General features: G+C 36.7%; 1 protein-coding gene and 1 long non-coding RNA gene across 3 annotated transcripts; one reads left to right on the plus strand and one right to left on the minus strand.

The window, feature by feature from the left end:
• Positions 1–11,645: 11,645 nt before the first annotated feature.
• On the plus strand, positions 11,646–32,548 carry LOC18448160 (glucosamine inositolphosphorylceramide transferase 1). 2 transcript variants are annotated; one of them, XM_088867577.1, is made up of 5 exons: positions 11,646–11,926; positions 12,026–12,148; positions 28,929–29,096; positions 30,233–30,461; positions 30,573–32,548. In XM_088867577.1, exon 5 carries the CDS (start codon positions 30,579–30,581, stop codon positions 32,244–32,246), a length of 1,668 nt encoding a protein of 555 aa, XP_088723703.1. In that variant the 5' UTR covers positions 11,646–11,926; positions 12,026–12,148; positions 28,929–29,096; positions 30,233–30,461; positions 30,573–30,578; the 3' UTR covers positions 32,247–32,548. The 2 variants fall into 2 exon arrangements, with proteins under 2 accessions (XP_088723703.1, XP_020531678.2); XM_020676019.2 differs by lacking the exon at positions 30,233–30,461.
• On the minus strand, positions 25,735–28,784 carry LOC148781994 (uncharacterized). Its single transcript, XR_016056062.1, has 2 exons — positions 28,555–28,784; positions 25,735–28,014 (listed from the first exon to the last, which is right to left on the minus strand). It is a non-coding gene; the product is annotated as an uncharacterized LOC148781994 (long non-coding RNA).
• Positions 32,549–72,089: the final 39,541 nt, after the last annotated feature.

Consider the following 72,089-nt stretch of genomic DNA (forward strand, 5'->3'; position numbering starts at 1 on the left):
TGGGCTTACCATTGAAAGGTTTACTTGATTCAGTTTAAGGAATTGTAATGAGGAGGGATTAGCAAGCCATTCAAGGTTGTCCACTCTCAAATCTTCATAAGCATAAGAAAGATCCAGATGTTGGAGTTTGGTGAGATTCCCCTTGCCCACAAATGCCGCAAAAGATAGGTCTAGAGTTTTGAGTTCAGTCAAAGAACCCAAGAACTCTGGTATAGATTATAAGAAAAGTCATTATGGCTTAAGCTGAGGAAAGACGAACTTTTTAGCTCTACCAAGGATGGGTCTATATATGCCCACTCAATTGGTAATGAGCAGCATGGAGGTCGAGTTTGGTGACATGGGTATGGTTGCCACACTCAACTACTTCCCATTTGCAGCAGTCTCCACATTTCCGTGATGACTAGATATTCCATGGATCGTGAAAGTCATCTCTTAGCTTGAGAAGAGCTCACCGTTTAGATTCTAGGCAATACTCCCCGCTGCACCAGTGCATATGCATGAACAGAGATAGAAAAATAGCAATACCGAAACCATTTGTAGGTCTTTCCATCAGCGGTTGAGAGAATCAAAGGCAATGCTTAGAAAATTACATAGCTTAGATTGCATAAACAAAAAGTGTGAAACCATATCTTCCATCTATCTCACAAATTTTCCATCACATATATCTTGACCGCTATTCAATGACACAAACCCTTTCTCTCTTCCGCTTCTTTACTCTCCAACCAATGTGTCCATTAATTGCTTTTGCGGTGCCTCTCTATTTTATTTACAAAAAAGATTTTAAGTGATTGTGGGTGTGCAATGCATGGAAGCTAAAGGCCTATATAGCCTTTCATCAGACCCGTCCACTTAAGACTAAAATCCCCTCAAGTGGTTATATTAGTTTATTACTAAAAAACGGCTCAAGTGAATTTCGACAATTTTATTTTCAAACAATTGACCGATTCTGCCCAAACTGAAAGATGCAATAAGGATGGAAAAATTGCAAAATAGTGTAAATAAAATGAACACTATTTAAAATTTTGGCGGGCATTGTGTGCAGTTGCACAATCATATTATGCACATGCTCCATCAAGCATGAGGCATACTTGAAAAGGATTTTTTCATTTGAAACTCGGATACACGGGGTTTTCAAAAAAGATCTTGCTATTTTAAAAATAGGATGGTAGCAACTTGAACTTCATAATATTATTTTTTACAAGAAAATGAAAGTCATAAACATTACTACCATTTTATTTGTAATATCATAAAGCAAAACCTTATTAAAAAAGAATTAAAAAAAAAAAAAAACTTGAAAGGTCACTGACAATCATAGTTTTTTTTCTCTTATTAAATGAAAAGGTCCAAAACTAATGTACGCTTCTTGTTTTCTTCACTTTAAAAAATTGAGTTAGAAAGATCCGTCTTATTGCAATGAGTTACATTTTAAACTTTGTTTTGATTATAAAATGAATATAATGGATAATAAACAGTAAAAACATGAGACAAGCTCTCAGTATTTATGTACTTTTAAGTAAAATAATGAAAACTATAATGCAATACTGTTATTTTTTGGGAGCCTTCAAAACTATTTTTTAAAGAAATTTTAGAAATTCTTAGAAATTTTTTTAACTCAGTTCTTGCCGACCTGTCCAATTCTCCGATCTAGACCAGTTTTCTAGATGGGTGATCTAGGTAATCTATCCGTTTTTCCAGTTTTCTAGATGGGTGATCTAGGTAATCTATCCGTTTTTTTATCACTGCTCCTAACAGTATATAGCTAATCTAAATGCTATGATTTTTGTTAAATGTGGTTTTTTATGTTAATATTAAACAAACTATTTCGGAGGGCATTGCAATATCCAATGTTTGTCGTAGTATTATGTTGTGCAGCTCGCTCCACTTGTGTTACGAGTTTCGGTGTCAATTCCATGTGGCTCAAAACTAAAAGGGAAAAGTTTATATAAGGTTGCAACCTTAAAATGTAGAATCACATATGCACCTCAAAAATCTATCAGAAATGTTGTTTTAATGTTTAAAAAACCTTCTAATTGATCATCTCGACATCGAGATGCATGAATGTGAAAAAAAAAGTTTTTGAGTACCGAAAATAGTACATCTTGCAACACATTGTCTAGACCGTCTATTTTCAAGATTTTTATATATTTATAGATCTACTTGATTTTAACTATTTTTGGAATTTAAAATTTTCTAATTAGGTACGAAAATAGATTTTAAGATAATGCTAAGTATTTTTTACAACAAAATTACATGTTATAATAAAAGTTTAAGGTACGCCTGAATTGGATTGTTTAAGGTTGCAACCTTATAGAAACCGCACCCAAACTAAAATCTTATAATTCAATTGATAAGTCGATATTATACTTACAAAGTCATAAAAAGTTAATTAAGATTCAAAAACTTATCTATTAATTTGATTACCAAAGCGTCAAGTAAATAAATAACAACGTGAGCGATCTTAAATAGACCATTCATTAAAAAAGAATATTTTATTTATGATTTAAGTTGTATTTAAACTTATAGTTAAATTAGACTTGATAGTTATCCTTTTAAACTCATTTATGAATTAGTTTTTTAAATTAGATATTTATATATTATTCTGATAAAAAATTGAAACTGTTTTGCTCAAGGTGGCACACTATGGTCACGAAGGATTTTTTCTGATTTTTACTTCCAGGTCTCTCAGTTCAAGGCCCACATGAATTCATATATATACTTATTTTTACTTCCAAGTCTCTCGATTGAGGACCCACATAAATTAGTTCAAATACTGGTCTTTCTTTTTTCTTTCAAAGTCCCTTAATTGATGACCCACATAGTTTAATGTACATGCTTATTTCTCCTTGAGCCTAAGATATCCTCTGTCACCTTGCCAAGTCTTGGAGAAATAACTGTTTACCTCAGTGGGGTTACTACCATTAACAAAGAATGAGGTTCCAAGTTTGTAGTGAATTTTCAAGCGTCCTTTCTTACAAGTTTCTAAGATTCCTATGTAATTTGTTGTGTATTAAAAAGATCATTTGATTTGTCAAAAGAATAAATAAATAAGTTGTTGTAAATATTTAAAAATATTTAGTCAAGTTTCATTATTTACGTGTAATTTGGTCTAATGGGTTTGTAATTGGAAAGGCACAAATTAAGGTTAAGTTGAGAGAAAAAGCAGTGTGAATTTGAGAATGTTAAAAGAGTAATGAAAATGTAGAGAGTGAATGTTAGCAGACATGTTAGAGAGTTTAAAAATATATGTGCATTCCCATAATACTCTCTATCACGACATTATGGGAAATTGAGCACCTGTCACCTTTCTTGAGTTTGGCATTACAATATAAGTGGATTATAGAGTTGAAAAATTTTGTAGATACGATAATGAGTTTGAAAATTGAGCACCTGTCACCCTTCTTGAGTTTGACATTACAACACAAATGGATCAAAGAGATGGAAAATTAGTTGAAAAATTGAGCACGCGTCATCTTTCTTGAGTTTATCATTACAACACAAGTGGACCATAGAGTTGGAAAATTCAATGCATACGACCCTTTTCATACTTGACTTGGCTTGGAATTGTCTTTGGGAGTAAATAGGTCAAGTGAACATATTTCATATACATAAGAGAGAGAAAGACAGAGAGAGAAGGTCAAGTAAAACAGGCCATGGACCGGTTTTGCGTAACCCAGAAGTGGTCTGGGTAACTAGCTTGAATCGGACAAGTACGAACTAGGCAAAAAAATGTATTGAAATTTTTTTTAAAAATCTAAAAAACAGTAAATATATGTTTAAAGTTCGATTAAAAAAAACTGATCTAAATGAGGTCAAAAAATATTTTTTTAAAAAAAGAGATTTTGAAAATTTAAGTACAGGCACAATTTTCGAAAATGTGCATAACACCGAATATGTGCACTGGTGTCGAAAACATATTGGCAGGTTCATATTTCCAAAGTCTTTAAAAGCAAGCGCACTAAGAAACGGATGGACATTAATGGTGTTGTGGTCAAAAAACATGAAAGCCACAAAACGGTTTTCATCAAAAGTCAACCAAACAAGATAAAATTTGGCAATGAGAACAAGGGAAGCGAGAGATTCTATCCATCAAATGGACAAAGACGAGAGATGTTATAGAATCCATCAAATGGCAAAAAGACAAGAGAGATGTTATAGATTAGTGTAAATTGCACGCCAACATGGACCTCATGATGCATCAGTCAGGTATTCGGAATGGACCAGTGGGTCACTCCCCACGCAAGCCCCCAAAAGGTTTTTTTTTTTTTTTTGACTTGGAGTCTCCTGTATTTTTATAACCATCCGATTTTATATATATTAAATAAAATTGAATATGGTCTTCTTATATAAAAAATAAATGGTTTATATATATATATATATATATATATATATATATATATATATATATATAAAATGCTAGAATTTTATGCAATGGAGCACTTATATACTATAAGCCACCTCATATTTAGCAGCGAGTTGAGATGATATTTCGGTATTCTATTTTATACTTTTAATGTAAATTAGATGAAACGAAAATTTTGGACATTCACATTTAAAAGTAGGGCCCACTTTATAAAAATGTTAAAATTATATTTTTAATAATTTAAAATGATCAACATACCCATTAGAAGTATTTTGGTTATTTTAAATTATTGAAAAAGACCAACACACCCTCATCACCACGTTGTGGTTTTCAATCCCATTGACACCACCCCACTAACATCATTCAGAAAAACTAATTTCTAAATTATTAAAAAAAACAGCTAGGAGCTTGTCTTCCACACTAAATTACCCAAAAAAAAAAAAAAAATTCCGAACCCTACCACAAACCTGCCCATTTAGAAAAAGAGCTTGAGTTTAATTGGTTAGTGCTAAACATTACATCCTAGGCTCAATTCTTACAAAAGGTAGGGGACTTCTCTCCATTGACTCACCCAAAAAAAATAAAATCTCCATATCTTTTGTTTGCTACGAGATGCATCAAGATATCGATAAATGACTTTTTATGATTGGTACAAAAGATTTCGGGGAAAGAGCTCCGGTTGTGGTGGTACCATCCCCACACCCTAGTCACCACATGGTGGTTTCCATTCTTACGAACACTTTCCAAAGACTAACTCTTAAACTATTTGGAAAAATAGGTAGAAGACTGTCTTTCCCACTGAATTACTCCAAAAAAAAAAAAATCATCTAAGAGCCAAAAAATAATTATTTACCCAAAAATTATTGGAAAATCTTTTTTAGAGTTTCTATTAGATGCGCCATGTTTTTGAAGGATGGATGCCCAAACTTTCAGCTCTTTTATATTTGTGAAAAACAATTGAAATTCAAACAAAGGGTGCCCTCTTAACCATCTAACTAAAATCGGACGACTAAGACTAATAGTGGTTCACTGGAGGAAAAACGCTATAGTTTCTTTAGCGTGTGGAAAAAGTATAAATAAGGGGTTCATATTTACATTATGAAAGTAAGGAAAAAGTTTATATAAGGACGCTACTTTATAATGTAGAACTACAAATGCCCTTCAAAAATCCATCGGAAAAGGTTGTTTTAATGTTCAAAAACCCTTTGATTGATCATCTCGACATCGAGATGTATGACGATGAAAAATAAAAAGATTTTAAGTCTAAGAAATAGTGCATTTTACAACATATTAACTACACCGTCTATTTTTAAGATTTTCATATGTTTATAGATCTACTTGATTTTAACCATTTTTGAAATTTAAAATTTTATAATTAGATATAAAAATAGATTTTGAGAAAATCCAAATAATATTTTACATCGAAATTTTATACCATGATAAAATTTGAAGGGCACCGTACCTCTACTCCATCGGAGGCGTCCATATGCAAACTGCACTCTAAAAGTAATGTCACGAGAAAGGTTGTTCCAATGCTAGAAAACCTTCAAATTAATCATCTTGATCTCGATGTATATGGATAAAAAAAAAAAGGAGACCTCAAGTCCTAAAATAATGCATCTTGAAACACATTATCTCCCATCCATTTTCTAGTTTTTAAAGTGATTATAACATTGCAGGATTTGCACCATTTTTAGAACTCTAAATTTCATAATTAGGAGTAGAAATAGAGTTTCTAAAACAAAATTGCATATTTTGATAGGATTTGACGGTGTATCTTAATTTGATCATTTAAAGTTGATGCCTTATAGAAACCATACCCTATTTGTGTGCGTGTGTGTGACAAAGCATTTGGAAAATCACTAATTCCAAAACAATTCCCTGATCTGAACGATAACAATTGGGTGGTTGATTTAGATATGGACATGGTTTCCATACGGCCAGCCCGCATATTGTAAAAATGCAGGCTTGGCAATAAATATATTTTTAAATATAATTTGATCTTAATTTTTAGAGAATATATAGTCTTTAACATAGAGATCATGAATATGAAAAAAAAAAAAAAAAAATAGAAATAATAATTCTATTAAAAATAATTTGGACAGTCAGTTTTAATTGTTTTTAGATGGACCACCTATTTGCATTCATCTTTAAGATGGATGCTTTATACCTCTAGACCGCATATTGTAGAAATGCGGTCCAGCCCGTATGAAACAATTTTCCTCTAGATATAGGCAACTCTGAAATCACTTGTCTCCCTAGTTTTTGAGATAGTTTTTTTTATTTTTTATATCTGTCCACTGATCTGAATCGAGAATCGCATGCTTTGAACTTGGTGAACCTAAATAGGAGTTTTGTTTTATGAAACACTGAATGATGTTGTGCTCATGGTACCCAACAGCAACTACAACAGTCATTCCAACAGGTAATGAAAGATGAACATGTACTACAGTAACAATATATTGCCTCGGTGTTTTCAGGCAAAATGGCATTGTAAAACTAATAAAATCAAGGAAAAATCATGTATATTTTGGGCAATTTTACATGAAAGCCCATCTTTTTTGCAATTTTTTATTTCAATTTTACACCGGCTTAATATTGTTAACAACGGATGAATTTTTTTTATTTTAAAATTTTTTGGAGTTTTTAGCGTGAACAAGATATCAGATGGACCACTTTTCCAATATTAAAACATCTAACTGCGTCATGGTTGAAATTTTTAATGAATAAACCTATTGGATGTCTCTAACATTTGATCACATTAAAAATAAAGAAAAATTGAACAATCTGATATCTCTAACGTCAGACTGGCATGTATTTTATTTTTTCAGACATCGCAATGATGATATACGGGTTGTTATGGGTCATGTTGTTTGATGCCGGTTATGATGAGCATGTTATTGTGCGTCATGTTGCTGTTACATATTGGAAACACGCTCTTTATTTAGTTGATGCAGCCATTGGTTATTAGACGATGGTTATTAAGATCTGTCCAGTGTTTGAGATATTAGATTGATTTTTTATTTTTCATCCGATGTTGGAGAATGGAAATAGTCCATATGTAAAATAATTTTAAATATTGGTGCTTGATGTTTCTAATATCGGATCACCACTGAAATATGTCAATCCAAAATTTAGGGGATCAGACTATCAAGAAGCTATAAAAATAAAAATAATATTTGTAACATCATATATAAGCAATTGAAATATTAAAAAATAAGAACAAGGGGGACCTCCATGTAAAATTGTTCAAAATATAAAATCAAGCCATTGCAAATCAAATTCATGCAACTCTACCTATTCTTCCAATGCGAATCGGGAGCATCGAAATGTAAAGTCCCAAAGAACCCATAAAAGTACGCGCACAATCCTATGAATCTATGGAACCAATGCATTGATTTGGGAATGCAAAAACCAGAACTATCAAAATCAGTATTTGTGCTCCTACTCTTGAATGATGGAATAAAAAATATAAAAAAGAACGTATCTCCCCTATGTGTGGTTTTTGGAAATCACATTGTAGAATTAGGAACTTGAAAAGACTGCCCCCAACAAGGCGATGCTTCCTCTTAAGACTTATCTCCCTCTTTGATATCATTATGTTGACCCAATTCCTTTCTTGCTCATCAAGAAAGCTTCTTTTTTTTTTTTTTTCTTTTTACCTCATAAGAAAATACCTTTAATTCTTTGAAAGAGCATGGTTCTAGTGTTTAAAATTTCATCTATACAAATTGTTTAAAAAAAACAAAGAAGCACCCCTTTCTATATGAAACTAAATAGGAAATGAAATATTGTAACGGTCAAGATTTGAAAACCACTAGAGACGAATAACAGTTGATACCAAATTTCAGAAACCGAGAAATGGCAGACAACATAAAAAATGGACAAGGAGAAAGGTCAGAGAATAATAAAAAATCAATTCAGTTGTGAAATGTATTCTTATGGTGAAGGTAGTTTGCTATCTCGAGGAAAGTAAAATAATATTTCTTGATAAAATAGGAACCTAATATATCAACTTGTAAATAAAAATAAGATAAAAACAAATTGCAGTTGGTACATGTGAGAGTCAAAGTAAACCCAGAAGAAGACACCTCCCCTGGATTCCCCCCATAAAATTCTTATACTCGTACTTCATTATCTAATACAAAGTAGGATGCCTCTTCCACTAATATCTTACATGGAATCTTTACATCATTGAAGTTTGAAAGTATATTAATTGCCCGCTAGGAGAGAGAGAAATTTGTAAGGGGTGAGGTTTGTATAAAGTGCCCATTTTATGTTGTGCAAAATAAGATGCACCTCTAAATTTTGTCAAGACCCGGACCCAATAAGTTTAAATTGAACGTACCCATACCGGTACCCGACAGATAATTTTCGACCTGGGACCCATACCCGTACCAAGCCCCAAATCATCTCTCTCTCCCCCAATGCAGCCATTTTCCTCTCTCTCTCTTGTTCCAACTACTTCCTCTCTCTTTGTTCAGCCACTTTCATCTCTCTCTCTCATTTGTTCATTCTCTCTCTCTCTCCCCTCATCTCACTCTTCGAGGCATCTCATGCGACTAAACACCATGAAGGTTTTGCGATCGGGAACCATTACAGAAGCCGCTATAAAAGAACCTAAGAACCCTAAGATTGAACCAATGATGCCTGCCCAACCTGATGAGAAGCTCCGACCCCATGCCACATCCCCTTTTTCTATTTTTGAATCAGTGTTAAGGCTTGGTATTAGTCCTATCAAAAATTGTGCAATGAGTGGCCCTTTCTTGCAGAGTTCAAGGAGGAACTTAGGGTCAGGGTTTGGTTCAAATGTTGGCCCTGATGAAGAGAAAGGTGATACGAGCTTCAAATAGAGAGAGGGACTCTCATGTTGTGAAACCCCTTTTTGTTTTGAAACCTTAGGTCTTTTTCCTGGCTTTGAAACTATTGATATATCTCTCTCAGGACCCTCACGTCCTCTATCTCTCATCTTTTTTCTTAAAATGACAGGGAAAACTAATGGGTTTGGGTAAAATACAAATACTAAAACAAAATTTCGAACTCACAGGTCTCGGATTGGGTACGGGGCGGATCTATTAGTACCCAGACCCGTACCCGAAACCTAGACCCGACCAACAGGTCCAAATGTTGGACCCATACCCAGAACCATATTGGTTATACCCATTGGGTCCCAGGTTGGGTCCGGATTCATTGCCACCCTTAGCCCTAACTGTGCTAGGCCAAGGCTTGTTTAGGGCTAGGGCAGGCTAGGGCAGCCGCATGCTAGGGATGGGGTAAGGGTAAGGCTAGCTTGGGCGAGACCCGGTGCTAGCCTTAAATGAGACAGAGAGAGGGAATTTTGTGAAAATCTTGAGGGATGTGAAGTTAGCTAAGGGAAATGAGGAAATTTCCCAAAGTCCATGTGAAGGGAGGAAGAGGAGCACGTGTAATGTGCAGGCCCCCGGTACTCAAAAATATAATATGTCCCAATCTCGGTCCACCATCTCAATCTGTCCCTTTCCCCCCTGCACTCAATTTGTCCCAATCTCGGTCCCTTTCCACTTTGATTTTCTATGTTTGGGCTCTTATTTTTTCAATGCCTGTCCGGGTTTTGTCAATGACTCATTTAAATAACGTGTACTTCGTCCTCACCAACTTCCACGATTTTTTGTTCTCATCTCATATTTAATGCCCTTCCAAAGAAGGAGCGTTTGTAGAATAGTCCCAATGCACCATACTGTACAATAATCTCTTCGGTGAAAGAGCTACTCAATATATAAAATTTGGAGATAAACTTAAAATTCACTAGTTGATGTTTTCAAAGGAAAATTTTTGTTATCTATTAGTTGAATCTAGAGCCAGAATCTTTAATACAAGGAGATCAAAATCAATCCTCATCACATGTGAAATTTGACAACTTAAGGATATGTGATGGGCCTCTAAAAATTTTCTTTTGATCATTGAGCTTAGTCAATGACACACTCTTAGACATCCCAATTGACATCCAATGACCGGTAGTTACTAGGACCTCTTTATACCAAAAATAAATAGTAGTATTCTAAACTTTTCAATTTAAATATTGACGCCATTCCTTGAGAAGAAAAAAAAGTGAATATATACCCTTTCCACCAAAACATAAAATGGTACTATCTCTAAAGGACATAGTTCCTATAAGGCTTAGGTTTGATGAAAATAAAGTAAAGCCTCACCTCGAGTCCTGTTAAGAAAGTATTTTGGGGATCACAAATCTCTATTGATGGATTTAAAATCAAATTTGAATGTCGATTATGAGATTTGAAGGTCAAAAAATGATGCCGATCTTGTTGATCCATGAATAACTATTTTAGGATTAGGTTTTGAAATCCCAATTTATTTTCACAACCAGCCAAGGCCATTTTGAAGTGGGACTTTACTTATTTTAAAAGGGCTGCAGCCCTATAAAAAAGATCTTTCCCTCTCTAAAAGTGGGTCATCAATTTTAATTTAAAAAGTGCTTCTCTCTTGCTTGTACTTTTCTACAATGAATGAAAAGAGGGCTACCAAGGCTCACGTTTTGTGATTGCATTCCAGATAAATATTACCCGTCTATGACGACTTGGAGCGTACGAAAGATAATTTTTTGTGTTAAATAGGAAAATATAGAAATAGAATATTTTTTTTAGTATAAGGCGGTCACAATTTATTTTGGTCGTTGAATGTGAAATTGGGTGGTTACATTCATTCCATTAATCAAGCTCTACCTACAAAAAGAAATTTTTTCTAATATCAAGGATATGCTGAAGTTATCAAATGTAGATGATTGTAAATAATTGTGACCTTTTTGTATTAATGATAAATAGTATCAAGGCCGTTAGAAATCTAATAGCTCTAATGTATCATAACATCCAAAAACTTTTTGCTTTTTGTAGTTTGAGCTTGAGTAATAGAGTAAATGCATCTATTTTTAGCTGCTTCACATCCAACAGTGCATATTATTTAGGACCACTTTATGCAAAAAATTCTTAAATTTAATTGATTATTTCACAAGGCACGAACGATCTTACTCGGCTGGCTTTTGAATGCCATTGCCGCGGGTCCGTCAACCTCTACTTTTTTTTTTTTTGTTCAGTGCTACATTTTATTTCTCCTTTTTTTTCCTAGTCTCTCTGCCATAGCCAGGACTTCTATGGATTTGAGTCAGCAGAAAGTGGGGTGCATCTTTCCCTCTCTAAGCTTCAAGGTTTTTTCATTGAATTCAGGTATTTGGGTTCTCTGATGTAGTGAGAGAAACAAACCTCTTATTAGTTGCAGGCGAGTTGAGGCATGAGATCTTCGAACTTGGGTTTTGTTGGGTGCTTCAAAATGGGATTCAAATGCTGGTGCAGATGGAGAGGGGATCGCCCTTTCTTTGTTTCCTTTGCGTTTTTGTTTTTTCTTTCATCTTTATTTGTCTGTGTAGCACTGGGGTCTCTGTTTGCCTGGTTAACCCTGCCTCCCTTTGAGAGGCTTTCTTCGAGTTCCTCGGGTTGTCGCATGGACGACGAAGGCTTGTGGTCGATTGGTATTTTTTATGGAAAGACTCCTTTCTCTCTCCAACCAATTGAATTGGTATTAACACTAATCCATTTCTCCATTTGATTGTGTTTGTCTCCCCCACTTGTGAATTTTCTTGGTTTCTTAGCATGTTTCTGTTCGAAACTTGAGCAGAGTAATGTTCAGAAGGATGGAAGCTCGGCATGGCCTGTTGCGAACCCTGTTGTTACCTGTGCCTTGCCCTCTGATGCTGGCTTTCCTGTCAACTTTGTTGCGGATCCTTTTCTTTTTATTCAGGTTTCTTTCTCAGTTATTCGTTTTCTTTCCCTGGGTTGCTTTGTACGTATATGCGATTTTTTTTGCACTTTGTATATTTTGAATCTTGTCTCTTTTTCTTCATCCTCTTTTTGTTTTTTCATTCTTGCATGTTTGGTTCTCCTTAGATGCTGTCAACGGCTTCTTCACACTTTGCATTATCAGTTTTGATTAGGATTGGTTTAACGCATTTTATTTACTGCATGAGAGATTCTGAATCTATCGCAGTTCTTAGCTTGGCTTTTCTGGGATCTGTTCTGTATGGCCTTTTGGTCTTTCGTTCCCGATTATGGCTCGCTCTGTGCTTATGTACTCCTCTCGTTGGGTGTTAGTTTGGCTTCCCCTTCGTTGCATCTCAACTAGTTTGAATCTGTTGTATCCGACACCTCTGTCCTGTACTCTGAAATATGGTCCTATTACACACACTAGTGATTTTGTTTGCTCATTGCTCTTTATTTGACATGCAGTCCTCAAATTGCCAATATGATGACATGATGGTAAATAAAAATTAAATGTGAAACAGATAGGTATAATTTATTTTCACCTTGTATATGGGTGCGGTTTGTGTAAGGTTGCAACTGTTTCCTTAATATATACAACAGAGATGTATTATGATTAGTAAAAATGTATTACTACTAAAATTGTTTGTTGTTATAAATAATTAGTTTTAAGAAAATTGTATATATTATGTAGTGTGATTTATCTTTTAAGTTTTGAAATGATGCCATCTTTTGGATTTTAGTCTGTCCTCTTCAATAGAGTGAGGGTTGTGCAGAAATTAGTGAGGGTTACACATATTTCATCTGGAAGTGCTCATAACTTTAAGATATCCTGCAGTTGCATCATTGAACCCCTATATCCTAGTCATTTATGAAGAGTCCAGCAAATGTGCATAAACATGGTAATTAAATCCAAATCCAAAAATGAGAACTAAATATCTAGCCAGATTAAGACCATGAACATCACTTGATATACCTTTTTGAAACTTGATTTATGGAGATTCATGATTCTAGGACTGAAGAAGGCTTTTGGGAACTAAGGACAGGAATTACAAGATTTAAGTTCCACTGGAAAATGCATGGGTGAAAAGCTGAAGGATGCGGGCTAATTTTTAAATTAATAATTGGTAAATGTAGGGATCAGTTGGATGGTCTTGTGTTTCTAAAGCCATGGGGTGCATCTGGGGGTCATGGGCCTAAACGTTGGGTTGTTAGAAGTGGCGCTTTAGCCTCTGGATTGGGAGAATTCTACTTTGGACTGCAGGGTTCCTCTTGTATTGATTATTTATCTTGGTGTCTTGCATATCTTGCAAAAAAGCATCGGAGAATAAGAGACTAGGATCAAGGAGAAATGGGCCTTTCTTGACATTTCTAATCCTTTGGGGGTAATCTTATTTTGTGCCCTAAGTTGTGAATAAACAAGTGGGAATGCAAATTGCAAAAACAGGTCCGGAATGAAACTTGGGATGACTTTGGTATGCTGGATGCAATGGTGAAGAAGAAAGGGCTGTCATGAGATCTCTATGGGCTAGAGTTTCAGGATGCAATTGTGAGGAAGAAAGGGCTGTCATGAGATCTCTATTGGATAGAGCTTCAAGAGGATGGTCGACTGTGACAGAGGGAACAGCGGAGGTGGTGTGGGTGAAGCATCACTATCAGGAAGTGGTGACTGGACTTTGGTTTCCATTCCTTCCCATAAATAGGATCTTCCTATCTGGAAAAACAATGTGGGATAGTTTTTTGATTGTTAAATATTGTGGGATATTTCTGTCAGCATGGGGATGTTGTTATCAATGCCAATTCTCTGAATGCAAAGCATGCTTGTGTTTTGTCAAGGGAAACACATTAGGGTGTATATTGTTTGAATAATGGGGTTGTTTAGTATGGGATTAGATATGTTCAATCATAAGGGTATGGCAGGTTGACTTGCTCTTGCTAGACGGGATGTATTGGGTTTATAGAGGGGTTTTTTGAGAAAGCTTTTATATGGAACACAATCGTGTAATTCCTGTCTATGTCCTTGGGAGGATGTGAAATTAAGGACTATCATGGGACAGGGTATAATGGGGGTTCTCAAGGAAGCTTTTTTTGGGGAGCATACCCTGTTCACACATTATGGGATGGGTACAATGGCTTCGACAATTTCTTATTTTACATGCATTAGAGAGGTGTGTGGGTGATAAATTAAATTGCACCTCCTAATGGTCTCCATTGGAGTTACCCAAAACAAATGGTCTCCATTGCCAATGAAGGAAAGAAAAAAAAGTTAAAGAACACAAGTAGAAGTATCAAAGATAACTTTATTTCATTGTAGAATCCTCTTTGTGGAACGAGCATTGATGATTTTATTTGGGTCCTCAGTGCATTCTGTTCTAGTAATCTGTTTGGGAGACCCAATTCAGGGTGTTTATTTCGTCCAAAAGAAAGTGGAAACCTCTTGATTCAGTCCTAATAATTCCTTACATGGTAGCATCAGAAGTTGGGAGAGTCTGCAGTCTAGTAGATAGCTGATAACCTATAAAAATAAGAGCTGCTTATTATTTCTGTGGGTTCCATGGGCTAGAATCTTTGAACTTGAGAGATTCCATTTGCTTGAACTAGTTGAAGAAACTTAGCCTTTGAAGCTAGAAGCATTCTTTGTGTTGAACATGTGATTCCACTATAATATTCACATCTTTATACAAGTGGATAAATGTGATCTGTTTTGTTTTTTTGGTCGCCAAGTGGTAAATTTGATATCCTATTCATGGTATTTTCTCTTAACCATTGACACACAAGTAGAGGATTGTTGTTATACCAGGCGATCTCCCTTGCATATCGGGTGCTATGGGTGCTGGTCTTGTGACTTGTGTTGAAAGGTTCTGTAATGATGCAAGCATTCATGGAAGTGGTGTAATGTTGCCTCCATTAGAAATCCACATGGAGAGTTAGCTACATCGGAGGAATGTTAGTTCTGTCATTATTCTTATGTTTGTTAAGAAAGACTAGTTCCATTGAAGCATCTCTTCTCACTTAAAAAGAATTCTTTGTTTCGTGTTGGGACGCTTCATAGGAGACACTTTTATGTTCTTTAGTGTTAGTGTTGTGGAAGAGGTTCTGCATGGCTTGATAGGTGATGTCGTGGTACTTTGATATTTGTGATATAGAAGTACTAGAGTGTCAACTGGGCATGTTTGCAATGTTGCCTTCAATGATATTGCTGTTCTTGTGTGCAGTGGCACCCCACTTAGAAGGCTATTCTTATTGCGATTGGTATGGGTCCTTTGAAGTGACCGAATTGTGCCATTGTATTAAGGATACTTTTGTAAGGTAGTTAAAACATACAACAACAACATATGGGAGAGAGGAGAGAGAATGACGGCAAAAAAATCTAAGTAGAAAAAGTAGGAGGTTTAGAAGGAGAGGGAGAGTCACATTGAGAGAAGGACGGGAGAGAGGTTGTCACGTTGGGTTCATCTGATCCACATGCCCCTCTCTTCGATAATATCATCATCATTTTAGCCTTTTCCCATTTAATTGGGTTCTGCTACATTAATCCTGGTTTTCCATTTTTCTTTATTAAAGGGCATGTCCTTAGTGAGGCCATAAATCCCTATATCTTTTTAGACTATTTCAAACCACGTTCTTTTTGGCCTACCCCTTGCCCTTTTCAGTTCTTCCACTTGAACTAACTCGCACCTCCTAACAGGTGCTGTACTTAGCCAACGCCACATATGGCCACCCCACCTAAGTTTACTGTCTCTCATTATCTTGCCTATTGGTGCCATGCCTAAATTCTCTCGAATAGATTCATTTCAAATTCTATCCCTTCTTGTCTTGCTACTCATTCATCTCAACATCCTCATCTCCGCTACATTCATTCTGTGGGTATATTGTTTTTTGTTCGCCTGACATTCCGCCCTATAAGCAAAGCTGGTCTTACCGCTGTCTTATAGAATTTTCCCTTCAGCCTCTTTGGTATGTGGCGATCACATAAAATTCCAGTTGCACATCTCCACTTCGCGCACCTAGCTCATTTTGTGTGTGACATCTTTGATCTCTCTATTTTCCTGAATTATCGACTCAAGATTTCGAAAATGCGGTCTTTTTTGTACTTCCTGGCCTTCAATCTTTACTACTTCCATATCTCTACTCCTATTATTATTAAATTTGCACTCCATAAAACCTTTGAATTCTAGAGCATCCCTCCAAAGTTCTAACTTTGTGCTGACGCCGTTTCGGGTTTCATTAATCAAAACTGTCATCTGCGAACAACATGCACCACGGTACCTCATCTTGTAGATGCTTAGTTAAGTTGTCCATAACTAAGACAAAGAGGTACAGGCTCAATGCTGACCCTTGATGTAGACCTATTGTCACTGAAAACTCACTCGTCTCTCCACAAGTTGTTCGTACACTAGTTACTGCTCTATTGTACATATCTCTCACCAACTCGATGTAGTGCCTAGAGACGCTTTTTTTTTCCAACACCCGCCAAATCAAATCTCGAGGTACTCTATCATAAGCTTTCTCTAGTGTGGAGGTCTTTTCCCTTCGCCCTAAACTTCTCAATCAGTTGCCTAAGTAGGAAAATCGCCTCAGTTGTTGACCTTCCTGGCATAAATCCAAATTGGTTTTCATAGACACTTGTTTCATGCCTTAGTCGTTGCTCAATGATTCTCTCCCAGAGCGTCATAGTATGGCTCATAAGCTTGATCCCTCGATAGTTTGCACAATTCTGTATGTCTCCGTTGTTCTTGTAAATATGTACCACAATACTTTCCTCTCTTCCATAATATATATTACTAAATTCTATTATTGTACAATAATGCCTTTAAGTAAGGAAAAAACAAATAAATCCTCTAGGATTTGAATACAGTAGAATAAAGGGCATAGATATCAATCATTCCCAGCTTGCTTAAGATCTTTTGAAGTCGAGGTTTTCTAATGACCTTGGTAAGAATGTCTGCTAGTTGGTCCACTGTTTTGACATATGGAAGGTAAAAATTTCTCTGTCAGCAACTCTTTCTCGAATGAAATGGGCCCCATTCAAAGGAAAACCAAGCTTTCCTAATAGGTTTTTTAGCCAAAGAAATTCACATGCAACCTGGGGGATGGATCAGTATGCTGGTTTTACACTTGAATACAACTGACTTTTTTTTTACTACTCCAACTCATAAGGTTGAGTAGAGTAGAGTAGCCGGATGTAGCTCTTCGGTCCATGATAAAACCAGCCAACTCTGCATCTTATAAGCTTTAACTAGCAAGTGCCATGATTATCAAACAACAGTCCTCTATCATATCTAAGAACTCTATAAGCTGCTTCAAGATGAGTGGTTCGTGGAGCATGCATGAGCAGATTAACCATGTTCACAGCATATCCAACTTCTAGACATGTAGATGAAAATATGTCAATCTACCTCCACATCATTGAGAGCTTCACCCCTTTGGTTTATGGTTTTGTTGCTTTGGAGTGTCAGCTAGTTTGGACCCAATCTTTCTTGTTTCCTTAAGGATGTCCAGTACATACTTCCTTTGGGAGACAAAGATTCCCCTCTTAGATCTGACTCTCCTATTTCAAGAAAATATTCCAATGGACCTAGTTCTTTAATGTCAAATTCCAGAAAGCTCTTGAGTTGTGGAATTCCCCTAGGGCAATTACTTTTTGCAACAATATCATCCACATACAGTCATAAAAAATGCTGCTTCCTGGCTGCCTAGGCAGCGAAGGAGCCCTAGGTGGGGCCTTAGGCAGGCATGTAGCTAGATGTGACTTAAAAAGCAAGGAAAAAGAAAAAAAAAGAAGAAAGAAAAACAATGACAAAGAGAAAGCCATGGCTTTTATTGCACTGTCTCTCCATTGCATTTAATGCACTCTTCATTGCACTCTCTTGTGGCACTCTCTCTCTTTCCACATTTATGGTACTCTCTCTATCCCTCTCTTTGTCACTCTCTCCCACACACACATGCTTCTCTCTTTCCACATTTGTTTTAATTGCATCTCCCTCTAGCTCCCCCACATCGCATCTATGACACTTTCTTTCTCCATCACACTTATGAGACTCTCTCTAATATGTGTCCTCTTTGCCCCCACATACTTCTCTGCCCTCTCCCCTATACACACTTCTCTTTATTGCATTTATTGTGTTCCCTCTCTTCACAATTGTTGCACACTCTCTGTCCCTCCATTGCATTTTATGATTCTCTCTTTTCTTTTATATATGGCTTCTTTCTCTCTCTTTGTGTTCCCTCCCCCCCTGGCCAAAAATAGGGAATAAAAAAGAAACCACTATAGGGTCACCTAGGTATCTGTATGCCAGCCTAGGCGGCTAATTCTGCTTTTTTTACCCTTGTCCACATATACAATTAGAACAGTGGTAGTGACCTTGGTATGTTTAACTGACAAACAAGGTATGGTCTGCATCAAGTATACCCAATTTTTTGAATAACACCACCAAACCTCTCAAACTAAGCTTGGGGAGATTGCTTTAGTCTATGGATGGCCTCCTTAACTTTCTAACTTTTCCCTTATATTTGGGAGCCATAAATCCAAGTGGAGGTAACCATGTACCCTTCTTAATGTAGTTCCCCATGAAGGAATCATTGTTGATATCCAGTTGGCGAAAACGACCACTCCAAGTTAGTTGCTAGAGACTAAAGGGCATGAATAGAGTTCATCTTAGGCACATGATTTCGTTAATAGGCATAGTTTCAAAAAGTGGTTCGCCTAGTGCCTAGGTAGGCCTGGGCGCATTGCCTAGACCTAGGTAGTAGCCCTTTTGGACGTTGGGTCCTTGGGCGGGTCGCCTTGGCCTAGGTGATGCTCCCACGCTCCCTAGCTCACCTAGGTTCTAGGTGGGTTTCTAACACTAGCCCTAGGTAGGCACCCAGCACCTTGCCTTGGGCAGGTGCTTAGGGATTGTGCTACCCTGGGGAAAAAATGCTCCTGGTGGAGCAACATTTTAGTCCTTTTTCCTATTAATGGAAGAGCCCTTATGGAAGATCCCTTATTAGGTGGGCGAAGTAGAGATGTACAAACGGAATTTTATGTGATCACTATATATCAATGAAGCTGAAGGGCAAGTTTTATAGGACAACTATGAGACCAGCTTTGCTCTATGGGGTGGAAAGTTGGGTGGTCAAGAAACAATATTCCCTTATAATGAGTGTAGCGGAGATGAGGATGCTGAGATGGATGAGTGGCAAGACAAGAAGGGATGAAATGAATACATTTGAGAAATTTAAGTGTTACACCAATAGGTGATAAGATGAGAGAGAGTAGACTTAGGTGGCTTGACCATAGGTGGTGCAAACCCAATACAACACCTGTTAGGAGGTGCGAGTCAGTTCAAGTGAAAGGCTCAAAAAAGAAAAGGAATAGGCCCAAAAGGACATGGTTGGAAGAGTGAGAAAAGATATGGGGACTTATGCCTCACTGAGGGTATGACCCTTAAAAGTGCAGAATGGCGGACCAGAATTCATGTAGCCGACCGCAATTAGTTGGGAAAAGGCTTTGACAATGATGATGATGATGATGGGGACAAGAGCTTGGAGGGGGGGGGGTTAAGTTTTAGTATTACCTAAACCCCTTTTTTACCTGGTTTTTACCTTTTTGAGTCCTCAAGTCTATTTTTCTTTTCTTTTTATTTTCCGGCTCTTTTGTATGTACCATGGAGTACAGAGTGTGTAAATTATGGACTGTGTTATGTTTAGTATGAAATTTGAATGTTGGATTATATTTTCCTATTTTTCTTAATGTGTTATGAACTAGTTGTCCAAATCTTAAATATATGGACCATTGTCCGTCTAGGCGGCTTTGCCAAAGCTGCCTAGACGGGGCATAAGAGGCCTCCCTTGGTGTGTTGCTCCTAGGTGCCTACCTATGCGGTCGCTCCAAGCGGGCGCTTAGCCTGCGCCTTGGAAGAAGTGACCAAGGTTACGTTCAAACATGTATATCTATTTCTCTCTAACTTTTGAGAGAAGACGTGTAACCATCTCATGAGTGACCCAAAGCCACATGTACAATCACATCTCTCTCTCTCAATCTCTCTAACTTTTGAGTGAAAGACATATGTCCATCTCATGTGCCTGCGGCCCCCTTTAAAAAGACAAAAACTGTTGACATGATACAAACCCGCAATGACATGTCTCTCTCTCATGCTGTCCAAAAAAATGAGTCACTTAAAGTTGGTTTTTCTCTCTCGTTGTCCTTACAAAAGAATAAGTTAAGTTGTTCTCTCTTTCTCTCTCTTACTTTTGGGGTGTCCTTAATTATTTTGTGGAAAAGTCAAGAGCATGAGGGTATTCAATATAGAAATGACAGATAAACTCATCACGTTCGCAGAAATGACATTGAAAAAGAAAACGAGACTGATCAAAATGAACTAACACCCATATCAAATCTACCTCTCAAATATTTAAAGGACAATAATAAAAGTGATGGGCATAATCGTTATGGTCATTTCAGTTGAATATGATTATGAAGAATCATTACAGAGAGAGAAAGAGGTGACCAAAGGGAGGGCAAGTTGCGCCTCGCCACCTAGGCGGCCAGGCCCCCAAAACGCTTAGGCGCCTACGCCTTTTTGAACATTGCTTGGACCTCAATATGAATTTTTTGTTGTGTATGGCGTATGGACTGATGGTATGGAGTGTATGGACTATGGATGGACTGTGTTATGCGTCACATTAAGAATGCATTTTTTACACATAATTTCGACCTAAAACAGTTGGATCAGACACCTCCTACCCCTATTCTTCCACTTGAGCTGCCCAGAAAATTGGGCGGCCTGCCCTGGCGGCCAATTAGGCGTTGGGCTGCCAAAACCCCCCTAACCGCCTAGGCACTGCCCGGCATTTTCTGGAACATTGGTAATAGTCTATTCTATAATTTTGAGTTAACCCCCTTGGTAACTAATTATGCCTTGTATCAATCAAATATACCATCAACTTATGCTTTACAGTCGAAACCCATTTAAAACCAACCAACTTCTTATTTTTAGGAGGGCATACAAGTTCTCAAGTACCATTCTCGATTAATGCCCTCATCTCCTCGCACATAGCCTCTTTCCACTTCGGATGAGCTAAAGCTTCGTCAACATTGGATGGAATACAAATAGAAAACTAGACATAGAAGCATGATAGAGAGAGGACAATTACTCATAAGAAACAAAATCACTAATTAGGTGTGCAGTGCAACTTTGTTTACCTTTTTGTGCAGCAATGGGCAGGTCATAATAATCACATTGAGATCTGGACGTATTTACCTAGATTAGAAGCGAGCAATTGGCTTGGTGGCCTGTCAGCTTTGGTCGTCTCGACTCCTTTTTGTTTCTGGCGAATGGACTTATAAGTGCCAGTTTGGATGTGTGCCAAAATTTGAATTTTTTTTTGGATTTCAAGAAAAAAAGATTGGGATAGGAGGTGGGAATTATTTGGGTAACCTTAGAAAATTTTCTATCTCATCCAAAAAACTTACTTTACCCTTAAAACCGCAAGCCAAAAAATTTGAGTCCCACTCAAATATTTTGGGCTTAAATGAATTTGTACTTGTAACATTGGGCCCACCTGCTCCTGCCCTTGCCTTCCAACACAAAATCCATCCAAACAACTCGGGACACACCTGATCGTCGTCCACTGCCTGCCACCCACCACCCTCCACCCTCCACCCTCCACATCAGATGATCCACCCTTGAATCTACATCCTTGAGCTTGTGGACGCCCTTGATGTTCTCATTTGACTTTGTAATAGAGAGATCATTGCACCATGGGCACCTCGGTCTACCACACTTTCTGGTAAATCTTAACTGGTTTATGGGCTTTCTTGGCACCTTTCGGACCGGTCAGGCATCTATAATACCGGATTTCAGATAGTTGCCATAGTGGTTCCTTACAAACCCATGTTGTCTGCCCTCTCTCATTCTCTCGCTAACTTTTGGGTTCTCTCTCACTCTCTCTCAAACTTCTGTACAATGGGATCCCGCTCTCTCTAATTCTTGGGCAATTGGTGTCTCTTACGTATAGGTGATTGGGTTTCTCTCACTAACTTTGTGCAATGGGTTTCTTTCTCTCCAACTTTTGCGTAACAGGTTTTCTCTCACTGACTTTTGTGCCCTTGGGGCTCTGAAAAGATGAATTTTGGCATTGGTTTTTATACAGAGACTTGTAGAGAGGGAAAGAGGGAGAGAGAATTAAAGAGAGAGAGAGAGAGTGGGAGACTTGGGGAGAAAGAAACTGAAGAGTTTGAGAGCAAAGGGATCATAAAGGCAATTTTGAGGGAGAATTTTTTGACTTGGGGTGTTACTTTAGTCTTATTCACTCGCTCTTTCTCTTTAAACTGTAATTCTTTTTCTTGAAATGTAGTCTTGATTAAATAAGAGTATGGATTACACAATGATTGCTTTTTCTTTACATGTGTTTGAAATGGGTGTTGATTCTGTGTATGCTATGCGTTTGATGATATTCCACTGTAAAGTATCCATACAAACATATCTAGCAAATTCTATTATTTTCACTGACATCAAAACAATCGACCAACACAATAAAATAAGATGAGAGTATTTCTCAATTGAGGATAAAAAAACTTATATTTTTTTTAGTTTGAAGGGTTTATTATTGGACATTCAAATTGGCCCCAAGTCTTTCTCTTTACCATCATGAGATTGCCTCCACTATCCTCCTGAGCTCTAGATCAAGACAAATAGCGATAGGAAGAGGAACGTGAGACCTCTCTTCCACATTATGCTACCCTTGAAGAGAGTTGGAACAAAAAAAGGAGTCGGCGCGAAAAGTTTACGTACTTCGAGGCAAATTTCATTCCAAACACTGAATCATAACATTTGCAACCGATTTGAGAAGACCAGTGGTTTAAAAAGCGAACCGCCCAATGCCTGGGTGGTCCAGAAGGCATGGGCGCATTGCCCAGGCCTAGGCAGCCAAAGTAGGTGGATATCCCTAGGCGTTTGCCTAGGTGCCTGGGAACTCGCCTAGGCAGGCGCCCAGCCTTGGGCAGCAATGCTACTTGTTGAGGGCACTTTTTAGTCATTTTTTTAATACTAAAGGGGCAAAATTATGGGTTTATGTTTATTTGAAACCTCAAACCCTTTAGAGCCTATTTTAGAGAGGGAAAAACCCAAAAAAAATAGTTTTTGGTGATTTCCATAGGATCGAAGGATTTCTCAAAGTTATGAGAAATTGATCTAAGCATCACCCATTGATATTAGATTTCATTTTGGATGTTTTATAAATCTATTAGAGAGTTTTTTAGAGGATTTTGAGTCCGTAGAAACTGGCCGCTCAGGTTTTGGGCACTCGCATAGGTGTTGGGCGGCCTGGACCGCCCCGGCAACCTAGGCTTTGCCTAGCACTTTTTGAACACTGGAGGAGACAGAAAATCAAGAAAGATCCATTTCACAGATTTATTATCCAACTTTATACAACACTGATCAAGAACATGAACAATGCAAACACAAACAAAGACTTTAGGGTGAACACTAAACCATAACTATTGGAAATGATTCCGAATCCGAATTGTTTTAGGATTCAGAATCGTGGAATCTCGGCCGGCTAGAAGATTCCTACTTTCAGAATCTACATCCGTATAAGTGGAATTGTGGGAAACGAGATTTCTATTGTAGAGGAATCGAGATTCAACCAAAATGGAATTTAGATCCTTCCATAGATGAAATTGAGATTCCTAGCTCTATGGAATCGAGTTTCTGATCTATTTAGAATCGATCAATATGGAAGAAAGATTCTGAGGTATTTGAAATCAAGATTCTTAGGCATTTTGGATCGAGATTCATGCTAGTTTGAAATCGAGATTTGACCCAGATTGGAAACAAGGTTCATATCAGTTCAAATTCGAGTTTCGACCCAATTGGCAATTGAGATTTGTGCCCCCCTATAATGAAGCATCAAGCAGACGCATGGATAGTTAGTTTTGATTCTTTGTTCTACTTGGCAAGGAAGTATTACCAAACCGTTTATAACTTACTACCAAAATAGTAGTCCAATAATGCCATACAAAATTAATTATGCAACAAAGAGTTTCAAGGCTATTCTTTGATTAACTTGGCACACAATATGTGTACATTATTTTTAAATTTCTCGACTTACAATCTCTCTAATGGATCATTACAGTACATGATTAATGAAATCAGCCTATAAAGAACGTAGGCCACTTGATTTTTATTGGTTATTTGCTGTCAAAAAATATGACATAAAAATGATTGCATCTTGTAACTTGAGATTGGGTGTCAATAATTTGATGCTTTAATATCGTAAGCATCAATTGTCGAAAACAAAGCGAGGTTTGACAAAGGAAACATCGCTTCTCCAAAAAAAAGAAAAGACGAGTGCAAACCCCAAAGATATTGAGGGCTTTGTGCTTTGTGATAATGAGGGTGAAGATGTGAAGGATTTGTATTTTTATATTCAAAGGACCAAGTTCCCTTGACTTTAATGCTTCAATGCTCTAATTATACCTACCTTTGTTACCTGCAAAAGGCATTAGAATTATACATGTCGAGTATCTCTTAGCTCTAAACATCTGAATTTGAAAGTTGTTGAACTAAAAATACTTTAGCACTGCGTTCATTAGATTACTATTTGGAGCACCTATAAACTATAGGAAACAATGTCCTCCAATTGGGATTCCAAATAATTGAATTAGAATCCATCAATGTTTGAGGTGAGATTGCAAGTACACGAATCATAGATTTCTGCACCTATGAACAACAATACTTGATTGCATGGAATCAAGACTCTAAAATAGTTAGCATCAAGATTCTATGGAGGTCGAAACAATATTTCATGTTGATTGAATCACAGTTCCCTGCTCTTATAAATCGAGGTACTTGATGCTGTAGATTTTGGATGCAAAACGAGATTTATTACATGTGGAATCGGGATCAATAGATGTGGAATCAAGACTCAATAAATTTTGGAATTGAGATTCGAAAAAGTTAGTACCGAGATTCCCTAAATAATGGGATTGAGATTCCCAAAAGGTTTAAAACGAGATTGTTAACTTAAGGAATCAAGATTCTTGGGTTCTAGGGAACGGGGTTCCATGAAGATTCCTTGTCAGAATTGCCGAATCGTGGTCTGAACATGAATCGCACCCTTGGCAGAGAGATTCTAGTAACTATGCACTAAACAGTGGACAATTAGGATGGAGAAATTTAGAACATGAGATGACATTCGATTGATAAGATAAGATGTGGTGTGCATAGGTTTGGACCAGAATCTCGTGGATATATTAATCCTCACGAGAAGAGCATGACTGACCTCTAAGTGCTCTCTAGCTTTCTTTTAGCCAGACCATTTTATTGTGTAGTGTATGAGCAAGAATTTTGATGTTCTATACCATATTCTTCCAAAAGGACAACAACACTCCAAGTGCCTTAGTTTTAGTATCAAACTGAGTGTTAATCATCTTATAAAATGCCTTGAAGATATTAGGAACTTCATATTTGGTCTTCAAAGGTAGATCTAAGCACATCAAGAGAATCATGCATAAAGGAAACAAAATATTGATAAACAAAAATAGATGTAACAGGAGAGTGACCCAAACATCAGAATGAAAAATAGCCAAAGGAGTGGTGCTTTTATTATTATTGGGTAAAAAAGAGTTTCTAGAATGTTTGGACAGCTCAAAGACCTGACATTGAAACTCTGACACGCTAGTTGAAATAAACACAACTGGTGAAACAGAACTTTCAAACACTAAATAGATAAAATGACCAAGTTGAAGATTGCTCTGCCAAATCCAATTTTTATTATGACTGGTCTTGGATTGAAGGACTTTGCTGAGTCTAGAACATAGAAACCAATAACTTCATTACCACTGCCAATTCTCTTCCTCGTATCTAGGTCCTGAAAACACAGTGGGAAGGAAAGAAGGTTACACTATAATTTAGGCTCTTGGGTAATATTACTGGAGATATTTTGTATGTTACTGAAGATATTTTGTAGTAGACCTTGGAACCAGAACTGATGACAATGGCATTTGAGGAGAATAGAAGGGAATGTCAGGCAGATACCCTGCCATCCAATTACCTGGGTGGCTGGAAGGGCCGCATCCTCTCTTTGTGGCTTGAGGGAACACAATATAGCTGCACTGGGTAAATGGTGGTGGCGTATGGCCACCCAAGCCAACTAATTTTGAATTCAGGCCCTTTGGCAAAAATACTGTCTTGGTTTTCTCCAGATGGGTACCTGATTGTAGGGCCAACAGCAGGTCTTTTGGGGCTTGGAAATCTATCCTCATCTCCTTCAGCCTCTTCAAAACCAACAACCGCTTCCATCACTGGGAGGGTCATCGAGTTAGGTCTTCTAGTTTGACCTCTGGATTGGGCATGCCCCTCTTAAAGACCTCTTCCCTTCCCTCTTTCTCGTAAAACAAAATCTCCTTGCCACTGTGGTTGACAAATTGGTCACCATGGGACCCTCTAGAGTATGGAAACCCACCATTAGGAGACCTCTTTCTGACTTTAAGGTCACGGAATTCCTTATCCTATCATCTCTTCTCCATACCACCTTCCTTTTCCCCCTTGGCATGGACCAAGTCATCTGTTGCCCCTTTCCTTTGAGGGTCTTCTCAGTCTCCTCTTTCTACCACAGACTTTTACAATCCCCACTTTTCCCCTCTCCCCTACCTACATCGTTGCTTAGGCCTAGTCCTCCATTGCACCCCCTTAGATCCAAGTTTTCAATTGGATAGCTCTTTCAGAAAGCCCTCATGGTAGCTCAGCTTCAAAGAAGGGGCTTGCCCATACCTAACAGATTTATGATGTGTACAGTTGATGAAGAATGCAATGCCCACCTCTTCATCCACTGCCCCCAGGCTCTGGACCTCTGGGGTGCCCTCCTTCAACTGTTCAGTTGGCAATGGGTAACCCCTAAGTCGATCCTCTCCTCTTCAGTTCCCTACAACCCTTCCCCTGGCTGAAATCTGGCATTCTCTTGTGGAATGCGTCCGTAGCAGCAACTCTCTGAGTCATCTGGACCGAGAGAAACAGTAAGATCTTATGTGGTGAAAGGTCCACCCGGCAGCCCTTTTGACAAAATCAAATCCTTGGTCATCTTTTAGGTGGGCAATCACAAACTTTTCAAGGGCTTCCCCCATTCTGCCTTCGTCCAGGATTGGCAAGCATTGCTATGCTCAAGGCAGTATCACATTCCCTGCGCTTCTTTGTGGAGACCACCTGAACCAGGCTTGTCCAAATTGAATTTCAACGGTTGCTCTCTTGGCAATGCTGGATACACAGGCATTGGTGGATCAATCTGAGATCATGAGGATCGGACCTTTGCCTCATTCTCCAAACACATAGGCTACATTGATTCGCAGTCAGTAGAGGCCCTAGCCCTTCTTGAGGGGCTCAAAACCTTCAACCCCCAGTGGAGCCCAATTTTAATTGTCAAGAAAGACTCCAAGAATATTATTTCCTGGGCCTCAGGCTGCTCCACCTGCCCTTGGACACAGAATGACTTTCGTTGAATTCTCTCCCAGATACGCTTTTTGTAGCACTGTAGAAGGGACTCTCACTTTTGGACCTACCATTAATCTACTCATCCTCTTGGTGGTTTTTTTTACAGTGCTACTTGTCTGTGGGTAGCCTTTCTTCATTTTGTAAAGAGCTCTCACTCAGAGGAAGGCTATTTTTTGTATAGAACTCCCCGCATGTAAGAAGCCTATTTTTTGGTGACCTGTCATCCCTTCTCCTACTCCATAGAAAAGTTAACATATTAAAGGAAAAAAGGGTTCCACTCCTACTCGTTAACATATATAAAATAAAGTCCTGGCAGTATAGCCTTTCACCTTCGAAGTCACTTTTGGACGTTGCTGTTGACTTTTAAGTGGAAGTTCTGAGTGTACACATGTAAGTATTAAAAAAAAAAAAAAAGAAAGAAAAGAAACTTTAGTAATCACTTCTCTGAGAGTGAACGACTGAAATTGCAATTATGAACCTAGAAAAGTTATGGTGGCTTCTAGAAAACTTCTAATAATGTGGAATAAAAGCTTTAATACTGTTGAACCAAACTACGCACACCTATCATACATTTGGACAGGTTTCACTCTTATGAGATGGGGAAAGTACAGAAAAATTACAGAATACTAAGGTTTCTGATTTCTCTGATTCGGATACCATGGAAAAGTGGTTGAAAGAATCGTTGAAAGAATGAATCATTGAAAGAATGTAATCCTTCCTCAAGACGGTTCTATATGCATACAATTTGTCTCCTCCTGGTTGATAATTAAGTACATGCATCTAGATGAAATGAACAATACATTTGTAAGGTATAAAAAGACCTAAAATAAGAAGCACCATGGAAACACAAAAAATTGGCAGAACTCGACCACTCGACATCCACAAAATGAGGAGTTCAAAGAAAAAGTATGCTCACTATGCAGATGGTCAATGCTCGATCTTGCATGTTCCTTGCTTTTTCTGGTTGATGCAGCATTGATTGTCAATTTGCTTCTATGATAGATTTCATAATTTTGCATTGAAGTGATAGTCTTTCCAAAAGGACTTTGCAGGAATTTATTAACATTAGAACATTCTTTGAATATATGGAGCTTTCTTCTCCGACCTTCCACTTTGAGCGTTCAAGGAAGGTTACACAAATTCGTTGCTTTTCTACAGCCCTAAATATTTCTGAATGTCATGTCTGAGGTTCTCATTGTATTGTTGAAACTTCTTGTTTTTGTTTTTTGCTATAGAATTCCCTATCTTCCTTATTCGTTTTTGTTTTAATTTATAATTGGTGATTCACAGGGATACACTCTGTATTTATTTTTTGAGGCTAAGAATACTCTTACAATGCAAGGAGATATAGCAGTCGCAAGAAGTGTTGATAATGGTGCCACGTGGGAGTATTTGGGTGTTTCTTTGGATGAGGAATGGCATCTTTCATACCCATATGTTTTCAGCTATCGTGACCAGGTGAGAAAAAGATTTCGAGCACCTACTTTGGATTCTTTTGAGGTTTGCACCTGTTGTGAAGTGTGCAGTGTTAATGGTTACTTGGTGTCTATTTTATCCTTATCATGATTTCCAAATGTCTCAGGACCATGAAATGTCGTAGATGCTTCATCAACTTGTAGACTTTGAAAACTAACAGAAACATTTCATCTGGGATGATGTGGACATACATTTATTTATGGCTCCTTAATCAGGGTAAAATGGTAGGTGACTAGGAAATTATCGAATAATTCATAGGTTCGTTGCCAAACATTTGATATGCTTAGAAGGAAATTAATTCGATTGAGCCTGCCACCAGCAGATAGATAATCCAACATCATGCATAGCGCAAGTGTGTCAGAAATAAATTAGGAGGAGAAAATAGAACTGTGTTAGGAATAGTTTTGGGGAGAAGATTTGGCCACTCAGTTTTTCAACAATCCACCCACTGTGTGACCCAAAGCATGCGTGGTGGTATCAATGCCTATGTCCCGTTTTGGTCACCCAATCTATTAGATGGATTATTAAAAGAGCAACTAGACATTGTTTTTCCCCCTCAATGTTCGTCGCTTTCACTCTCTCTCTCTCTCTCTCTCTCTCTCTCTATCTTTTCTGAGCTTAATCTCTCAACCTGTTTGTCCCTCGTATCAACTTTTTCCCTTTCCCTTTTTCTATTTCACCTGGTACACGTTTGTGTGTCTCTGTACTTTGTGCACCTTGATGTACACTAATTGAAGTTCAATTAAAAGCTAATTATCAAAATAATAAAACGTGAGTGGCATATTCTGGACCCATGGATTCTTTGATGGTCTAAAAAATATATCAAGGGCTATGGTGTGGCTTCTTGGTGCAAGGTGTAAAGGGCAGTAGTCTTAGAAATAGATAGCAAAAAAGGTGTGGCTTCTTGGTGCAAGGTGTAAAGGGCAGTAGTCTTAGAAATAGATAGCAAAAAAGAAAATCATAACCTTAGGTTGAAAGATAAAGTGAAAAAAAAAAAAGTAACAGAAAAATTTGGGGAAAGTATTACTATCTCATATGTACCACTGGTCTTCTCACAACGTGATTTGCTCCTCCTATGATTCTTCTCTAACTATTGAACATGTATTTCTATTTTCTAGGTTAGCATCTTCTCTTGTCCACAACTTCTCATCCCCAAATCTTATATTTTAGACGGGCATATTATTTTATCTCAAGTATTTCTGAAGGGCTATTAGAGAACTACCTACTGGCCATTGGAGAAACACCTACAGGATATTGGAGAGCTACTTACTGGCCTTTTCTCTCACCACTTCCTCTTGCGTGGTTTACAGAGGAATCTTGCATGGGGCTTCAAACCATCCATGAAATGTAAAGCTACATGAACCTTGAGTTCAATGACCTATGCTAGATCAACTTTCAATAAGCAATAACAAAATATGATGCCTATTATGGTCCATTAATCATCGGAACTGGATGCAGGTGTACATGATGCCTGAGGGCAATAAAAAAGGGGATCTTCGGCTCTACCGAGCACTTCATTTTCCTCTCCAATGGAAATTGGAGAGGGTATTGTTGAAGAAACCGCTGATCGATGCTTCTATGATTCAATATGAAGGTTATTACTGGCTCTTCGGCTCAGATTTCAGTCGGTTTGGTGCCCAGAAGAATGCGGAGTTGGAAATATGGTATAGTAGCTCTCCTCTTGGCCCTTGGAAACAGCATAAACACAACCCTGTACTTAATGGAAATCGAACCCTAGGTGCCCGTAATGCTGGACGCCCTTTTATATATGAAGGGTACATTTATCGTCCTGGTCAGGACTGTGGGGAGACCTATGGCCATCGTGTTCGCCTCTTTAAAGTGGAATTACTAAGCCCTGATAAATTTCAAGAAGTTGAAGTTCTTCTTGGTATTGAAGAGTCAAAGAAAGGACGCAATGCTTGGAATGGCCTACGCTACCATCACTTGGATGTTCAGCAATTACCGTCTGGCGATTACATAGCTGTAATGGATGGGGACCGGGTTCCTTCTGGGGATTCCACAAGAAGGCTTGTTCTTGGTTTCACTGGTCTTCTAATTTTGTTTACCCTTGTTATGGTCATGGGTTTCTTGGTTGGTGCTGTTAATTTTCCTCCCTTGAGCTGGTGCACATGTTATGTTAGGAAAAGCTACCCTTTGTGGTTTTGGGCACACCCCCAATTTGGTTCGAAGCTTCGAAGGGCCTTTACATCCTTGAATAGAACAAGCTCTTCCATCAGAGGCAGGATGAAGCCGAGGTCATGTTTTGGTATCTCAATTCTGTGCAGTCTCTCAGTTCTAGCTGTGGTAGTGATATGCATATCTGTTGGGTATTTGTTTGGAGGCAATGGCTCTGAAGAGGCATATCCACTGAAAGGGGACTATTCTCAGTTCACACTTGTCACGATGACTTATGAGGCTAGGCTGTGGAACCTGAAACTCTATGTAAAGCACTACTCTCGTTGCTCATCAGTGAGAGAGATAGTCGTGGTTTGGAACAAGGGCACCCCTCCAGAAACCAATGAGTTCGACTCTTCGGTCCCTGTTCGTATACGTGTCGAACCCAAAAACTCTTTGAACAATCGTTTCAAGGTGGACCCACTTATTAAGACAAGGGCAGTGCTTGAGCTCGATGATGATATAATGATGACGTGTGATGATGTAGAGAGAGGTTTTAGGGTTTGGCGTGAGCACCCAGAGAGGATTGTGGGATTCTATCCTCGGTTCATTGAGGGGTCTCCTTTGGAGTATAGAGACGAACGATATGCACGACGAAGAAATGGATATAATATTATATTGACTGGTGCTGCATTTTTGGATGCTAGTTTTGCATTTGAGAGATATTGGAGTGTGGATGCGAAAGAAGGGAGAGGAGTTGTTGACCAGTATTTCAACTGTGAGGATATGCTTATGAATTTCCTTTATGCAAACTCTAGCATGCACCGGACTGTAGAGTATGTTCATCCAGCTTGGGCCATAGACACATCAAAGATATCAGGTGTTGCCATAAGTAGGGATACTCAAATGCACTATAGGATAAGGACCAATTGCTTGCTCAAGTTCTCTAAAATGTATGGGTATCTTCCTTCGAGGAAATGGGAGTTTGGAAGCAGGAAAGATGGGTGGGATGTGTAGGTTGGGCTACACTAAGAAATGCAATTTAGATATCCCTTTCATGGTGCGCTGCTCCGACAACTGGCTTGCTTAAGAGTCTCATATATGTTCTGTGTGTTAAATAGAGAATTGGGCAAAAATGACCATGGATGGTGTCCTGTGAATGTGAGGATGGGTATGCTTTATTGGTCAATGTTTTGCATGTTGCTTGGAAAGTGCTTTGCAGTAGTTCTTAGAGGCTCCTTAGAACACAGGCTTGTTGAGTTGTAAACTACCAGAAAAAAAAAAAAAGAAATAGAAAAAATACCAGATTTTTTTTTTTATTCCTTTTTGTTTTTTTGAATTGTAAATTCTCCGTGCTTATTGGTTGGTAGACAAAATTACGGTTCAACGTTCGGAGCTCGTGGTGGTTAACGCTATTGCTTTTGTATAAATTGAAATTTTGTCATGTTTCAAATAACACTTGATAAAAAAAAAATGAATCTTGTTTGTTAGGGTAGGTCAAGTTATTGAAATATCCTTATTTAGAGTTCAGAAATATCCTTATTTAGGGTTCCCAAATGTAAATAGAGGCAATTTGGGTATATTAAAAATATTTTTGATGAAGCATTTGAGTGAAATCAAACTGTAAATGTAAACCCTCGTATCTTAGTTAGGATCTTTTGAGCCACCCCTTAAGCAATTTTGTAAGTGGTTTCGACCCCTGAAATGATATTTTCCCAATCTTTTATGTTGGCACTTTCGGGCAAGGAATTTAAATTCAAGAAGCATCAATATAGGGATTTTGAAAATTTACAAAATGCCCTATAAAATATGGAATTTTTAAAAAATTCCTACATAAGTGGTGTTTTACATTCAAGTCCTACCTTTTTCTTATTTTTTATTTCTCATTTTACCACCAGTTTGTACATATAATGTTTTTTTTTTTTAAGAGTTAAAAAGCATTTGAGACATTGGGCATTTGAATATCTCACTTTTGTAATTGAGGTAGTTCCGACATTGGATGCCCAACTACTCTGATTAAAGAAAGGGCAAATGTGGACGATTTAGTCATCTAATGCCGGAAATTTGCCCATAAGAGTACTTTGGACATCAAATATTTGTATAGCTCTCACTCAAAAAAAAAAAAAAAAAAGGCAAATATGGGCGCGCTTCGAACATCCTATGTCTAAACTGGCCACATTTGTCTTCTATCATTTAGTCCAAAAGAGTCGTTCAGTCATCCAGTTTGGATATTGGATGCCCTAATCGTTTCTTTCAGTGAAAGATATATTTTAGCTTTTAGATCTTGGTCAAATGATTAAGAGCGCATATTATTAAGCTCAAATTTTAAATATCCATGCTTATCACCACCAGGCACTCATAAAAATATAGAAACAATTCAATAAAAATAAAATGAGTAAAATATTGGGGGTATCGAGGTTATTTCTATTTTCTACATTTTACATGTGCTTGATGGTGATTACTGTGGATGCCCAAAATATGGGCTTAATCTAAATTTTAAAATCTAATAGGCACCCTCAAACTTTCATTACGGATTGGCAAGGTTAACTCTCTCTCTCTTATTTGTTTTTAATTTTTTGAGTGAATGCCCAAACTACTCATTTGGGCAAGAAGAAGAAAGACGAGTGTGGGTTTTTTAGACTTTTTTTTTTTTTTTGGTTTTTTTTTTAGTGTTAACTAAGAGATTTTGTGATTTTGTTAAAAGAGTTATGCAATGAGAAATGTACAAGAAAGAGGAGAAAAAGAAGAGGTGGACAAAACAAAATCATATAGCTATTGAAAAGGAAAGAAAGGCCCAAAAAAAGGAGCCCGGAGAAAGAGGGAAGAAGGTTGTCAAGGGATCCAAGAAGGCCTGTGTTGCCAATTGAACTATTACCTTCAGAATTTTACCTTTAGCTTTTAGATCTTGGTCAAATGATTAAGAGCGCATATTATTAAGCTCAAATTTTAAATATCCATGCTTATCACCACCATGCACTCATAAAAATATAGAAACAATTCAATAAAAATAAAATGAGTAAAATATTGGGGGTATCGAGGTTATTTCTATTTTCTACATTTTACATGTGCTTGATGGTGATTACTGTGGATGCCCAAAATATGGGCTTAATCTAAATTTTAAAATCTAATAGGCACCCTCAAACTTTCATTACGGATTGGCAAGGTTAACTCTCTCTCTCTTATTTGTTTTTAATTTTTTGAGTGAATGCCCAAACTACTCATTTGGGCAAGAAGAAGAAAGACGAGTGTGGGTTTTTTAGACTTTTTTTTTTTTTTTGGTTTTTTTAGTGTTAACTAAGAGATTTTGTGATTTTGTTAAAAGAGTTATGCAATGAGAAATGTACAAGAAAGAGGAGAAAAAGAAGAGGTGGACAAAACAAAATCATATAGCTATTGAAAAGGAAAGAAAGGCCCAAAAAAAGGAGCCCGGAGAAAGAGGGAAGAAGGTTGTCAAGGGATCCAAGAAGGCCTGTGTTGCCAATTGAACTATTACCTTCAGAATTTTACCCATTTAATTGGTGTGATCTAGTTGGTAGGCTTGGGATGTTTCTTGACTACCACATTCTCCCCTTACTCCTTGTTATACATGAGTTATTCTTCAAGACCCCTCAGAAATCTCACCTTTCTCTTGCCTGTTAGACAACCACTATCCTGATCTTTGATTTGAGTGAACCTAAGTATGGTTAGATCGGCCAGTTCCAGTTTTAGATGGTTTTAGTAATCGACTGGTATTTAAAATAAAAAAAAAAAAAAAAAAAATGTATATAAAATCTCAAAAATAAAGAATTTGGTTTGTATTTTGATCATTAATACTCACTTTTACGTTTTTCCATCTTTTTCAGAAAATTTTAAAATACCTCTAGGCACAAATCAATTTCATTCATTTCAATCTTCATTTGAATGTGTTTTATTTTAATCACTCTTTATATATATATATATATATATATATGGGAAATGACCTTGTGAGACCCACACACCCATGTGTGTAGGACCCTAAAGAATCACTATTAAATTTGGTACAGATCTCCAGAAAAGTCAAGTCCCACACCCATGTGATAACTTTTCTAGAAATCTGTGTCAAATTTAATGGTGATCTATATATATATATATTTATTTATTATTATTATTTTTCAACACTTTTTCGACCGCCCAAAACTAGTTCTGTTAAGACGGTTTGATTTTGGAGATACTGATTGGAATACATTGCAATCCTAGCTCTTTCCACAGTTACCAAATGAGTACTGCAACTGTATAGCCTGACCTCTAATTCAGGCAATGGTGGAGAAGCATATTGCAGAAATAAGCTCCTCACAGATTATGGCACCACCCAATAGAAGTTAGAAAGCTTTAAGCAGCTAGTGCCATAATGCTGGTGTGAAGGGGCAATGTAGGAAGTGATCGTCATAAGTATCTTTCTCCGCTTTACGGAGAGAGGACAAGAGTTGGTTAGGATCAATGCTTTTCTTATTAGATAATCAATAATCAAGGCCCTGTTTCTAATGGTGAGCCAGATGAAAGCCTTGGTTTTATGGGTTGTTGGAAACAACCATGCCTTATTTGTTGTACGCATGGGCCAATATATCAATATGCTTGTATTTGATTGTACAGTGACTTCATTGAGAAGTTCCGATTATGAATTAGCTCGTAAATTACTTTATAAGGTCTGTTGAGGGCCGTAGAAGAGACCTCACAACAACTATAATAGCACTATATGTCGATCCCATTTAGTAACATGATGCTAAGGTTTATATTCTAGATATCTACTGACCCTATTACATTCACCATATTTTCACTGTCTCACTAGTTCTAGTAGCATTACTATGTAAATAAGGGAATTGGATTCAAAGTGGCACTTCACATATCCACTTGGAGAGCTAGAATTTGGTCCTTGATTCCCAAACCAGGACACTGTTGTATCTAGCAAATAGGGGTCTGCAAAAGTTAATACTTTTTCCTACAAAAGAATGCTAACTTGCAGGTAGATAGCCATTTGATAGAATCCCCTCCTTGTCAGCCATACTTGTTTTCTACCAAAAAGTTCTATAGTGTTGACTTGTTTTCTACCACCCCTCCACCACCATGTTGTCAGAAGATTTTCATTCATAGGTTTAGCCTTCGCATTCATTGATCCCCTGAACCATTCCAAATGAGACCCCTCATCATACTTCCAATCTATTGATAACAACAATGGGGGCTCGGGGCCCCTAGCAAAAAAAAATAATACATTGGCAAGTTAGATGATGGAGCTGCCTTAATGAGTGTGTTCCTTCTCCCAAATGATAGGTACTTCGATTTTCATAAGTCCAACTTATGTTGGAAGCTCTCAATAACTAGGTGCCATATTGCTGGAGACGACCTACCTTCTACTAGTTGCTTCCCTAGATACCTGGTTGGGAGAGAGTCTTTAAGCATAACTAAACCAGGCTGCGTTGGAATAGACATCTTCTGACAAATAATTGATCCCTATGGATTTCATCTTCTTCATATTGAACTTTTTGCCCAAGATTAGTTCATGGTATTTGAGAAAGAGCTATAGATTCTTCACTTCGTATTGTAGGTGCGAGGTGATTGGACAATTTACCGAGGTAGAGAATCCTCCAAGGAGACCATTGGTGTTCATTGAATGTGTCCTTAAGTTGAAGGACACTACCAGGATAAAGAGGAAGAGTGTGTTAATCGTTTGGTACCTTTGAACAAGCCAAAATATCTCTATTCCAAAAGGATTTGAGTAAAATCTCGATAAGAAAGATCCACCGATCAATAGTTTGCATATAAGGCTGACATCTCTTGATGTACATATCGAATAGATAGTCTCTTGAACAATCAAAATATTGTCTATGATTTGTCGGTCCTTCACAAATATTGATTGAAGTTATGAGACGAGGCATTAGAGCACCTATTTTAATCTATTGGCCAAAACTTTCGCAATAATTTTATAAAAACTTACTAAGAAGGAGATAGGTCTACTGTTGTTTAGTGATTGGATGCATTTATTCTAGGGACCAATGTATATGAAGGCTGACTTCATGTTTTTGTTAATTGTTCCCTCATTAAGAAATTTTTAAAAAGCAATGTTATATAATCTCCAACTGTATTCCAATCCGTATGGAAAATGACAAGTGGGAAGCCTGTTAGCATATATATATATATATATATCTCTTGATTATATGGGTATATATCTCTTGATAAGATTAAGTGTCTAGAACTATGATAAGATTAGTTAGTAATTATCAATAGCTGATAAGATTAGGTGTTAGTTAGTAATTATCAATAACTGTTAGTGTCTATCTAGAACTGTTACTAGCAGTATATTTATACGAGGTATTGTATATTCTTTATTCATTAATAAAGAGAGAGAGTTCTTTGTAGTATTCTGATTTTCTGACATGGTATCAGAGCCATAGGCTCCTCAACCTTAGATCTGAACTCTCACCTCAGATCTGAGGTTACCGGATATGAGCTCAACTTCAGATCGTTCTGACTCTGTCAAACAGCCTTCTCCCTCTCTGACCCTACGCTCATCACCACCCTCTCACTCTAACCCCACATCCACCACAACCTTCTTTCTCTCTTTCCTCATTGCCATCCTCATCCTCTCTCTCTTCTCCCCCAAGCCCTTCAAAGGCGTCTCTCTTCTATCTCCAACCAACACATTGTTTCTCCCATTCTACATCATCTTTCTCTTCACCTATTCTCTCTCTCATCAAAGTTAGAGAAATATTCTTCACCCACTCTTTCTCTCTCATCAAACTTCGAGAAATATGAACAAAATCACCCATGTCCTCTCTCTTTATTAATTTGCAAAAACTTCTTCAAAAAGAATTGCATTTGTTAATAGCTGTTAATACATGCCTTTGCAAACCTTTGTTAATATCTTTGCTTTGCAAATTGGTAACGGATTCTCAAATAGCGCTACTCTATGTATGTTTGCAAAAAGTGATACGGGAAATAAGATCTTATGGATTGTGAAGGCTCGCTGTCATACTCAAGAGATCCCATTGGATTTTTACCATCTCTTTGAGAAAGCGGTGGCCTCAGGAGACACCTTGAGAGAGATCAGAAAATTAAGGACTCCAAAATCAGAGTTTTGTATTGCTTCCAATTCCGCAGCAGCAGTCAGTCAAAGCTTCATTAGTTTTCGAGAAAATTTATTTTAGACTTCATGCTCAATTTGTCACACATCAACATAACAGTGGCCTAGATTTGTGTAGCTGACCCCAACTATTTAGGAGAAGTTCAACATGGAGAGGAAGAGGAGAAGAAATGAAGACTCCCCACCATGTGAGCAAAGAGGGGTGGACCTCTCCCTCTCTCTCTATCTTCCTTAGCCCCCTAATCCCTCTCTCTCTATCTTCCTAAGCCCCCTAATCCCTCTCTCTCTCTACCCCAATATCCATTATAGTCTTCTCCTATTCGAATAATTTGCTTTGGTCTGCAACTTTGTGAAACTGATGTGAACCCCTTTGCGAGCCTGCAATTCGAATTTTCTTATTGCACTTTAAAAGATCCAGCACAAAGGAAAATCTGACCCTTGATCTCAGCAACTTTGCACAAAAACTTCAACTCTCCTCTTCGTCCGTGGTTGAATCAAACAACACTAGCAGTTTAGTGAGAGAAACTCATAGACTAAGGAAGCATTGCCAAAGGCCTCAAATTCACTTTCGACTCATCTACTCTCTGCCGAGTCGTGTTTCGACTCTCTGTAAAAACAACCTTTGTCTCTGTTCTGGCATGTATTTTGGATTGCGAATTGCTGAATCTGTCTTGAATTACGAGTTTTTGACTCTGCCTTGGATCAACACCGAGTTCTATTGGCTCTTCCAAGTACCATTTTGTTTTCTCAACTGTCTCAATTGTTTTTCTGTCTCCAGTGAAGATGGCTCAAATTTGTTGTTTCTGAGGCCCTTTGTTGTTCCTGAGGCTTATTAATTCATCACTGCTTTCTGTTGTTGTTCAAGCAATCTAAGCATGAAGACCACTGCTTCTATTGATTAATCTACTGATCCAACTCGTTCATTTATGCAAGTTCTTGTTCAAACTCCAGCTACTGTGTCAAAGCCTCTTGAGTATGAGGGGGAGTGTTAGCGTATATATATCTCTTGATTGTATGGGTATATATCTCTTGATAAGATTAGGTGTCTAGGATTATGATAAGATTAGTTAGTAATTATCAATAACTGATAAGATTAGGTGTTAGTTAGTAATTATCAATAATTGTTGGTGTTTATCCAAAACTGTTACTAGATGTATATTTATAGGGTCTTGTATATTCTTTATTAATAAATAAAGAAAGAGTTCTCCGCAGTACTTTGAGTTTTTGAGAAAGCCGTTTGAACCATAATGTCTCTTGGGAATATGGTTGCTACCTTTCTTACATGAAAATAGGCATTCTACAGTTGTTGCTTCAGCTTCTTAAAGTATCTTAAATGGCAGACCACTGAGGCCCAACTTGGGTTTGCATGGGAACTTGAAATGATAAGGACAAATGTAAAACGAGTCATCCGATATTGTAATGACCACAATAATAGTCCTTAGAGTTGACAAAGGAAAGAATCCAACATTTCTCCATGGGTACTAGTCTTAGCAGCTTGTCAAAGTTGGTCAATAGTCTCCAAAGGACCTAAATTATAGTGCAGTTTCTTCTAAAGATAAAAATGGAGGAAGGCCTAAAGGTTGGCCGTTGAAAGGTAGGAAAATGTGCTAGGGGGTGCAAGATATCTTCCATGACATGTTAGAAGCAGTAATGATATAGCTTCCCAAGCTTAAGATGACATGTTGGAAGCAGCAATGGCAGAGCTTCTCAAGCTCAAGAAGCCCAAAGATGTTAGATAAGAGGATCAGTCCAATTATTGCATAGAAAAGAGGATCAATCCAACTATTGCATCTATCATAGGGTGCTTAGGCATGTGGTTGAGGATTTCTTTCCACTCAAAGACATGATTGAAGCTCTCATTAAAGATATGAAGCTTGTGGTGGAAGATACACCTTCGAATAGCCCAATAGAGGATATGACATCTGCCAACCTGACCTTTATAACATTCACAATGCCAATAGCCGAGGGCTAATCTTCTCAGCAACTTCATGTCCGTTGTCTTAGATATGATCCTAAAGAACAAAAAGATGATCATCAATGTCCATTTGGAAGCAACTCTTGCCTCATGACTCAAGTCTCATGTGACCTATGCCTCATGGCCCATGTCTAAAAGTACTAATACATTATGGCACATATACCATGTGACTTATGCCTTGTGGCTCATGTCTTATAGGACTCATATCTCATGGTTTCACATGACATGCCTTATGGCTCATGTCCTATATGACTTGTGCCTCATGGACCTGGTCCTATATGACTTGTGCCTAATGGCTTATGTTCTATGAAATTCATAGGCTCAAAAATGCAAGACCCAACTATGGTAAGGAGGGTCTACTTGAATGATACCTATTTTCCTATAAATAATGGTGAAGATGCTATGCCTCCTAATTATGCATGCTTCCTAAAGAAGTATTATGTCCAATCCCCTCTCATAAGCCCCTACATGGAGCATATTAAATTCTTCAAGTATCCATATAGGCATGATTGGCTCAGCCCCATATTGGTCCACATTGCATGACCCTAAACTATTCGATATTATAGTCACATGACCCTAAATTTCTTGTTATTATAGTTCTTATCTTAAGGGTTGAATTCTTATATAGTGTTCATTCTCTAGTACGTCATGTTGTCTATACACAGCCCACACTATGTGACCCTAAATTGCTTAGTATTATTGGATGTATATTATTGGTGCAACGTACAACCTCATTCATGGTCCATGCCACATGACCTTATGTTGCTTGATGCAGCTCAGGCACATGCGCCTTGGTCTGCTCCATGTTATGATCTCTTAAGGTGAATGAGCATAGCAAGAAGCCCCTAGATCTTACCATCATATGATTTATTGTCCCATAAACCACAAAAAAATATTCCCAATTAAAGGTTCGGGTCATTTATGTTAATTTTTTTCTTGTTATGTACCGTCCTTACAATACGACGTTAAATTGCATGGTTGATCTCAAGCTCCAAATTAAAGTATAGGCCACCCTTCTCTAGCATTATATAAGAGAAGTAGGAGGGCCAAAGCATCTTCATCCAATGGAGAAGCGTATTGTGGAAATAGGCTTCTCATGGATTATGGCATCACCCAATGGAAGTCAGAAAGCTTTAAGTAGCTAGTGCCATAATGTTGGTGTGAAGGGGCAATATAGGAAGTGATCGTTATGAGTCTCTTTATCCGCTTTACGGAGAGAGGACAAGAGTTGGTTAGGATCAATGCTTTTTTTCTTAGATAATCAATGATCAAGGCCCTGTTTCTAATGGTGAGCCAAATGAAAGCCTTGGTTTTATGGGTTGTCGGCAACAACCATGCCTTATTTGCTGTGTGCATGGGCCAATATATCTATTTGCTTGTATTTGATTGTAAAGTAACTTCATTGAGAAGTTCCGATTATGGATTAGCTTGTAAATTGCTTTGTAAGGTCTGTTGAGGGCTGTAGAAGAGACCTCGTAACAACTCTAATAGCACTACCTATCGATCCCATTTAGTATTATGATGCTAAGGTTTATGTTCTAGATATCTTTTGATCTTGTTACATTCATTATATTTTCAGTTTCTCACTAGTTTGGGCAGCATTGCTATGTAAATAAGGGAATTGGATTCGAAGTGGCACTTCACATATCCACTTGGAGAGCTAAAATTTGGTCCTTGATTCCCAATATCTAGCAAATAGGGGTCTGCAAAAGTTAATACTCTTCCAAGCAAAAGAATGCTAACTTGCAGGTAGATAGCCATTTGATAGAATCCCTCCTTGTCAGCCATGCTTGTTTTTTAGTAGAAAGTTCCATAGTATTGACTTGTTTGCTACCACCCTCCACCACCACCTTGTCAGAAGATTTTCATTCATAGGTTTAGCCTTCACATTCCTCAATCCCCTTACTTCTTTGGAGCCAAATTGGGTTCTAGGGAACTAAGTGATATTTTTTTTTATCCCCTGAATCATTCCAAATGAGACCCCTCATCATACTTCCATTCTATTGATAACAACAGTGGGGGCCCCTAGCAAAGTAAAATAATACATTGGCAGGTTAGATAATGTAACTGCCTTAATGAGTTCAATCCTTCTCCCAAATGATAGGTACTTCGATTTTCATGAGTCCAACTTATGTTGGAAGCTCTCAATAACTAGGTCCCATATTGCTGGAGACGACCTAACTTCCACTAGTTGCTTCCCTAGATACCTGGTTGGGAGAGAGTTTGTAATCATCGCTAAACCAGGCAAAGTTGGAATAGACATCTTCTGACAGGTAATTGATCCCTATGAATTTCATCTTCTTCATATTAAGCTTTTTTGCCCAAGATTAGTTCATAGCATTTTATAAAGCTATAGATTCTTCACTTGGGCCATTTTGGCATCAACGAACAATGAAATGTGATTAGTGTATTGTAGGTGCGAGGTGATTGGACCATTTGCTGAGGTTGAGAGTCCTCCAAGGAGACTGTTGTTGTTCATTGAATGTGTCCTTAGGATGAAGGATTCTACTACTAGAATAAAGAGGAAGGGTGTGTTAATCATCTCGTACCTTTGAACAAGCCAAAATATCTCAATTCTAAAAGGATTTGAGTAATATCCCAAGGAGAAAGATCCACTGATCCATTTTCTCTATCTATCTCCAAAATCTATCAACTTTTTAATTTCAAATAGATAGTTCCACTCACCTTTATCATAATCCTTCTCAAAGGCTAGTTTGCGTAAAAGGCTTGCATCTCTTGATGTACATATCGAATAGATAGTTTCTTGAGCAATCAAAATATTGCCCATGATTTGTCGTTCCTTCACAAATGTCGATTGAAGTTCTGAGATGAGGCATTAGAGAACCTATTTTAATCTATTGGCCAAAACTTTTGCAATAATTTTATAAAAACTTATTAAGAAGATGATAGGTCTATTGTCGTTTAGTGATTGGATGCACTTATTCTTAGGGACCAATGTATATGATGGCTGACTTCATGTTTTTGTTAATTGTTCCCTCATTAAGAAATTTTTAAAAAGCAATGTTATATAATCACCAATTGTATTCCAATATATGTGGAAAATGACGAGTGAGAAGCCATCTGAATGATAATGTCTCTTGGGAATAAGGTTGCTGCCTTTCTTACCTAAAAATGGGCATTCTACAGTTGTTGCTTCAGCTTAAAGTTTCTTAAATGGCAGACCACTGAGGGCCAACTAAGCTTGTATAGGAATTTGAAATGATAAGGGCAAATGTAAAAAAAGTCCTCTGATATTGCGATGATCACAACAATAGTCCTTAGGGATGACAAAGGAAAGAATCCAGCATTTCTCTATAGGCATTAGGTCTAAGCAATGTGTCAAAGTTAATAAATAGTCTCCAAAGGATCTAGATTATAGTGCAATCTCTTCTAAAGATCAAAATGGAGGAAGGCCTAAAGGTTGGCCATTGAAAAAAAGGTAGAAGAATGCGCGAGGGGGTGCAAGACATTTTCCATGACATGTTTGAAGCAATAATGACATAGCTTTCCAAGCTTAAGAAGACATGTTCGAAGCAACAATGGCATAGCTTCCCAAGCTTAAGAAGCCCAAAGATGTTAGAAAAGAGGATCAATCCAACTATTGCATCTATCATAAGGTGCTTAGGCTTGTGGTTGAGGACTTCTTTCCACTCAACAACATATGATTGAAGCTCTCGTTAAAAATATGAAGCTTGTGGTGGAAGATGCATCTTCGAATAGCCCAATAGAGGATATGACATCTGCCAACCTGACCTTTCTAGCATTCAAAATGCCAACAGTCGAGGGCTAATCTTCTCATCAACTTCATTCCCATTGTCTTAGATATGATCGTAAAGAACAAAAGGACGATCATCGACATCCATTTTGAAGCAACTTATGCATCATGACTCATGTCTCATGTGACCTACGCCTCATGGCCCATGTTTAAAAGTACTAATACATTATGACACATATACCATGTGACTTATGCCTTATGACTCATGTCTTATAGGACTCATATCTCATGTTTCACATGGCATGCCTTATGGCTCATGTGCTATATGACTTGTGCCTCATGGACCTGGTCTTATATGACTTGTCCTTGATGGCTTATGTTCTATGAAATTCATAGGTTAAAAACTGCAAGGCCCAACCATGGTAAGGAGGGTTTGCTTGAGATACCTATTCTCTTATAAATAATGGTGAATATGCTATGCCTCCTAATTATGCATGCTTTTTAAAGAAGTACTATATCCAATCCCCTCTTATAAGGCCCCATACATGGAGCATATTAAATTGTTTAGGTATCCATATAGGCATGATTAGCTCAGCCCCATATTGGTCCACATTGCATGATCCTAAACGATTCGATATTATAGGCACATGACCCTAAATTTCTTGTTATTATTGTTCTTATCTTAAGGGTTAAATTCTTATATAGTGTTCATTCTCCAGTACGTCATGTTGTTTATACACAACCCACACTGTGTGACCTTAAATATCTTAGTATTCTTGGTGTATATTATCTGGTGCAGTGTACAACCTCATTCATTGTCCATGCCACATGACCTTATGTTGCTTGATGTAGCTTAGGCACATGCGCCTAGGTCTGCTCCATGTTATGATCTCTTAAGGTGAATGAGCATAGCAAGAAAACCTCGGATCTTGCCATCTTATGATTTATTGTCCCATAAACCACAAATGGATATACCCAATTAAATTCGTGTCATTTATGTTATTTTTTTTCATTCTTATATGTCCATTGTAAATGGTCTGTAGACCATGTTAAGTCCCTTTTTATTTATACAATTTTCTGTACCGTCCTTACGGTACGACGTTAAACTGCATGATTGATCTCAAGTTTCGAATTAAAGTATAGGCCACCTATCTCTAGCTTTATGTAAGAGAAGGAGAAAGCCCAAAACATCTTCATCCAGTATCGTCATAACGCTAGACTGTGGATAATTGTCCTAGTTGCATTACCTTAAAAGACATCAGGACTGGCTCTAAATGCATGATTCCAAACTGTTAAGGAGAGAGAAGATGATAAACCATGAACTTATAACTTATGGTAGAAGCTGGTAGAATGGATCATCGACGTATTGGGATGGCATTGATGTGATATTACAAGATCGATTCAGTGAGATACCTTCCCTTGGAAAGTACAAGTTTTGGCATCAAATACTCAATAGCCATAATCTGTATGAAAATATCAAAATATTAATGTCTCATGGCTAATGCCCCATGAACAATAATATCTTATATGACCAATGCCCAATGGCTCATGTCCCAGAACGAAATCCTAAGGTGGGTTAATCACCTTGATAGATTAAAGCTTAGTAGTTTTTTTTTTGGGGTAAATCAGTGGGGGAGAAGGCCCCCTACCCATTTTTCATTAATAAAAATTCAAGAAGAGATATTTCATTATGTTACAACCCTATAATAAGACAGTTGCATCCAATCATGAAATAAAAAAAAGGAAAGAAAGTCCAGCTGTTGGACGTGCCAAATAGTAGCTCCAGAACTAAAAGAGACCTTCTTAGCAAGGGCATCGACCACCATATTCGTCTCATGAAAACTATGGGAAATTGACCATGTACTACTTGAAAGTCTGCGTCAATAATTTGTGGCAACCGCATGCAATCTTCATGGGGCATGACAACGATCGTGAATTATATTCACTAGCAAGGATGACACTTTCTATTTGGAGAGGAAAGCAATCCCTCTTGATGGCCAGATGAATACCTTCTTCAAGTGCAAGAAACTCTGCATAATTGTTAGAGACATATCCAAATGGCTTAGAAATGGCAACAACAAAAACAACATTACTATCTCTGATAACACCTCCGCCACCTAAACTTGGGCTCTGTAAAGAAGCACGATCGATAGTTAACTTGAAATGCTGGGGCTCAGGGAATGACTACGCCACCGGAATAATGGATCGAGGTTTCTGCTGACACCATGTGATCTGAAAATTATCAATGATTGCTCTCTTTGACAAATGAAAAGCCCAATTTTTTGCATTTACCAACTCCTTAATATGGGACAAAATTCAGTTAATAATATGTTGCTCCAGAACTTGGCTAAAGCTTAGTAGTTAGTGTAATAACTTAACCCAACTGAGGTATCTTGCAAATCGAGCCGAATCCTATAGGAGGCCATACCCAGAATGAAGGGTTTCAATAAATGATATATGCCGAGTCACTCCTGAGAAGTTTTGCTTGCATATATGCACTTAGTTACTCTAGTGGTTCATACAAACATGGGAATTTTGGTGATACATGCATGTTATGAGGTCAGATCGTCACGAGAATACTCAAAAGCATGTCATGCGTTTATGTTGAGAAATAAATTCCAGTTGCATAAGAGGGATGCTTGTGTATGCTTTCATACAATATTACGAAATTGGGTTTAAATTCACGTACCACCTTGGATGGGTTTGAATTAGAAGACCCAATCTGTAGTTTGTTGTTGTTATCACTACTTTTCTTTTATATTGATCTCATCCCTCAATCAAGCCTACCTTTTTGGTAGGCATCGAGCATGTGACGTAGCGTTGCTCTGATACCATATTCGGTAATTGGTTTTGAATTCACGTACCGACTTGGATTGGTCTGAATTCAAGTTTTGAATTCACGACCACCTTGGATGTGTTTGAATTAGAAGACACAATATGTAGTTTGTTATTATTATCATTACTTTCTCTTTATACTAATCTCATCCCTCTCTCTTCTTATTACCGATCCTTGTCGATGTGTTGGTAACATGATCTTTATTCTTCCATGACATCTGGGGATCGAGTTGGTAAAAAAAGCGACGGATGAGATCAATATAAAAGGAAAATAGTCATAACAATAACAAATTACAGATTTGGTCTTCTAATTCAAACCCATCCAAGGTGGTTCGTGAATTCAAACCCATCCAATGTGGTACTGAATTCAAAACTTGAATTCAAACCCATTCAAGATGGTACGTGAATTCAAATCCAATTTCCTAATATATAGTCATATCGAGCCATTTGCAAGTTGGAACTGATGCAAGGTTACATATATGTATGCATGTTGAGGCTTTTACAAAAGATAGCATTTCCATGGACTTTGGTCCTGTGTTAGGCGGATATCTTAAATTAAACCGGTAATGCTAGGTACTCATATAAGTCCTATAGGCACATGGATTAAGCTAATCCCATTTTTTATTTTGAGTATGAGTCCATATTGGCTCATAACTCAGGAATATGAGGAGAACTGGATGAATATCACACTTAGTGATGAGCCAATGCAACCTTTGGGGGGCATTTGTTTAGGGATGTTTCATGATGCATTCAAACATACTAAAAAATTAACACATAGCCCTTGTTGAAGAAACCATGATAATTTTCTCTAATTGATCTAGAAGCCATTGAGATGGCCAAGAAAGTTGTATATGGAAAATCAGTTGATTGGGATGAGAAAATAAGGCTTTGGACGGGTCAGCCGCACGATGAATAATATTCTGCGGCAGACTTGACAAATTGGGCCAAATTATTCCCGAATGAGACCAAAGTTGGTGGTGGGAGTTGGGATGATATTTTAGAAGGTTTCTAAAATCTTGGGCAATTTAGAGATCATAGATCATTAAGGAGGTAAAAAAAAAAAAAATTGGAGAAATCCACATCTGTTACAGTTTGCAGCAAATACTGAAATGGTGTTCATCTTGATTTCGAATTGGTTACTTGATGACTTTCAATCAAGCCAATTTTTTTTTGTGAATAGAAGAATGTCTTGGCATATTCCATATAAAAGTTTATGCTAATTTGGTGTCCCAAATGGAGTTAAATAAATCCAAAAGAAAGAAGGTCTCCTCCATTGCAGTTTGGAGTGGACGGCTGAGACAAAGCTCACCGCAAGCTCAAATCTTTTCGTTAATGAGATTCAATTGAGTCAAGTTTTTTTTGGTTAGAGCTTCTTGGGGACCTTCATTACAAATTTTGCTCATGTATAGGGCGTCAAAAGAAATAGAGATTAGAAAGTAGACAATATCGGATTGCAGAATGCAATCTGTGGAGAGCAAGTTCATGATTAATTTAATTTAGCCATGAGTTTGATGCTGAAAAAGGCTGATATTTTTTATGAAGGTGCATAAATTTCTAAAGATGTTTTTATAAAATTTTTATGAATTTTTGAGATCCTTAAGAGGTCCAAATAAATTACTCTCCTAACACTGCTTGCTGTTTATGGCAAACTCTATTTGCACAAAGTAGGGTTGCGGCAGACTTTATTTAACTCTGAAAGACATCACAAATGAGGCTGATATTTTGTGACAATATGGATCAAGTTATTGGAAAAATGCAATAAAAACCTTATGATTTGTGGATATCTCTAGATAATTGGACTTTTATTCATTCTTAGGTAGTATTGTGCAGCATAAAACAACATGGAAAATAAGTTCTGCCTTGAGAATTATTTGGGGGACCGAATGACTTTGTTTTTAAGATGAAATTTTGTTAAGAAGTTGGGGATTGTGTTGGAATCTCCATTTAAAATTTCATAATTTTTGGACACGAAGAAGGGGGTCATTCCAATTAATCTTCACCCAATGTCAGATTAAATATGACATGTTATTTCTGCCTTTGCAATATAATTATTTTTAGATGCTCTTCTCAATTCTTAACTCCAACTTGATCTTAGTTTATTTTTCAACAATTTTGGAACTTTGGATAATGTTTTTAAGTGGATTTTGAGCAAGATATCCTGAAATCAGAAGATGTCAAAAAATTTGGAGAGTATTCCTATGGTGCTTGATTTAAGATTTATTTTAAAAACATAAAAAAGGGTTTGTATTGATTTTGGTTCTAGATATCATGGGATAATATTAGTAAATGATACTACATAGAAGAAATCTTTAAACTATGGTAAAAAAATCAAGTATTAGATAAAGGGAAAAGTTTATATAAGGTTGCAACCTTAAAATGTAGACCTACGGATACACCTAAAAAATCCATCCGTAAAGGTTGTTTTAATGTTGAAAAACCCTCTAATTGACCATCTCGACATTGAGATGTATGACTGAAAAAAAAAAGGATTTTGATTCCTAGAAATGGTGCATCTTACAACACATTATCTAGACCGTCTATTTTCAAGATTTTCATATTTTTATAGATCTACTTGATTGTAATCATTTTTGGAGTTCGAAATTTTATAAATTTGAAAATATTTTTTGAGATAATCTTAAAAATACTTTACATCAAAATTATATGTTATGATAAAATTTGAAAGAGCGTCTTAAATGGATTGTTTAAGATTGCAACCTTCTAGAAACCACACCCTTAGATAAAAGTAACTTTGATAAAATTTGATTACTTTTGGGAAAGTAACTTGATCTTCAAATATCTTGAAATTAATAGTACATTTTTGGGTGCAACCAACAACTATGAGAAATATGTTTTTATGGATAATAAAGTTAGGTCCATGTTAGAGACTAGGTCGATTTGATGGATTTTAGTGGTTATTTATGAGTTAATCTGCCTCCATTGCTGACTTTCTAAAATCCCCTAGACCATGGGATTTCAAGCCTAAATGAGTAGCTTGTGACATGATTCTTGGATATTTCTAAAGAAAATACTTCAAAAACATCAATTCGAAAATTTATATTTTTCAGAGGTTGAAAATTATACTTGAATATCATATTTCACCCATTACATAAGGATACGCTCTAACATGAAATGACCCTTTTTGGACCATTCAAGAGAGAGTTCCAGAGAAAATTTGGCACCATAACTCAGAGGATAATTGCTGGAATTCACATAAAAGCTTCAGATACAAAGGACTGCCGTATTCCTTCGCGAGAAAATACAGAAAACTAAGAAATTCTAGAGCAAAGTTAGAAGAGTTCTAGAAAGAGTCATAGTTTTGATCCCCTCTCATCGATAAGCAAGATATATGAGATACATATTAGTCCTAGAATTATCATGACTCTAGTTTTTCTTCTTTCTTGAGTTCTTTAATGTCCTTGCAACTAATGGACCAAAGGTGTTTCGTTCTTTGTATGAAAGTTGGATGTATATGAAAGAAGTTGGCCTCAGGTGCATGGAGCTCTTCGTCAATTTTTGTTTTAATGAAAAAGCTCTTGATTTTGATGTAATCTTGAGTGAATTAGTCCATTGATTTAAGTGCAATATCTGATCTACATGTTTGGAGTCTTATTTCTTCTTGAATTTTTCTGTAGTACCCAATTTAGTGAAACTAGTGTACATAGTAAATAACAACACAGAAAAGAAGGATGTGAGCACTAGTTGCATCGTCACTGCATTCTAGTTCGCCTTGAGTCTATTGTGAATCAATCAATGGTGCGGTTATGGTGGGGTGCCTTAGGGATGCCAAAAGGCCGTAAATTAGGTTATTTTTTTCTTTAAAAAAAAAAGCGGAGTTTTTTTTTTCTTTAGCTGTTTTTTGTTGAAGCTACTACTAAGAATTGTTTACTTTTTAATTTTTTTTTTAATAAAAAGACCTAAATCCAACACATATAATGATCGAAAATGCAGGTAGGGTGTTCCAGGAAAAAATTCAGGCAGAAGGGGGGTATAATGGCTTTAGTGACCCTATGTGCATCTTCAGCTACACACATTATGTCGTTGAAGGCATGTAACCTTATTTTGCCTTCTCTTTCTATGTAAAGCAATTCCCATTATCTTCCTCCCCATTTTCATTCAAATCCTTCAAAAAAAGGATTATACAATCCTTCTTCTTCTCCCTCTCTTTTCTGTCCATGCTAATAAAGGCTCTATACTAACATTTGCTAATGCTGTTGAATATGCATCTGTGGAATGCTAAAGATATGGCATAGTTGGTTTAGAGTGGAAACAGTTTTTCCCTTTCTTGAGGCAATCCTGTCTATCAATATCTTGAATATTATCCAATACAATAAATAACTTATTGTCATCAAAACTCAAAGAAGCTCCTTATTGGGAAAGTAATTTTATCTGTGAACCAATACATCTTGCTATCATGTGAAACAGGTTGTCAAGCGTAATAAGCTTTTTAGACACATTAACCCATATCAAATCATCAAAATGGTCTCTTACCCTATGATGTTTCATGGCTTTGAGACCCAGGGTGGATTTGCCAATGCTCTCAACTCTTTTTATAAAGAGTATAGTGGTTTCATCTCTTCTTCGCTCATCTAGTAACCAAGGAACCAATGTGTCCAGTTCATGTTCCCAGTCTAACAACCCGGAACACTTGGCCTAGTCCTGCACCTAAAATCGGGGTCTCTAACTCTGCAACATTTTTTTCGACTGGCTTATTTGGGTAGGCAATTTAGCATTTGGGTTGAAATCCAATCGAGCATTTCAATGATCTTCTTGATCCTCTCGCTTATTTGTTGATGAAATTCAGTGTTAGAGAAGGAATGTCAGACGGGTGTTCTTGCTTGCTTGCTCCTTGGCTTCTCTAACGAACTCCATCAAAATGTAAGTGATTTTGTGCATTGCCTCACTCACTTTTTCAACCAGGCTTTTGAGGCATCTCCATCAAAATGTGCTCTCTGCATTACTTTGAGATTGTTTCGGATTGCTTCTAACTTGATCTTGAGATTCTTCAGCTCTTTTTCCAAACTGTGCAAGTCTTTGGGCTCTTCTAATGTCAAGGAGCTTAGGCATTTTAGCTTTGATTTTACAGTGGCTAGTGCCATGTTTCCTCTTGCCTAGCTGAGCCTTATGTGAGCCATCAAAACCATTTTCCTGCATATAATGATTTGGGGCCTGTGGACACCAAGGAACTCGTGAGTCCGCACATGCCTTGTAGCACACATTTCACATATTCTAAGAATATTTGGTTTGCTATCAACATTAAGAAATGCATTAGAATATAAACACCCATGCATCATCTCAATAGTGTATTGCCCAAGGAACTTAGCGTATTAGTTATGGTGATGCAATTTGATTCTATAGGTTGACTTCTAATTTTTTATAAGCAATAAGGTTGGCAATGGGCGAGGCAGCCAGGCCTGCCCCTAAATAGCTGACCATTAAATTTTACCCGAGCACTGGCTTGAGTATGACATCTAGGCCCAATGTTCTGTCGTGGCCATGCATGGGCTAAGGGCCTCTCCTAGTCTCCTGCCTGAACCTTTTTCTGTTTTTGATTGAATTTCTTTTATTAAAAGTTAGATCTATACTGACCTAGCATGCCCTGACCTTTCAAAAGGGCCAAGCCTTCACCTAGCCTAAGAATAGAGCTGGGCATGGTCAGGTCTCCCTTGGCCCAGCGCCAAACCAATTGGTGCAACCCAAAATAGGAAAAGTATACAATGAGACCATTTACCTTTGATACAAGGTGGTCGAAATTAATGTTGACCATTAGATGTGAAATTGAATGGCTGCATTTATTTCATTGAACAAGCTCAAAGTTCAAAACGAATTTTCTCTAACTTTGTATACACATAGGCTATCAAATTTCACATTAGATGGTTATAAGTAATTGTGACCCCTTGTACCAAAAGCAAATGGTCTCAAACTGACCCCTTCCAAAAATTCGCAAAACATGGATTATATGGGATATATATTATTAGTTATTTTAATCGATATCAAATTAGTAGAATCAAATGGTCAAGGGTCCAAAACAATGAGGATACTATATTGTACACAATACAGTGATTTACTTTTTAGACACCTGTCGCACCATCCTTAGCCATCAAATGTCAGCCAGGGCAGCATGTCGTCCCTAGTGTTTATCACCATCCATAAAGAATAGGATGATAAAGATTGGACGGTGGGTGTAGATCCTGCATACAGTTTTCGAGGAACTAATCACGTCTTTCTAGATTTAAATCTCGACCACCCAATCTTTGTTGCACGGTAGCTGTACACCGTCTTTAACATTTTTCTTAAGTGCTCCCTAGAGACCACAATGTGTTTACCTTGGACCACAATGTGTTTACCTAGAGACCACAATGTGTTTACCTTAAATAAAAGTTTTGGCGCAATCCTAGCTCAAAGAACGAGATCGAAACAGAAGATCAGGGTAGAAATTAGGGGGAGAGTTTCGTTTTTTTAAAATAAAAGGTGATTCATTAAGATAATGAAGGGTGACAACAAAAGGAAAAAGAAAAACAAAGAAGAGGAAACATAAATATGAAAAAAAGGAAAAGCAAGAAAAGAAAAAAAAAAGGAAAAGGCAAGACTAAGCAAAGGCTAAGATGAAGTGGCCTGCTTTGCTAAACAGTCCTCATTTGTGTTGGCTCCACGATGAACATGTAGAAAAGAAAGTTCACGGTGCTTTTGCTAGGAGAATTTCATTCAAAACCATACTAAGCCTCCACGGAACGAAGATAGGCTGCATGCACTACAAGAAGGATTACAACTATCTTCATATAGCTCTTGTCCAAATAGCCGTAAAACCCTTAACAAGAACATGATTAAACAATTCTGTACTACTTTGTTTAAGAGATAATAGACATAGACGATTTATCGATTCTTTATTAGGAATCGTAGAATCTACTCTATGTAATGGACCCATATACTTCAACTACTTTCCAAATTTCTCGGTAGCTTTATCTGATCCTAATTTGTTAAAAGTTTTAACTCTTAATATTAAAACTCAAGGTTTTGATATGGATCCAGGATCACAAATCTAGCCTTTGTTTACGGGATCTATTATAAGGTTATGAATACTCTTTGCCCTAATGCTAGGCAAATGTATACTAAAAGGCAAATTATTTTCTTTCAAACTAATATGGATAAATCCAATCTAGTAATACCAAGGTCTGTATCTTGGATACAGGTAAAATTACTAGAAAATGGTCACTCCAGTCTGAAACCCAAACTAACATCCCTGAAAATAGAGAACCTGAAGAAATAGTTGAATATCCTGATGGAGAAATAGAAATACAGTTCCCATCCTCTAAGAGAACTAGGCTGAGTATTTATAATACACATCCCAAAGTTCTACTTAGAACTTTAACCTCCTTTATTCGTCAAACTGATCATGAAAAAACTCATAATGAGAGAATAGTTATTGGAGGACTAAGAAAAATATCTAACCAAGTACAACACCCTATTTATAAGATTGATACCCAAAGTTCTTCTCAGACTGAACATGGAGAGCTAACTCTTTTTGAATCCGATTACAAAATTCTCACCATCCAAAAAATCCGATGAATTTATTATTGATAAAGAGTGGATTCGAAAAGATTTTCTCTCAGAAGAAAACAAACAAATAAGAGAATGGTTTTTTCAAGAGTGTAATGAAAAATTGAAAAATGCTTTTCATATAAAATTTAATAAATTTATGATATAGGACAAAAAAATGTCAAATTCTTTAAATGACTCAGATATATTCTAAAGAAAGAAGGGATTAGGTATCCGGAATTTAAAATAAATACAGTTCAAAATACCTTTCAAATTTTTCATACAATTAAAGGTGAAAAAATAGAATCTATTCACCCCCCCTGAAACAAGTTACATTTAAGAAGGGAAAAACATGAAGTGAGAGCTTCCCCTTTTAAGTTAGGGCCCAAAGAATCTGATAATCCTATGGCCAAACTGGAATACATCATATAATAGAACAAAATAACTATAAAAATCTCTTTCTACAAACTATAGAAAAGCAAACCAGTAGTATAGAAAATGCACTAAATAAAATAAAATCTCAAGAGAAAAAAGAGGAAAAGAAAAAAGGAGCAGTCTTATTTGAACCACCACCAAGTATAACAGTAGGAAAATTTAGCTTGTAAGGAATTAAGAAAAAAGTGGACAATAAAGAATTGGTGAATGCGCTGGTCAAAAGACTTGAAAAACTAAACATAGATGGTAAAGGAAAAACAATTAGTGAGGTACAAGTTCTTCAGGAAGATGCTAGTTTTTCAAACCAAAAGATATCTGAGATAGAAAAGGATTTTAAACCCGAAAGCTTAGATGTTAATCGAATAAACTATAGAAGAAAAACTAGACCTGCAGCCCCAATTAGGATGTATTATCCTAGACCTACTCCGGTAGATCTCCAAATAGTAGATGACCTTATTGCTAGTTCTGTGTTATATTCAGGGATGTCTATTGTAAATTGAAATAATCAAAAAACCAAATCCTTGACCTTATGAAACATATGATGATCTATGCCACCGCTTGTAAAGCAAACAAAAATAAAGATCATGAGATTGCCAAAGCCCTTATATGTGTTTTACAGCATGACTTAGAGGTTGGTGAGATTTTCATATGGATGAAGAAGCCAAAGATTAAATTTTAAATGCCACTAAGCATTGGGTTGTTAAAACAAAAATTGGACCTGGACAGGTACAAGAAACCTTTATAAACGAGGGAGACGCAGTTAATACCCTAATCTATACTATTGCACTTCATTTTGTAGTGAGTACGGCTCTTTTATCTATTAGGTTTGAGGACTTACTGTCAAATTTGCGTTGTCTAACCCTCTCACACTTTAAATGACATAAAGACGTTTTTTACTCCAAATTTTTATCTAGAGAGGATAGTAAAACAGATCAATGGAAAGAAAAATTTATAGCTGGTCTTCCCTACCTGTACGCCAAAAAGGTTAAGATAAGGCTTAAAAATAAGCATGGAGGAATTATTCCTTACTCCGTCTATACCCTTGTAGAACTCTCAGCAGAAATCAATGCTGAAGGTCCTGCGTTATGCACAGACCTGAAACTGAGAAGACAACTAGAAAAGCAAAGAATGACTGGGAAAGAGGAATTAGGAGATTTTTGCGAACAATTTGGGTATAACACCTTACCTACTTTCAATCCTACAAACAAACAAAAATATAAAGACTTTACGTAAAACAAAGTCAAAATATTCAAAAGAGAAGAAAAATACTTTTCCTAAAATTTTTTTACAAGACGATTCTTTTTAACAAAGGGGAAAAAGAAAAATACCAATTTGCTACAACTGTGGGAAAGTAGGACATTATAAAAATAAATGCAGAGTAAAAAAAATAATTAATGCACTAGAAATAGATTTAAATATTAAAAAACAATTATTTGACATCCTTTTAATAAAAAGAGATGACTCTGATGAGTCTTCTAACTCTGATAGTGAAATACTTATTGGTGAAATAAATGATGAAGATTTGATCTTTACAAGCACGGACTCTGATTCAGAATTCGAGGATATGCTTGATAATAACTGCCAGTATAATTTTTTAAAGGCTACTATTGATATGAATGGTTTAAACTTAAACATACTAACAAAAGAAGAAAATTTAATCATAAACTTAATTGATAAAATAAGTAACCCAGAGGCTAAAAAAGAAGCCTTGATGCAATATATAAATATGGCCAAAGAACCTTCCAGTACGACTACTCATAAACCATCTCTCATCCATACTAGGGAAGATTATAGCTTTACTGATATTCTAAAAAGAGTCCAAAACAAAACACAAATTCAAAGGGAACCTTCATTCCCTGGGTTAAAGAGTGAGACAAATGGAGTACGCAATGAACTTATAACTCTAAAAACTAGAGTTCAAACCCTAGAAATGGCAAATACCTTTTTCAAATTGGAAGATAATCATAATGAAAATATTGAAAAGGAATTCAGTAACCTGATAACTGATTACAACCATAATCTCCTACCTCTTGAAGCTGAAAATACTTTGCCTAGAGTTCTAGAAAATGATATTCCTAACACTTCAACTAAATGTAATATGTTAGAAAACTGTGAATATGTGAATATGTTAGATAAAGCCATAACGCAGAGATGATTCATCATTGTTAAAATAGTTGTCAAAAAAGAATATATTTTCCAAACCACTGCTCTCATAGATTCAGGGGCAGATTTAAATTGTATAAATGAAGGCCCAGTTCCAACAAAATACGTTAGCAAAACGACACAGGTCTTAAACACCGCTGACGGAAGCAAGTTGTTGATAAATTATAAACTATCTGATGCTATGGTCTGTAATAACGGAGCATGCTTTAAATTTTCATTTGTCATGGTTAAAGGTGTAAGCCAACCGGTTATTCTTGGAACTCCTTTCCTAAATATGCTTTATCCTATAAAGATTGATAACACTGAAATAAAAGTTGATATTGATGGACATGAGGTAAAATTTGATTTTATAGATAAACCTAGAATCCATGAGATAAATAATATTAAAAATAAAATATCCACAAAGGAAAATTTCCCTTTTCATTTAAAAGAAGAAGTCAAATATAAGACCATTGATGAAAAGCTTATGTCATCTTAGATGCAAAGTAAAATCAACAGTTTTAAAATAACGTTGGAAAAAGAAATATGTGCTTATATTCCTAACGTTTTTTGGAGTAAGAAACAACATATTGTTGAGCTTCCTTATGAAGCAGATTTTAATGAACAAAAAATTCCTACTAAAGCTAGACCTATTCAAATGAATAGTAGGCTTTTGGAAATTTATAAAACTAAAATACAAGAATTACTTGATAAGAAACTTATCAGAAAAAGTTCCTCACTATGGAGTTGTGCAGCTTTCTATGTTGAAAAAGCTTCCGAAATTGAAAGGGGAGCTCCTCGATTGGTTCTAAATTACAAACCATTAAACAAAGCGCTGAGATGGATTCGATATTCCATACCCAATAAAAGAGATCTCTTAGATAGATTAATCAATGCCTATATTTTCTCAAAATTTGATCTAAAATCAGGAATGTTCCTTTCGGGCATTATGAGTGGAATGTCATGCCTTTTGGTTTGAAAAATGCTCCTTCTGAATTCCAAAATATCATGAACAACATTTTTAATACCTATACTAAATTCATGTTTGTTTACATTGATGACGTGCTTGTTTATTCAGAAACCATTGATCAACATTCGAAACATCTAAAAATATTTTTGAAGGCCATAAAGAATGCTGGATTAGTTGTTTCAGCAAAAAAGATAAACCTTTTTAAAGCCAAAATAAGGTTTATTGGGCATAATATTTACCAAGGAAGGATTATTCCTATCCACAGGGCAATTGAATTTGCATCAAAATTCCCGGATATTATTAAAGACAAACCTGAATTACAAAGATTCTTTGGTTGTTTAAATTATATATCTAAATTTTACAAAGATTTGACTTTAGATGCCAAACCTTTATTTCAATGGTTAAAAAATAACCCTCATGAATGGACAAATGAACATACAATGGCTGTTAAAAAACTAAAATTAAAAGCTAAAGAATTACTCTGCTTAGTATTATCGGATCTTACAACTTTTAAAATTGTTGAAATTGACGCTTCTGGACTAGGATTAGGGGGAATACTTAAACAGAAATCCCAAAAGCATGAACAGTTGGTACGGTTTATTTCCAAAACTTGGAATCCTGCTCAACAAAACTTTTCCACTGTCAAAAAAGAATTCTTAGTCAAAGTGATCTACTTAATAAAAAATTTCTCATTCGAACTAATTGCAAATCTGCTAATATATTCTTGAGAAAGATGTTAAAAATCTTGTTGCAAAACAAATTTTTTCCCAATGGCAAGGTATTCATTCCTCGTTTGATTTTGATGTTGAGCATATTAATGATAAACATAACCATCTTCCTGACTTTTTGACTTGAAAATTTTTACAGGGAGGGAAGGAGAAGTATATATATATATATATATATATATATGTATCTTGGTTTGGAGGGGGGGGGGGGGGGGGAGGAATTTGAACCCCAATCCAGTTGGAAGGCTTTCTAAAGGCTACCAGGTACTCAAACATAAGTAATTAAAAATTGCCACATTATATATATAAGAGACATTTATATAGAGTCGAGGCTGTAAACAATCAAATTAGAGGCCACTAAAAAATGTCACTACAAGAAGTTGTTTTGATGTCCAAATGTCTTCAAATTGATCATCTCAACATCATGATGTATGGACGTGAGAAATAAATGGATTTCAACTTATGGAAATAGCAATGTTCCAAAAAGCAGACCACGCAACGCCTGGCAGATCTGGGGCTTGAGTGTATCGCCCAGGCCTAGGTGCTCAAAAAAAGCGGTGGTCCCTATGCGCCCACCTAGGCGACCAGAAAACCACCTAGGCGGCCGCCAAGGTCTAGTGCCCCGCCTAAAGGTGAAAATTGCTGAGGGCATTTTTTGTCCTTTTTTTATACTAAAGGGACAAAAATGGGAATTTTAGGTCCATTTGAAACCTAAAACTTATTGGAACCTATTTTAAATGGTGAAAGCCCCCCCAAAAAACTAGTTATTTGGTGATTTCTTTGGGATCAAAGGGTTTCTCAAAGTGATGAGAAATTAATCAAAATATCACCCATTGATATTAAGATTTAATTTTGGATGTTTTATAAATCTATTGGGGGATTTTATAGAAGATTTTGAGTCATTAGAAACATCTTTGAGGTGGTTAGAGATTGAGCAATCAAACTTAAAGAAAGTGATTTTTTTTTATTGCTTGTATATGGATTATGGATCGACTTATGGTTATGCTTATGGAGTGTGTGCTAATGTGTAATATACTTTGAATTCTGATGTACCTTAAATACCTAATTCTTATATTTTACACTATATATAACTGTAGAATCATTTTTGGATTCAACTGGGCCGCCCAAGCTCTAGGCGTGAGCGGCCTGAACCCCCAAGCCAACTAGGACCCGCCTAGCACTTTTTGAAGCACTGGGAAATAGTGTATCTTGTAACGTGCTTTTGGATCGTCAATTTTCAATATTTTCAGTTTTTCATAGATCTGCTTGATCTACACTATTTTTGAGGATTCAAATTTTATAATTAGAGATGAAAGTATATTTTAAAGCTATCACAAAGATTTTCAATGTTGAAACCACATTTCTCGATACTCTTTAAAGGTGGGCTCTACTTTGATTGTTTAGAGCCTCGGCTCTATGCAAATCGCACCCTATAAATAAACGTTTCAAATTTTATTGTACACCTAACTCGCCCAAAACTCGTCTCGCCCATGGGCCGAGGCCGAGTTACTCGGTAGAGTCCGAGTTGCCTTGGCCGAGATTTAGAACATTGTGTGTGATAATCACTCTCTCTAAACTTTTAAGATAGTTTCTCTCTCTAAAATTTTTAGGTAGTTTCTTTATCTAAAATTATATATATAGTTTTTCTCTCTCAAATATTAATATACTTGTTCCGTAAAATTTAAAATTTGAGATAATTTCTCTCTCAAAAAATTTTGGATTATTTGTCTCTCTAAAAACTTCAAGTACTTTTTCTCTAAAATTTGCTATAGTCTCTCTCTCTCTCTCTCTCTAAAATTTTAAAACATTCTCTCTATAAAAATTAAATTTTGAGACAATTTCTATTTCTAAAATTTTTCAAGTAGTTTTTCTATCTAAATATTTATATACTTTCCCTCTCTAAACCTAAAATTTGACATAAGTTCTCTTTTTTCTCTTAACATTAAAATTTAAGATAAGTTCTCTCTATAAAAATTTTGAGATCATTTATCCCTCTAAAAGTTTTCAAATACTTTCTCTCTAAAATTTATATAGTATCTTTCAAAAATTTTAAGGTACTTTCTCTCTCTAAAACATAAAATTTAAGATAATTCCTCTCTCTAAAAAATTTGAGATATTTTTCTTTTTAAAATTTTCATATACTTTATCTCTCTACAATTTTTTATAGTTTCTCTCTCTCTCTATAATTTTAAAGTATTTTCTCTCTTTAAATCTTAAAATTTGTGTTAGTTTATCTCTCAACAATTTTTTTGATTGTTTCACTCTAAAAAAATTTAAGAACTTTCTCTATCTAAAATTTGATATAGTCTCAGTGTCTCTCTTTAAAAATTTGTTAGTACTTTCTTGCACTAATATTTGTTATAGTTTGTGTCTCTGAAATTTTAAGATGCTTTCTCTCTCTAAAACTTAAAATTTGATATAGTTTCTCTTTAAAAGTTTTTTAGGTACTCTATCTTTAACATTTTAATATAGTGTCTCTCTCTAAATTAAAATTTGAAATAGTTTTTTTCTCTAAAAATTGAGATAGTTTCTCTCTAAAAAATTTCAAAGACTTCCTCTCTCTAAAATTTTATTTAATTTCTCTCTAAAATTTTAATATTCTTTTTTTCTCTAAAACTTAAAGTTTGAGATAATTTCTTTCTCTAAATATTTTGAGATAGTTTCTCTTTTCTTTCTCTAAATATTTTGAGATAGTTCCTCTTTCTAAATATTTTAAGGTAGTTTTTCTCTTTATATTTTGATATAGTTTTTCGTATTTGTCGTGAATCAAACATGCCTAGAGTAATTTTCACATGAAAATATTTTCATAGCTATCAAATGCGCCCTAAGTTTGTTGTTGAGGGCCCGACAAGTGGAATCCTAAGGCCTTAAAAATTCAAAAAAACAAGTTTTGGTGTAGAAATGAAATCACAAAAAGGTTAGGTAATTTTTTAAGATTTAATTTTTATAGAATTTTAATGTCCTTACTATTGAGCAAACCAAACAGTGGATTTTAGAACTATCCAAGACATAAAAATCTATACCCCAAAATCCATGTGCCCAAACTGTGAAAATTGTTGACCAACATTTTTTTAATGTCAACAAGATGAAAATCTTATGACCAATAAATCAACACTTACGCAGTTGATTTCTCCCTTACTAGGCAGATGAATGCACCAATAAAATCTCGTTAGAGAAAATCAGTATATGGACTCCGCAATGGGACTCAGCCCTTGCTTGAGCCAAGTAACTCGGATTAGTCCTCAAGACTCAATTGAGTCATGCATATGGCTGTAAAGCCCTCAATGAAGTGGAAAAAAATAAAAAAGAAATTTCAAAAATACGGAAAATACATTAAAAGTAAAATAAAAATAAAAACAACTTTAAGGAGTCCAAATAAGCTTAAAAAATATTGAAAAATAGACTTAAAACAATAGATTTATATTTTAGGCATTTTAAGAATCCAAAACAGGGTAAAATACAAAAATAAGGATTTATGGAAAAACATTTCACCAATCTTTATCAAAACATTTTAATAAAACCAAAAAAATACCACACTTTTTTTTATTGTGTTGTACTTTTAAATATTTTTAGTATCCTTGAGTTGTACACACAACCAAGGGAAACATGGCCTCACTCATAAGGGAGAGGCCAATGGACTTAGTTGAGTCTTAGCATAATGGAGATAGTTTATCAAAAAATTTGAAAAATAGAAATACTGAATTATACGTACAAACGAATAAATGGTTGTCAATACAACACATAAGATTATAAAATAAAATAAAAATTGCACCAAAGAGAAATATCGTAAAAGGAATTCGGTGTAATACACAAAAAAATAATCAAAGAACTCGAAATTTAATTTATGATTGACCACATTCAATAGCTTATGTTAACTAAGAAGACATGTAAGTGATCAATGTGCTTGAACTCATAAAAAATTATACTTAAAGGATTCCATTTATCTAATGAAATCAAAGAGGTTTCTCCCTTTTCATTTATTTGAAGAAAGCATCGCGGTTCGTCTCTTGAGTTATTGGAAAAAATCAATGAGGCTCTTCTCTTTATATAGTGAACAATAATTTAGGAATTTCAAGTGAAATTTATAAGAGAGGGTTCTAAGAGTTTCACTTTTGTTGTTTACAAATCTCATTATCTATAATGTATATCCCTCGCATCGTCCGGAAAGGTCTTTTTTTCATATTGCCCTGATTAGCCCTTCCCCTAAAGTCTCCTCTAGGAGGCGGTCGAGTCTTCCTCCCAAAACTTCCAGACTGTGCGGACCTTACTTTCCCTTCCTTCCTCAATCGAAACTCCTCACAATCCTTCTTGATCTTCATAGTTAGGTCCACCAATGGGGAGAACACCTTAAGGTTGTCTGACATTACTCTTCCTCGGATATCGGGCCTGAGGTCCTTCTCAAACTTGCTTGCCTTACACACCTCTGTGTTGATGATATGGAGCGCACACCGAGAGAGCTAGGAAAATTTGGTTGCATACTATTCTACTGACAGTCTCCCTTATTGTAGCTCAATAAATTCAACTTCCTTCATTTCTCGGACAGAATCAGGGAAATATTTCTCATCAAACGCCACTAGGAAGTTCTCTCAGGTGGCCGCAGTCCATGTCTCCACCCAAGTCTGCTTCATTGAGCTTCACCAATGCTCCGCGTCCCCTTTGAGCATAAAGGTTCCCAACCTGACTTTCTGCTCATCAGAGTAATGCAAAACTTCAAAAATCTTATCTACGTGCCTCCTCCATCTTTCATCCCTTTCTAATTCTCCATGTCTCAAGAATGTTGGGCGTGAAAGTCTCCTGAACCTCTCAATCAATCCACTATCTGTCTAGTTTGGGGCATAAGCAGGGGGGGTCGGCATACAGTCCTCCATAATTTGAGTCATGGCCCCGAGCGTCTTGAAGAATTCTTCGAAGGCCTCAGTGTTCCCATTACTAGAGCTCGAATCGTTGGCACGAGTCCTCGTCATCTTTGACCTAAAACATGAACACCCAGTTACTAGCCTATCCAAAAACCACCATAAGGACATTTTTAAGACTCTCTAGGCCAAGAATCCTATCCTAGCTACTATGATACTATAAATTGTCATGACCCCACCCCTTACCGTCCTACCGTACTTGCACGACCAAAGGTAGCGAATGCCACTCAGGTGGGAGTGCGCTCAACACTTTAAGAAGAAGAAATCAAAGCAACACGAAAGAAAAACAAAACTCCAATCACACAACTACAAAAAAAAACTAGACTGTTTTGAACCATATAAATATATATATATATATATATATATATATATATATATATATATATATATATATATATATATATATATATATATATATATATCAGAGATCTAAAGGTATTATAAATATGTCCAACACTTCTAGGCCCAATAACATTTACATGACTTCAAAATAGACAAAAACTATATGGCCACTGCATCCAAAACGTACAATTGAACAAGACTTCCACAAAAAGCACAGAGCTTCAACCGCCCGCCGCGATCACCAAACCCCCGTCCTCTACCCCCAACTATCGCTCTACATAGATGAAAATAAAAGAATGAGTTGTAAAGCCCAGTAAATAGATCAAGTTGCCATGCCTTCCTGCCTATGAACATTGTGTCATAACAATACTCAGGGTGTTATACACTTTTTATAAAACATGAGCCATGTATCAAAATCATATCTACTAGTGTGTAGTGCATAATTCATAGTAAAGCAACGACAAATCAGATCAATCATATATGATACGAAGCAGAGGTCAATTTAGTCATTCAACTGTATAAGTCTTAACAGATCGACGTATTTAGGCAAGTAACAACAATTGTCAACTAACTCACTCCTTAATTCCCCCACTCTCGAAGAAGAAGCACTATCTATCAGACCAAGTTAATCCCATTGTTTAAGACTTCTACTATTACTTAGGAGGGAAAACAATGACAAATGGATGACCCATTTCGTAATACTTTCATACGCACACAGACAGTCCTCAGCGCACTTTGAGGCTTCTGATAGGCGGAGGCCTTGCAAGATATAACCCTCAATTGTTCTCCAGCTGGAGGGCGTTATACTACTAATGTATGACCCATTGCGTATTGCCCTTCCATGTGATTTACATCCTAGGGGGTGCGACCCTCCCATGTGATTTACATCCTAACTCACTTCCCGTCATCGGGAGTCAGAGAAAGATCTCAATTGTCGGTACGACTTTCTCATTATATCATATTACACTAGCAAGGGATGATCCGTTGTGCAATGCCACATACATTTCTTATCATATCATATCACACTACCAATGAATGACCCATTCCATAGTGCTTCATATCACATATGTGGCATGTCTGATTACAACCATGTACATTCCTCATTTCATAGCAAAGCAGAAGTTCATTTCATGAATTTATTTCATAACAGAGCATGTCTTATCATTCCAGAACATATCACAACATAGCATAACTTAGGCACACATATCATTGCGCTCATTAGCTCAAAAGACATCATCATGTTATTTTTTTGGCGTCTCACAGTGAAGATAGTCCACCTTTAAAGGCGTAACATGAAATTCATAAGCTATTTAAACCTAAGACTACTTTCATAATAATCTCGGCTCATGAAAACACAATTTTCATGGAGGGGTGACCCCAAATTTTAGCTTTAAGCTTTCTTTGAGTAAAATTCCTATCTTCAACACAGAAATTCCAATCTGATATCCCTAAAGAAAAATGGGCATAACTTCTAATCCACATGAAATTTTATCATGGTTCCAAAACTAGTTTTAGAATGGACTCATTTATCTTTCATTTAGAAATAGTTTGACCTCATTCTGATACATTTGGTTAGTGAATAGTTCCACATTAAAACACATAAAGTTCTTGGAAATTCATTTCACAATCCTGGCATACTTTCGAAAATGGCTCATAACTTTCAAACCAAAAGAGATATTGACAAGAGGTATTTTCCATCTTAAAATAGATTCAAAGAGATACTTTCGCACAATAGTTTATGATCAACATAAATGTTTTCAATACTCAATCGATCACGCAAATAAGAGTCGCTGTTCTGGAAAATTCCTTTCTTCATAGCAAAACTTTTAGTGTGACATCCCCATAGGAAACTAGGCATAACTTCCAATCCACAAGAAAATTTATCATAGTTCCAAAGCTATTTTTAGAATAGACTTATTTATATTTCATTTTGAAGTGGTTTGACCTTATTCTAATATATTTTGGTCAATGAAACATTCCACACAAAAACACAAAACAGCTCTAGAAATTCATTTCACAATTATGGCATACTTCAGAAAAGGACTAATAACTTTCAAACCAAAAGAGATATTAACAAGATGTCTTTTCCATCTTAAATAGATTCATAGGGGTACTTTCCAATAAAATTTCGTGATCAACAGAGATGTTTTTTATTCTCAAATTATCACACAAATGAGAGTCACAGTTCTGGAAAACCAGGCACATTTTGGTAGGATTTCAATAGCATCCATCGACACCCATATTCCCAATCACATTCATATTCATACATGAATTTCACACTTGATGAACTAAGTAAACATGCATCAAATAAAATCATAGAAATATGGAAGCTAGATCTACTTACATGTACTAAAAGAGACTCCAAGGTTCCCCACACAGGTTCCCTTCAAAAGGCTAGGCTCCAAGAATGGGTTCAGGCTTAAGGCTTTAAGTCTAGAGAGGGAGGACTTGGGTGAGAGGGGGGAAAACTCATGGAGGGGTATGAAGGAGGGGTATAAATAAGCAAAAGAAAGGGGGTGACAACATGTAGCTAATAATTGGCACACAAGGGGCATGCATGTGTCACATGGTACATAAGAGGCATGCAAGCAATCAGGAGAGAGAGAAGAAGTTCCCCTTGGATTGTCGTGCTCGGTAGCATCGCGCTCGACAATATCGCGCTCGGCGGCTTCCATGCTAGGCAGCGTCGAGCTCAACAGCATCACGCTCGATAGCATCGCGCTCGATAGTGTCCTCGTGCCGATAACTCGGTGACGTACCACAAAATTCTAGAAAAGTGTTCTAAAAGAAGACTTCTTCCCAGACAAAAGAAATACACTCTTGAGATTATTCAAGATATGAGTCTTTTGGCTTTGGAATCCGTCTCTTTTCTAATGGAGAAAAATATAAAATTGAATGACAAAGATGAACCTCTTTTGGATGACTCCATACCTTACCGACGGTTAATTGGTATACTTCTACATCTCACAATTACCAGGAAAGACATTGTCTACCCTGTCCACATCTTCAGTCAATTCTTGAAAACCACACTTAGATGTTGCTATTTGACTTCTTTATTATATAAAAGGCAACCTAGCCAAGGAATTATACCATCTACTAATAGTAATATATGACTCTCTGTCTATTGTAACTTTGATTAGGCTAGTTGCCCAATGACCAAACGCTCGACTACTGGTTACTGCACTATGTTAAAAGACAACCCCATATGGTTTTCAATGAGTCGATATATTCACAAAACCTCTTTGGAAAGATAAATTTCAATTTCTCATAGGAAAGTTGGGAGTTCTCAATATTTACGATCCAACTTGAGGGGAGTATTGGTACCAGATATTTTAATTGAAAATCAAATATTGAATTTCAAAATTTTGTATTATTGTACACTTTCTAATCTAGTTGGATAAGCATGTACATTTTCATTTTTGTTAGATAGATCCCTACAATCAAGGGATTGCAACCTCTTATATCTTCTACAAATACCATACGATTGTGTAATATTATTCTTGTAAAATAGTTCTAGCAGAAAGTGCTCCAAATTTTCACAGGATTGCTGCATATAGATACATACTGAACTGAATTATTTGATCGATTGAAATAGCCCAACAACAAGTCGATTCAAAGCTAAATCGATGGTGAAATTTCAAGGGCACAGAAAATTTGAAATTTCAACAAAAAATATGAAATAAGCTTGGCGTGAGGATCTCAACTTAAGGGGCTTTGAGACCAAGTGATTTAGAAAATGAGAGTGCTTTGATTGAAGGGGTAATATTCTAGAAGAAAGAGCACTTCATGGTGAGATTCTCAACCTAATGGGGATTGAAATCGAGTGATCAAGACTTTTGTAAGGGCTCTTGAAGCTTAGATCCTAGAGAATCTAGAGAGTGGATACCTCAGAGAGAGAGCCATTCAAGAGAGAGAGAGAGAGAAAGAGAGAGAGAGAGAGAGAGAGAGAGAGAGAGAGAGAGAGAGAGAGAGAGAGAGAGAGAGAGAAAGAGAGAGAGAGCACTTAGGTGGACAAAGAACATCAACCTTCAAACCTTGGATGTGAAGTTTTTAGATCAAAGGGGTGAGATTGAACAATCACATCAAAGGACAAGGATACTTAGAAACCCTAGGATAAAATCAACCATGGAGTATAGAGGTCCTGAATAAAAAAGAGCGGATACCCTATAATTTTGAGCATAAAGTTTTAACTGGATAAGAAAAGATCCAGAGAGCCTAAGATCAAGAGATTTGAGAAACTTTGAGAGGTTAGAGAAAGGTCTAGCTTTGGAGTATGTCAAAGGTGAAGAATGGGTGAAGGAGAGGTTTGGTCTAAGAGAGTCATAATAATTTGAAAAGTTCTAAAAAATATCCATATATTTTTTAAGAATATAAAAAATACTTTTTTTTTTAAATTACATTCGTACCTTTTGTCTACTCTAAATGCCCGTCACTGCCTTAATAGGGTTGTGAAGGCGAAGGGACCTCCTGCTATGCTTCTTGGGCATTACAACCCTATTAGAGCCTTGATAATGCACCATAAGGGCCTTGATGCCCAAGGCAACCCCCTGGGTTCCTTGGATGCTTTTGATGTACGCTAGGGTACACAGATGGGAGTGCATTAGGCATCACTGCCCTATTAGAGCCCTAATGCACATGGTGCATTGGGCTTCATAGCCCTAATAAGGCCTTAATAGTGCATCACAGCTCAAATAACGTTGTGATGCCCAAGAGAAGACCCTAAGGCAAGTCCGGGCTGTGAAGGGCATTCTAGGTTTTTTTGTAAAAAAAGAAAAGTTGGGTATGAAATTAATTCTTAAAAAATATGACATTTTTAAAAGAAAATGATTTGATAGAGTTGTAGCCCTATTAAAATAAGTAAATCCTCACTTCATAAATCATAAAAAATTGTAAGTCAAGTATTGAAAGACCTTTACCTCGATCATCTGGACTTTAACAGTATACTTGTGAAAAAAAATTAGGAATTCAAGCTCTAAAAATAGTCTATATTGTAACAAATTATTTAGACTGTCCATTTTGCTTTTAAAATAAGTGTTCGCAAATCCGCAAGATCTATACCATTTGTTTAGGATCAAATTTTATTGTCGGTATTGGAAATTGTATTATAGAGATTTACATAGCATAAAGTGCTTTCCGGACAAAAATTAGAGATGAGGCCTTATTTTGGTTTCATGAAGCCTAGACCTTATAGAAACCTCAACCATTTTTAGATTTCTGGACAATATAAGCATAGTTTGATCATTTCTTTAATAATTTTCCTCTAATTTAAGGAAGTTGGCCAACTGCTTTATTATAAACAGAGAAGGTTCCATGAAGCGGTTGTTGCTTGTGAGATTCTCCTCCTTGAAGTTACATATTTCATCCCCTCATACTAGTTATTCCTTATTTTCTTTATTATTACTATTTTTTTTTCCCTCTATCTATTATTTGGGACATTAAGTTTTTTGTTTTCCTTGTTGTTTCTATTATTTAGGACATTAACTTTCTAGCTTTGGAAATAGGGTTGAGGTCATGGTGGTAGCATTATTAGAGCCTCAGCTACCGGTCTAGGTTTTCAATTCCATTGACTATTCAAAAACCACTAACTATTTTTAAAATAGGTAAAGCTTATATTCCCTATCGATCTACCCAAAAAGAAAAGGCTTTCTAGCTTTGTATTGTTTTGCTTGCTTTTATTGGAATGTTTATAAAGACAAACCACAATCTTATTCATATCAAGCCCAAAAATAACTACAAATTCGTGGACACCATATTGGATGACTTCGAAATGAGAAGAGAAGCAATATGTTCTCGTAGTGCCATGGCTATCATTCAACTTGGAGCTCGAGTGAGTTGCTGGTCCCATTCTTCTTGAGCAATAGGACAATGAAGGCAGGGAAGAGTATGTCATCATAGCATTTAAAGTAGGGCAAGGTCGCGCAAGGTATCACACTTGTGGCGAAGGATTTGTTGTTGCACACAATTGCAAACTGAACGAGAACATTTGATCAATTCAAATCTCCCAACATATGAGACGTTTTCTAATGGGAAAGTATATCGAGTGACTATTTACTCTTAATACAAGGAGGTCATAATCACTTCTGTCTATGATATTTCAAACTGAATGGTTTTGTGTGCATACGTGACTGGACTCCAAGCTCAAATATTATTTTTTAAAAACTTTGTGACACAACCCAAGCCATTCAATTTGATGATATTTAACGGCTAGTACCATTTGTGACATCCTTGAACCAAAATAAGTGGTCTCCTAGTAGACACTCCCTTTTTAATAGGGTTTGAACCGTATGAATTTTAATTCAATTATACGCCAACAAAGAAATCTGACCAAGAACCACATTAAATAGGCCACATAAGCCCAATAATATGTTGATTCAAAGCCAAATCGATGGTGGAATAAACACCCAAAGTTCAAGGGCATAAATTTGAAATTTCAGCCAAAAAATTGAAACAAACTTGGCCCTAAAAACTTTAATTTCACCCCCTAAAAGCTATAAATGACCATGCCTTGGTCATTTGGGGTATACTTAGGTGCTCTTGTGCAATGGATATCTTGCCATGAGTGCTTGAGACACTTCTAGGCTGAGAGAGAGAGAGAGAGAGAGAGAGTGCTCTTGTGCAATGGATATCCTGCCGTGAGTGCTTGAGACACTTCTAAGCTGAGAGAGAGAGAGAGAGAGAGAGAGAGAGAGAGAGAGAGAGAGAGAGAGAGAGAGAGAGAGAGAGAGAGAGAGAGAGAGAGAGAGAGCTCTTGTGCAATGGATATATTGCCATGAGTGCTTGAGATACTTCTAGGCTGAGAGAGAGAGAGAGTGCTCTTGTGCAATGGATATCCTGCCATGAGTGCTTGAGACAGTTCTAAGCTGAGAGAGAGAGAGAGAGAGAGAGAGAGCGCTCTTGTGCAATGGATATCCAGCATGAGTGCGAGAGAGAGAGAGAGAGAGAGAGAGAGAGCTCTTGTGCAATGGATATCCTGCCATGAGTGCTTGAGACACTTCTAAGCTGAGAGAGAGAGAGAGAGAGAGAGAGAGAGAGAGAGAGAGAGAGAGAGAGAGAGAGAGAGAGAGAGAGAGAGAGAGAGAGAGAGAGAGAGAGAGAGAGAGAGAGAGAGAGAGAAGGGCTTTAGTTCCAAATCTTGGTGTGAGGATCTCAACTTTAAGGAACTTTGAGACTAAGTAATTAAGAAAAAGAGAGCTCTAAAGTGAGAGTGCTTTGATTCAAGGGGCACTATCCAAGAATAAAAGAGCAATTGATTGTGAGATTCTCAATATAATGGAGATTGAGATCAAGTATTGAAAATTTTTTAAAGGGCTCTTGAAGCTTAGATCCTAGATATCTAAAGAGAGTGGATACCTCAAAGAGAGCCCTTGGGGAGAGAGAGAGAGAGAGAGAGAGAGAGAACTTAGGTGAAAAAAGAGCATCAACCTACAAACCTTGGATGTGAAGTATTTAGACCAAGGGGGTGAGATTGAACAATCACATCGAAGGACAAGGACCATTAGAAACCATAAGATAATCTCAACTATAGAGTATAGATCTCCTAAATAAGAAAGGGAGGATGCTCTATAATTTTGAGCATAAAGTTTTAACTGCATAAGACAAGATCCAGAGAGCCTAAGATCAAGAGTTTTGAGAAACTTTGAGAGGTAAGAGAAAAGTCTTGCTTTGGGTACGCCAAAGGTGAAGAATAGGCAATCTAAGAGAATCCTAGTAGTTTGAAAAATTATAAAAAAAAATATTTGGCCATTTTTCAATAATAAATTTTATTTATTTTTAATTACATCCATACCTTTTGTCTACTCAAAATATCCTTCACAGCCTTAATAGCTATGATTCTTCGGCATCACGGCCCTATTAGAGTAGTGATGATGCACCATCTAGGCCCTTGGTGCCTTGGATGCTTTTGATGCATGCAAGGGTACATAGTTGATAGTGCGTTAAGCATCACTGCCCTATTAGAGCATTGATACACCGGGTGCATTGGGCATCAGTACCCTATTAGAGCCTTGATGCATAGAGTGCATTGGGCGTTACAGCCTTAATAGGATCGTAATAGTGCATCACAGTTCAAATAGGGTTGTGGCCGAAGAGAAACCACTAAGGCAAGTCCGGGCCGTAAAGAACATTCTAGGTTTTATACAAAAAAGAATGTTGGGTATGAACACTTCTTAAAAAAATTTGATAT

Source organism: Amborella trichopoda, chromosome 5 (assembly GCF_054954075.1).
Source record: "Amborella trichopoda isolate Santa Cruz 75 chromosome 5, AtrichopodaSantaCruz75HAP2 v2.0, whole genome shotgun sequence".
NCBI lineage: Eukaryota > Viridiplantae > Streptophyta > Magnoliopsida > Amborellales > Amborellaceae > Amborella > Amborella trichopoda.

Bases quoted from the DNA above. Each gene is read 5' to 3' on its own strand.
- LOC18448160 (XM_020676019.2), top strand. From the start codon at position 11,681: ATGGGATTCAAATGCTGGTGCAGATGGAGAGGGGATCGCCCTTTCTTT. The intron at 11,927-12,025 runs GTATTAACACTA...AAACTTGAGCAG, and splicing joins CTCTCCAACCAATTGAATTG to AGTAATGTTCAGAAGGATGG. The intron at 12,149-28,928 runs GTTTCTTTCTCA...GGTGATTCACAG, and splicing joins ATCCTTTTCTTTTTATTCAG to GGATACACTCTGTATTTATT.